The following is a 72,089-nucleotide window of genomic DNA, read 5'->3' as shown; positions in this document are numbered from 1 at the left end:
ATGTAATGTCTACTAGAAAACCCGTTTCATATTCATCAATATGCATTTTTATCGAGAGGAAGAGACTGGAACTGCTCCATTACAGAATCTCGAAATTATGGTTCCAATACTATGGTATCCGTATTGCGAAACTTACTTAAAATCCATCTCTGACATGCTAACTTATCTGGCGGCATCTGGACATAACAATTAGACAAAATCTTGCCAGCTTTACATCCAGTGAATGGCCAAGCTCCAAGAAACCCATTCTACCGTTTATCGAGCCTTCCAGAATGGGATGCATGTGATCAGACGTTCTGATAGATTCTGGGCTAGGCTCTCCACGAATCTTGCCATTGAGCAGGAGCTCATGCGTTGTCTCAAATCGGTTGGTGGCCTTACCGACGGAAGTGGTATGACAGAGGCGCAGTCTTTATGGGTTCTGTCTCGACCAGTCTGCTCTGCACTAAATCTTCTGATGGAGGTATGTCCCTGGTTTCCTATGGAACTAGTGAACAACATAAGGAAACATCCAAGCTGATGCAGCTAAGACACTGTAAAGACACAAAGATCGATATTTATTTCTTAGAAAAAGAATCACCATTTAATGGGGATCTTCAACTAAGAAACATCACCAACGGTCTGACAGCTTACGAATGTGCCAACATTGATTCTGCTAAGGATTTAGGCCTAAAAATCATTGACTACATGTCTTGAAAGCTGGTCGCTGATTTTGTGTCTCGACGAAAACAACAGACAGTTCAAATAACTACAAAGCACAATACATGTGGAGATTGCAAAAGACTGGACCCCACTCTCCTTTTTCGGAGATTCATCATGCTAGTAAAGAGGATCAATCTCACAGAATCTGAGTACTTTCAACACGAACTGTTTTCCAACCCGGCATCACTTTTTGATAGTTCTTGCATGCTCCGGTCTTCGAACAAGCTACAGTTTGCAAAAGCTATAGCGCAGGCTTGCAATCTTAAGGAGCGCTCTACTCCCCTTCCCAAAGGCATTCGATATATCATCGACGGGCACAGAATTCCATGAGCCAAAAACGAACGATACTCCGAAATCCTTGACTATTATGCTACTTACGCAACCCAAAAGTATCCATCTGCTACTACTGTGTTCGACAGCTGCGATGGCGGAGCTACCATAAAGAATATGGCCTAGTCGAAGAGAATGTGTATAATCGGCTGTGAGATCTTCTTCACATCAGATATGCAGCTGGAGGTAAAAAAGGTTGAGTTCTTGTCCTGCAAGAAAAACAAGGCCAGGTTTATCTGCGCAGAGACTGTTTATCTCCGATCAAAGGGCTCCGTCGTAGTCCAGGTAACTAGTGATACAGATATCCCAATTGTGAAAACTGATATTGATTCTTCGCGGCATTACGACACTGCCGTCATTGGAGATGATGCTGATCTTTTGGTCCTATTGTGTTATCATGGTTACCTATCAAACAAGAAACTATTTTTTTGCACCTGAGCGAAAGTCGAACAAAGCTCCCCGAATATGGGATATTAACAATTGAAAGAGAAGCTGGGCCAAGAGACATGCCATCTGATTCTTTTTGCTCATACCATCTTAAGCTGTGACTCTACTTCACGGATCCACAGCGTGGGAAATGGCCTTGCTCTGAAAAAGCTATTGGCAGATGCCGATTTTCGTACATCAGCTGCAGTTTTCATGCTGAAGTTAGCTTCAAAGGAGTAACTAAGGGCTGCTGGAGAAGACGCTCTGCTCATGATATATGGCTCATCAAAAGGGAATAATCTGAATGAACTCCGCGGAGAAGCTTTTAAAAAGAAGGTGACTACTGCTAGCACGTTCGTCCACCCAGAACAGTTACCGCCAACTTCTGATGTGGCTAAATTCCACAGTTACAGGGTTTTCTACCAAGTTCAGGTATGGAGTGGAGATCCTGATTCTGAACTTAAAGCCGAGGAATGGTGTTGGACAAATAAAGATGACTTCTTGTATCAATTGACTACTGATGTCCTACCAGCCTCTCGTCTGCTTCTGAAGATCGTGAAGTGACCCTGTCAACTGGAATGTAGCTCAACGAAATGTAGCTGCTTTAGAAACGGCTTTGCTTGCACTGCAGCGTGCAAAACGTGCAAAGGACTGCATGTTCTAACACTCCAAGAATCGAACGCTATAACGATGAGGAGAACGTTGTAGCTTAGATATCTTAATTAAAAGAATAAGTTGCGAATATCAAATGTTCATGAAATTGAAATTGATTCGATAATTTTATCAGCTGTGAAGACTAGTCAGTGTGTTGATAATAGTTTATTCTAAGAGGGATTTTAAATGTCGGCCACTGAAAACTAGTCTCATGGATAATTTCCCTTTTCTAATAATTTTAATGTTTTAATAGACATCTTGCAATTGCTTTTTTTAGGCCGACTCATCAGGTAATGGCGCCAGCGACGATCAGATTCAGGCTAACTAATTATTAGATCTCAAAACCGACAATTTAGCCAGCGAAAGATGGTCTGGTAAAAAAATGGGGTCACGACGACGAGAAGCGTAAAAATCTCATATTGATGATTATGAAACTTTTATATACCGTACACCAAATTTGAGTCGATCTTCGCTCTCATCTCGTCTTTTTACATCGGAATAATAATTCAGGCAAAGAAAAACGAACAATTACCGGAACTTAATTTTTTGTTAGGAAAGTGAGAAAACTGACACGATACGCAAAAAAATAACTAGTTTTGCGTCGACCTAGAATGTGTAACTTTGGATATGTTGTTCAGCTTTTTTTTCTCTACAACATTCTGTAAAAATCATTTCAGTTGCAATTTGTTTTTACCAACAGTCGACAAATTGGTGGACGATAAGTGCTAAAAGAAACATGTGAAATGAAAATAAAAAATGCAAATTGATGAATATGAAACGGAATTTCTAGTAGATATTACGTCAGTTTAATTTGATTTTTGGACCCAGCTCATAATTTTAGGTCAGAATAGTTGCCTTCCGATAGTATGGTGAAAAAGAGGTCACAACGATGAGAAGGGTAAAATCACATATTGATGATTATGAAACTTTTTTCTAGTATATTTTACATCAAATTTGCTTTCATTTTTGGGCTCAGCTCTTCATTTTACATCGGGAGGGTACTTCATATACAGAAGAACAAACATTTACCGACAGTTCATTTTTTTTTTTTTATAAAAAACTGAAAAATTGACACGAAAAGCAAAAAATAACTAGTTTTGCGTCGACCTAGGATGTGCACCTTTGGATATGTTGTTCAACTTTTTTTCCTCTACAACAAGGTGTAAAAACCATTTCTGTTGCAATTTTTTTTACCATCAATCGACGAATTGGTGGACAATAAGTGCTAAAAGAAACATGTCAAATATGTCAAATGAAAACAAAAAAGTGTATATTGATGAATATGAAACGGGTTTTCTAGTAGACATTACATTAGGTTCATTTGATATTTGGGCTCAGCTCATCATTTTATGTCAGAATAGTTGCCTTCTAATAGTATGGTGAAAAAGAGGTCACAACGATGAGAAGATTAAAATCACATATTGATGATTATGAAACTTCTTTCTGGTATATTGTACATCACATTTGCTTTCATTTTTGGGTTCAGCTCTTCATTCTACATCGTGATGATACTCCATATACAGAAAAACGAACATTTACCAATAACTAATTTTTTTGGAAAAAAAACTGAAAAAATTGACACGAAAAGCAAAAAAAAACTAGTTTTGGATTGACCTAGAATGTGTAACTTTGGATATGCTGTTAAGGTTTTTTTTTCTCTGCAATAAGGTATAAAAATCATTCCTGTTGCAATTTGTTTGGGGTCGACCTATATTTTTGGCTAGTTTGCCTGTACTATGCTCTAGAGGTTTCAAGCTCCTATATAACGTGGAATATTGCACTTTTTCCCGGAAAAAAAATCACGGATGCGCATTTATTTTTTTTTTCTTGGGCAATCTTATCGAACTATTGGACTTAGAAGATTTGGAGTAGGTTTATTTGAACGGAAATTAGAAGTTCTAGCGCTCCTTTTAAGTTATTAAAATATTGGAGGGCAGTAGAAGTGACCCTAGTACTCCGGAACGAACTCCTTATATGGGCATAGAATACGGAACAAACTCCTTATATGGGTATAGACTCATTAGGGAGAACACGTGGTTAATGGGGTCAATGACCTAAATTTATTGCGTAATCAAAGTGTGTCAACAACAACAACATCGACCTTGACATTCGCTGAGAGCGTGCACTTACAACAACAACAACATCGACCTTGGAACACCTGTGCTGTCGACCTCAATTCACCTATCGTAAATCAATAATTCCCCTTAGAAACAACAAATTAATTCCCCTTTCTTGACAGATCAATCAACCAATGACATCATCTGTCAGACTTTAAAAATTTCCGCCTAGAAACGATTCTCCAGGAATAGATCCAAGTCATTAATGTCTTTGCCTCGGAAACAACTCTTTTGGTCAAACTCCAAAGGATATTAATAGCCAAAGGCCATGGAAACAATTCTCCAAGAAACATCTTAGCGATGAATTGTTTTAGCGCGGGAATCAGGTTTCTTATTAATTTGAAATGCATTAGCGCAGAGATGCCAAAAACAAAAGGAACACGCTGAATTACGTTTAGGGATTATTTGGGCGAAACTGTTTTAGACAGGTTATGGAACTATTTCGGCGAAACAGTTAGAGACATTTTAAAAGATGATTTTTGAAGAGATTTTAGAAGAGAATTTAATGGTGAAACTCTGTGGTCGTTATAATACACAAGTTTCATTTGAACAGTGTTGTGAGGTCCTCTAACCCAACCCCAAAGGGTTCCAATCCTCCTACTCCAACCCCGAAGGAAGCCCCCGGTCCTCAAAGGCCCCCCAAGCTCCCAAAGGGCCACCGTCGCCCCCCCACGACCCCCCCCCCCTCCCCCGTCCCTCCCCCGGCCCCCCCAAGCCCCCTCGAGCTACCCCCGGCCCACCCCGGGCCCAACCGCCCTCCCCCGGGCCTCACCGGGCTTTCCGGCTCCCAACTGCCCCCCCGGACCCCTAAAGGCCCTCTCTGTGCCACAAAGGCCCTCCCGGTGCCCCAAGGGCCCTCCCTGTGCCCCAAAGGCCCTCCCCTGGTCCTCAAAGGTCCCCCGGGCCCCCAAAGGTCCTCCCCTGGTCCTCAAAGGTCCCCCGGGCACCCAAAGGACCACCCGGCCCTCAAGGGCCCCCGGATCCCCAAAGGTCCTCCCCCGGGCCCCAAAGAGTCCCCTCTCCATTTTTTTAATATTTTTTATGGCTTTATTATATCTTTTCAGAACAAGTTCCAGAACCTATTTTCCAGATCCACTTTTCAGAACAACTTCAGAACAAGATACTTTCTTAATCTCCACTCTACACCCATTTTCCAACTTGAAGTACGTATCTTGTTCACCCATAACTATACTCTACAAATTTGGATAACTCAACACCAAGACATATTTTTAAAAAGTCATTTCAGAGCACGTTAATTTCTTAATATTCCTCCCTCACCTTTTGTCAAACTTGAAGTACTTACCTTTTTTGAACACAACAATACTTTACAGGTTTTTGGTTACCTCAACATCAAGTAATAAATTTCAAAGACCATTTCAGAGCCAGTTACTTTCTTAAAGAACATCTTAAGCCCAGTTTCCAACTTGAAGTACTTATATTTTTCACCCTTAAATATACTTTACGTCTTTTTTGATAACTCAAAACCAAGAAATACTTTTCAAAGAACATTTCAGAGCAAGTTTCTTTCATAATCTCCCTACTAAACCCATTTTCTAACTTTAATTACTTATCTTTTTTCACCCACAACTCTACTTTACATCCTTTGGGATACCTCAACACCAAGAAATACATTTCAAAAACAATTTCAGAGCAAGTTACTTTCCCAATGTTCCTCCTAAACCCAATTTCCCAATTGAAGCACTTATCTTTTTCACCCCGAAACTATACTGTACAGCCTTTTGGATACCTCAACACCAGGAAATATATTTCAATGACCATTTCAGAGCAAGTTACTTTCCTAAAATCAATTATAAACCCCTGTTACAATTGATGTACTTATCTTTTTTAACCAAACATAAACCTTACAGCCCTTTGGATGCCCCAAAACACATATATACTTTTCAAGCACCATCTCAGAGAATGTTGCTTTCCTACTGTTACTTCTAAACCCAATTTCCAGCCTGAAGTACTAATCTTTTTCTACCGCAACTTTAATTTAAACATGTTTGGTTTCATCAAAACCCAGAAATACAGTTTAAAGAAAATTTCAGAGAAATTTGCTTTCTTACTTTCCCTACTGAACCAATTTTGCGACTTGAATTAATTATCTTTTTCATCAAAACAAAACTTCACTGCCTGTTGAATACCTCGACACCAAGAAATAATTTTCAAGGACCATTTAAAAGCACGTTACTTTCTTAATTACACTCCTAAACCACGATTCCTACTTGAAGTACTAATAATTTTCACCCGCAACTATACTTGACAGCTTTTTGGATGCCTCAACACCAATAAATACTTATCAAAGACCAGGTCAGATCCCGTTACTTTCTTAATTTCACTCCTAAGACCATTTTCCAACTTGAAGTACTTATCTTTTTCAACCGCAACTATACATTACAGCTTTTTGGATACCTCAACACCAAGAAATACTTTTCATAGACCATTTTAGAGCAAGTTAATTTCTTAATGTCACTCCTAAAGCCAGTTTCCAACTTGAATTACTTATCTTTTTCACCCACAACTATACTTCACAGCTTTTTGGTTACCTCAAAACCAAGAAATACTTTTCAAAGACCATGTCAGAGAACGTTACTTTCTTAATGACACTCCTATGAAAAGTTTCAAGCTTTAAGTAATCGTCTTTTTCCACACAACTATACACTATATATGTTTGGTTACCTCAAAAATAAGAAATAATTTTCATATAACATGTCCGAGCAAGTTAATTTCTTAATTTCCATCATAAACAAAGTTTCAAACTTGAAGTACTCATCTTTTTCACCCGAAACTATACTGTACAGCTTTTTTGGATACCTAGAAACTATGAAATACTTTTCAAGGACTATTTCAGAGCCAGTTACTTTATTACTTTACCTCCTAAACCAATTTTCCAACTTGAAGTAATTATATTTTTCATCACAGCAAAACCTTACAGCTTTTTTGATACCTCAAAACCAAGAAAAACTTTTAAAAGACCATTTCAGATCAAGTTACTTTCTTAATATCAAAAATAACCAAGTGACCGAATTTTAGTTATTTACAAGTTCACTTAAAACTATACTTTACAGAAGTTCTTTTACCGAAAAGCCATAAAATTACTTAAACGGTGAAACTAAAATCTAGTAGCATACTAAATCTACCTCAACCAACAATTTTCACAAGACAAGCCATTAGCTTATGAAACAACACCTATACTGTAAAGCTTTTTGGTTACCTCAACACAAAGAAATACTTTTCAAAGACCATTTCAGAGCAAGTTACTTTCTTAATGTCCCTCCTAAACCTATTTTGCATCTTGAAGTGCTTAACTATTTCACCCACAACTATACTTTACAGCTTTTTGGCTACCTCAAAACCAAGAAATACTTTTCAAAGACCATTTCAGAGCAAGTTACTTTCTTCATGTAACTACTAAACCCATTTTCCAACTTGAATGACATATCTTTTTTCACACGAAACTATACTTTGCAGCTTTTGGGTTACCTCAAAACCAATAAATAATTTTCAAGGATTATTTCAGAGCAAGTTGCTTTTTTAATGACCATCCTAAAGCTATTTTGCAACTTGAAGTACTTATCTTGTTCACCCTCAACTATACTTTACAGCTTTTTGGATACCTCAAAACCAAGAAATACTTTGCAAAGATCATTTCAGAGCAAGTTACTTTCTTAATTTACCTCTTCAACCAATTTTCCAACTTGAAGTACTTATATTTTACAACACAACCATATCATACATATTTCTGGATACCTCAACACAAAGAAATACCTTTAAAAAACCTTTCAGAGCAATTTACTTTCTTAATTTACTTCCTAAACCCATTTTCAGACTTTAAGTAATTATATTTTTCATCTGCAACTTTAGAGTACGACATTTTGGTTACCTCAACACTAAAAAATACTCTTCAATGACCATATCAGAGCAACTTACTTTGTTATTGTCACTCCTACACCCATTTTCCAACTTGAAGTAAATATATTTTTCACCCTTTTTCTCAGTGAAAAATAAATAAGTATTTAATTAATTCTTTTTTTCCAAAAAATATACAAATATTACCCTTCGGCCCAGATTTTTCTCAAGGGAATGAAAAAATTTAGAATAATGTTCCAAATTTTCTCAACAAAGTGATGAAAAGCTTTTGATCTCTTCTGAATTTTACCATAGAACACGCTCCAATTCTAATTTCTCCAGAGAAAACAAAAATCTTACAATTAAGCTACTAATTTCACAAAGACATAAAGAAATTTAAAGTTCAATTCTAATTTTTCGGTGGAAGATAGAAAAAGTAATACCAAACTTGTGAATATTTTCATGGAAGATGAAAAGTTCTTGTCCAATTTAAAATTTTCTCAACGAAGTGAAGAAAACCTAATCATACACCTAACTTTTTGCCTGACTCTACACCTGACTCTACACCTAACCTTTTTGATGGACATTAAGTTAGGTGTATGATTAGGTTAGGTTAGATTAATTTAGGTTAGGCTAGGTTAGCCTACGTACGCGCGCGTACGTAGGCTAACCTAGCCAAACCTAACTTAATCTAACCTAACTTAATCTAACCTAACCTAATCATACACCTAACTTTTTGCCTGACTCTCACCTAACCTAAGTGAAGCGTACGTAGGTTAACCTAACCTAACCTAATCTAACCTAACTTAATCTAGCCTATTCTAACCATACTTGCCATAAAAGTTTAGGTTAACTTATCAATCGTGCTCATGATAAGTTACTCTAGCCTCGAAGAACTTGATCCTACATAACAGTTTCTATTTATTTATTAATTTTAATTTATGCCTAACCTAACCTCGTGGTGTGGAGGTTAGATAATTTGGTTCCAACGATTGTCTTTAATAATAGAACGAGTCACTCATTTTCTAATTTAAAAATTTGAGGGGTAAATCCATAAGACAAAGGAGATAAAATTTAAATTAAAATTAGAATAGAACTTTACATTTTGCCTCTCTTTGAGAAAATCCCAGAAGTTAAGTGGAACCTTTTTATTTTCCTGGAAAAACTAGTAGAGAACTTTGACTTTTGTATGTCTTTGAGACATTAAGAATTGAAAAGGAAGGTTTTTCATTTTCATTGGTAAAATTCAGAATTGAGCAAACTTTTTTAACTTCTTTAAGAAACTTTATAAGAGAACTTTAACATATTGCACTTCTTCGAGAAAACGCGGAATTAAAGTGATGCACCTGATATTCATGTTGAATATTCAAAATCAATTTATAGATTTTTATATCTTCAATAAAAAATTTTTACCAGAAAATTTACTTTGTTCATCTCTGAAAAAAATTGTAACATACTTTCAGAAAATTATAATTAAATTGAAAACTTTTTATCTTCACTGGAAAATAATCACAATCATAGTATAACTTTTCCTATCTTAAAATGAAAATCGTCCAATTGAAATTTAAATTTTTATGTCTTTGAGAAATTTTGAACTGAACTGTAAAGTTTTTTTATTTTCATGGGTAATATTCAGACTTGAGTCGCATTTTTTATATTCTTTTTAGAAAATTCAGAAGCAAACTTGAACATTTTGCACTTCTTCGAGAAAACCCTGAATTAAAGTGGAGCTCCTTATCTTCATGTTGAATATTCACAATCAATGTATAACGATTTCTATCTTCTATGAAAAATTTGGAACAGAACTTTAAATTTTTTATTTCTTTGAGAAAAATCAGAACCAACTTTTTATCTTCCGGTAAAATATTCACAAGTATAGTATTACTTTTTATATCTTTCATCTAAAAACTTAGAATTGAACTCTAAATTTCTTTATTTATTTGGGGAACTTAAAACTGAAGTGGAATATTTTTATTTTCTATGGATAAATTAGAATTTAAGTGTGATCTTTGGTAAAGTTCACAAGAGAACTTGAACTTTTCTTCACTATGTCGAGAAAATTTTAATTGAACTAGAACTTTTTATCTTCCGGGAAAATATTCACAAGTATGGTATTAATTTTTCTATCTTCCACGGATAAATTTAGAATTGAACTTTAAATTTCTTTATTTTCTTGTGAAATATAGAAGAGAAGTGGAAGATTTTTATTTTCGATGGAGAAATTAGGATTGAATTGTGTCCTTTAGTAAAATTCAGAAGAGAACTTGAACTTTTATTCACTTTGTTGTGAAAATTTAAATTGAACTAGAAATTTTTATCTTCAGGTAACATATTCACTAGTAAAGTATTAATTCTCATATCTTCCATCAAAAAATTGAGAATTTATCTTTAAATTTCTCTATTTCCTTGTGATATAAATAACTTAAGAGTAAAATTTTTTTTTTCTCTGTAGAAATTAGAATTGAATTGTGTACTTTAGTAAAGGTCAGAAGAGAACTTGACCTTTTCTTCACTTCGTTAAGGAAATTTTAAATTAAACTAGAACTTTTTATCTTCCAGGAAAATATTCACATCTATGGCATTACTTTTTCTATCTTCCACCAAAAATTGGAATTGAACTTTAAATTTCTTAATGTCTATATGAAATAAAGAACTGAAGTGGAATATTCTTGTTTCGGCTGGTGAAGTTAGCATTGAAGAGTGTTCTTTGGTAAAATTCTGAAGAGAACTTGAACTTTCCTTCACTTCGTTGAGAAAATTTTAATTGAAATAGAAGTTTTAATCTTCTAGTAAAATACTCAGAAGTATGGTCTTACTTTTTCTATCTTCCGCCAAAGGATTTAGAATTGAACTTTAACTTTCTTGATTTCATTGTGAAATAAATAATTGAATTGGATTATTTTTGTTTTCTCTGGAGAGATTAGAATTAAATTTTGTTCTTTTGTAAAGTTCAGAAGAGAACCTTAACTTCTATTCACTTCTTTGAGAAAATTTTAAGTTGATCAAGAACTGATCATCGTCCAGGAAAATATTCCCAAGTTTCATATTACTTTTTCCATCATCAACCTAAAAATTAGAATAGAACTTTAAATTTCTTTATGTCTTTGTGAAATAAGTAACTGAAATGTAATATTTTTATTTTCTCTGGAGAAATTAGAATTGGAGTGTGTTCTTTTGTAAAATTTAGAAGAGATCAAAAACTTTTCTTCACTTTGTTGAGAAAATTTGGAACAATATTTTAAATTTTTTCATTCCCTTGAAAAAAAACTGAGCCGACGAAGAAAATTTTTGTATTATTTAGAAAAAAAGAATTGATTAAATACTAATTTCTTTTTCACTGAGAAAGTGAGAGAAAACTATATTTACTTCAAGTTGCAAAATTGGTTTAGGATGGACATTAAGAAAGTAAGTGGCTCTGAAATTGTTATTGAATAGTATTTCTTGTTGTTGAGGTAAACAAAATGTTTTAAAATAAAATTGAGGATGACAAAAATAATTAATTCAAGTCTGAAAATAGGTTTAGGAAGAAAATTAAGAAATTAAATTGCTCTAAAAGGTTTTTGAAAGGTAGTTCTTTGTTTTGAGGTATCCAGAAAGCTGTAAGATCGTAACTTGGTTAAAGATATAAGTCAACCAAGTCGGGAAATGGGTTTAGGAGAGACCTAAAGAAAGTAACTTGCTCTGAATTGGTCCTTTAAAAATATTTCTTGGCGTTGTTGCAACCTAAAAGATGTAAGGGGAATGTTAGGGCGAAAAAGATAAGTACATAAAGTTGCAAAATGGGTGTAGGATGGACATTAAGTAAATAGCTGGCTCTGAAATGGTCATTTACATTTACTTAAAGGGTTTGATGTATACAAAAAGCTGTAAAGTAAAATTTTGTGTGAAACAGTTAAGTAATTCAAGTTGGAAAATGCGTTTAGGATTTACATTCTTATTTTAACTTGCTCTGAATTGGTCCTTGAAAAGTATTTCTTGGTTTTGAGGTAACCAAAAATCTGTACAGTATAGTTGTGGGTGAAATAGGTAAGTACTTCAAGATGCAAAATATGTTTAGGATCGACATGAAGAAAGTAACTTGCTCTGAAATTGTCTTTGAAAAGTTTTTCTTGGTGATGAGGTAACCAAAAAGCTGTAATGTATTGTTGTGTGTGAAAAAGCTAAGTACTTCAAGTTGCAAACTTGGTTTAGAATTGAGATTAAGAAAGTAACTTGCTCTGAGATTGTATTTGAAAGTTATTTCTTGGTGTTGCGGTAACCAAAAAGCTGTAAAGTATAGTTGTGAGTGACAAAGAAAAGTAATTAAAGTTGGAAACTTGGTTTAGGAGGAACATTAAGAAAGTAAATTGCTCTGAAATGGTCTTTGAAAAGTATTTCTTGGCTTTGAGGTATCCAAAAAGCTGTTAGGTATAGTTGTGCTTAAAAAGATAAGTACTTCAAGTTGCAAAATGGGTTTAGGAGTTACATTAAGAAAGTAACTTGCTCTGAAATGGTCATTGAAAAGTATCTCTTAGTTTTGAGGTATCCAAAAAAGCTGTAAAGTGTAGTTTCGTATGAAAAAGCTAAGTACTTCAAGTTGCAAAATGGGTTTATGATGGACATTAAGAAAGTAATTTGCTCTGAAATGGTCTTTGAAAAGTATTTCTTAGTTTTGAGGTAACTATAAAGCTGTAGGGGATAGTTGTTCTGAAAAAGATAAGTACTTCAATTTGGAAAAGGTGCTTATGAGTGTCATTAAGAAATTAACTTGCTCTGAAATGGTCTTTGAAAAGTATTTATTTGTTTTGATGTAACCAAAAAGCTTTAAAGTATAGTTGTGTTTGAAAAAGATAAGTAATTCAAGTTGGAAAATGGGTTTAGGAGGGACATTAAGAAATTAACTTGCTCTGACATGGTCTTTGAAAAGTATTTCTTGGTGTTGAGGTATCTAAAAAGCTTTAAAGTATAGTTGTGTTTGAAAAAGATAATTAATTCAAGTTGTAAAAAGGTTTTAGTAGTTACCTTATTAACTTAAATTTCATTTAAATGGTATTTGAAAATTATTTATTGGTTTTTAGGCATCAACAAAGATGTAAAGTATAGTTTTGGGTTAAAAAGATAATTACTTCAAGTAGGAAAATTGGTTTAGAAGGGACATTAGGAAAGCAACTTTCTCTGAAATGGTCCTTGAAAAGTATTTCTTGGTTTTTAGGTATCGAAAAATCTGAAAGGTCTAGTTGGGATGAAAAATATAAGTTCTTCAAGTTACAAAATTGGGTTAGGAAGGAAATTAACAAAGCAACTTGCTCTGAAATGTTCCTTGAACGGTATTTCTTGGTTTTGGGGAAATCGAAAAGGAGTATAAGTATATATTAGGGTGAAAAAAATAAGTAATTAAGGATGCACAATATGGTTAGTAGGGAAATTATGAAAGCAACTTGCTCTGAGATGGTATTTGAAATGTGTATATTGGTTTTGAGGCAAAAAAATAGATGTAGAGTATTGGTTCAGTTGAACAATATAAGTAATTCAAGTTGGAAAGTGGGTTTATAATGGACTTCAGGAAAGCAACTTGCTCTGAAATGATCTTTGAAATATACTTCCTGGTGTTGAGGTATCCAAAAAGGAGTAAAGTATAGTTTCGGGGTGAAAAACACAAGCGCTTCAATTTGGATAATGGGTTTAGGAGCGGTATTAAGAAAGTAACTTGCTCTGAAATGGTCTTTGAAAAGTATTTCTTGGTGTTGAGGTAACCCAAAAGCTGTAAAGTATAGTTGTGAGTGAAAATGATAAGTGCTTCAAGTTGGAAAATGGATTTAGGAGTGACATTAAGAAAGTAACTTGCTCTGAAATGGTCTTTGAAAAGTATTTCTTGGTGTTTAGGTATCCAAAAAGCTGTAAATTTGAGATGTGTTTTAAAAAGATAAGTTCTTCAAGTTGGAAACTTGTCTTAAGAGGGTCTTTAAGAAAGTAACTGTCTCTGAAATAGTCTTTGAAATTTATTTCTTGGTGTTGAGGTAACCAAAAACCTGTAAAGTATTGTTTTAATCAAAAAAGGTAAGTACTTCAAGTTGGACAATAGGTTTAGGATTGTCATTAAGAAATTAACTTTCTGTGAAATGACTTTGAAAAGTATTTCTTTTTGTTGAGGTATCCAAATCTGTAAAGTATATTTGTGGGTGAAAAAGATGAGTACTTCAAGTTAGAAAATGGGTTTAGGAGGGACATTAAGCAAGAAACTTGCTCAGAAGTTGTTCTGAAAAGTGGATCTAGAAAATAGGTTCTTGAACTTGTTTTGAAAAGATATAATAACGTCATAAGAAAGTATTTAAAAAATGGAGAGGGGACTTTTTGGGGCCCGGGGGAGGACCTTTGGGGCACCCGGGGGCCCTTGAGGGCCGGGTGGTCCTTTGGAGGCCCGGGGGACCTTTGAGGACCAGGGGTGGACCTTTGGGGGCCTGGGGGACCTTTGAGGACCAGGGGAGGGCCTTTGGGGCACTGGGAGGGCCTTTGGGGCACTGGGAGGGTCTTTGGGGCACAGGGAGGGCCTTTCGGTGTCCGGGGAGGCAGTTGGGGCCTGAGGGCCCGCTTGGGACCGGGGGAGGGTTTTTGGGCCCCTTTTGGTCCGGTGGGAGCTCGTTGGGCCGGTGGGGGGCCCGGTGCTGGTCTGTGGGGGGCTGGGTTGGACTTTGGGGGCGCCGGTGGCCCTTTGGGAGCTTGGGGGGCCTTTGAGGACCGGGGGCTTCCTTCGGGGTTGGGGTAGGAGGATTGGAACCCTTTGGGGTTGGGTTAGAGGACCTCACAACACTGTTCAAATGAAACTTGTGTATTATAACGACCACAGAGTTTCACCATTAAATTCTCTTCTAAAATCTCTTCAAAAATCATCTTTTAAAATGTCTCTAACTGTTTCGCCGAAATAGTTCCATAACCTGTCTAAAACAGTTTCGCCCAAATAATCCCTAAACGTAATTCAGCGTGTTCCTTTTGTTTTTGGCATCTCTGCGCTAATGCATTTCAAATTAATAAGAAACCTGATTCCCGCGCTAAAACAATTCATCGCTAAGATGTTTCTTGGAGAATTGTTTCCATGGCCTTTGGCTATTAATATCCTTTGGAGTTCGACCAAAAGAGTTGTTTCCGAGGCAAAGACATTAATGACTTGGATCTATTCCTGGAGACTCGTTTCTAGGCGGAAATTTTTAAAGTCTGACAGATGATGTCATTGGTTGATTGATATGTCAAGAAAGGGGACTTAATTTGTTTCTAAGGGGAATTATTGATTCACGATAGGTGAATTGAGGTCGACAGCACAGGTGTTCCAAGGTCGACGTTGTTGTTGTTGTAAGTGCACGCTCTCAGCGAATGTCAAGGTCGATGTTGTTGTTGTTGACACACTTTGATTACGCAATAAATTGAGGTCATTGGCCCCATTAACCATGTGTTCTCCCTAATGAGTCTATACCCATATAAGGTGGTCGTTACGTTGTCTATGCACATATCCTGAGTTTTGTTTGGAGTACTATGGTCACTACTACTGAGGGCAACTAGCCCCCTCCCCGATCCCTTTTTTATTGACATCAAATCGAAATTTCAAGATAGCCATTTGATTTAGTATAGTTGAAAGGTCCAATAACTGCCTCGAGGGACGACATGACCCCCCCCCCAACTCGTGGGGAAAGAGCTTTAAATTATGTAAAATTCCCGCCTTTTCTTAGGCAATATAAATTACGTGCCGGGTCCGTAATGTATATCTTTTAAGGAGATTGGACTTAATAATACTTTATAGGGTCTATTGGACCCCCATAAATTCTAATAAGTCCAATCTAAAATTGACTTTTTTTTTCAGATCACTACGACTGTTATATCCTGTTTGTGAACTAAGAAAAAACGTAGTTTTTGTGGTACCATAGCTGGGTTACCTGAAAAGCAGTATGGCCTCGTCCTTGAACGGAGTTGGAAGAGGTCATATGAAAGTTATCAAACAGTTCGTGGTAACGAACTGCAAGTAAGGAGTGACTCGGCTCAATAGTAACCAAAATTCTAAAAAATAGAATGTTGATATCTATAGATGTATCAAAAGAACCAGCTTTTTATGCTGATTCCAAATATATAAGATTAGTCCTACCTATCAAAAGCTACGAGCCTGAGAAATTTTGCCTGATTTTTGAAATAGGGAGGAAACATCGTCTAAAATTCAAGGAATCTTGATGAAAATGACACCTTTAGATTCAGCTTACCCGAGAACCCTACTTTAGAAGTTTCAAGCTCGCATATACAAAAATGTGGAATATTATTTTTGCCAAAAGACAGATAACGGATTCGTGTTTATTTGTTTTTTGTTGTTTTTTTTTTCCAAGGGGTGATCGTATAGAAATAACGGTCCTAGAGGATCGAGAGAGGGCGCATTCGACTGCAAATTAAAAGGTTTAGTGCCCTTTTTAAGTGACAACAAAGATTGGAGGTCAAATGGCCCCCCTCCAACGCCCATTTATTTCTCAAAGTTGACTGATCAAAATTTTGAGATAGCCATTTTGTTCAGTATAGTTGAAAGATCTAATAACTATGTCTTTACGGGTAAAGTGACCCCCCGCAGACATTGGGAAGAGGCCTGTAAGTTATGAAGTTTGCCCAACGTATTTGTATTGAGAAGTATATAGACATTTTTCGGAGGGGGGGAGAAGGATGTTCTGCTTGGGGTAGATTTCTGTTGGGAGAATCTTCCTTGGGGGGGGGGAATTTCCAGGGATGGTGGTGAAAATTCCAGGGAAGATTTTCCACTGGGGGGGGGATTTGACAGAATTGCTATTCGAAATTCTTGTTTATTGTCTTACATTATCTTATGCCAACTCAATTTTGCATGTGGAGATGTTCCCGGGGAACTATCCGGTGGCTATTTGCCGCGGGTTTTGGTTTCGGGGAAGAATTTCTACGGAAGGGGACATTTCCAGAGTGATTGAGAAACCGATTAGAGATTTAAGTCTTCCAAATGAAAGTATGCTAAGGATAATTTTTCAGGCTGAATCGTCTGCAAGAAACTTTACGGGGTAGTAGATTTTCAGCGAGGATGGAACTGTTTGGAGGGAACTTGATGGGGAGGGGAGGGGTTACTTTACTTTGAATGAATTTTTCACAGAGGAGTTTCCCGTGAGGGGTGGGGGGTATATTTCATGGAGGCTGAGCTATATTTACCTGCATTATTGGAAAAACGAACAGAAGTTTTTTAACTGAAATTAAGGAGCAACATGAAAATTTCAATAAAACTTCATCTTAAAGAAAACAGGCAGTTAATTTGTTTAATGGTTTTTAACAGTTTCGTGCAAAAAGACTTGAGCCAACAATTTTGTTATGTCGAAAAATCAAGGAAAAAATGTACTTGAGCTATTTTTAGAAGTTGATTTATTTGAAAAAAATCTGGTGGTTAATGTGGCTAAAAAGCTGAATCATTGTTTGATAAGCAAATAAACTTGTCCGCTTAAAGAGAGGTGCTTTGGCAGCAGGATAGGTAGTTTACCAGGTAAGTTCGTGGAAATTCTTTTTGGGAGCAATGTCGAATTCGTTGAATAACATATATATGAAAATCTAGTAGTAAATCCTAAGGCTTTTAGAATCGGGGGGAATGGGTGACTTCTGAAATCTTGGAAAGTTTTTACGATATCTTATAATTTGATAAATTTGTGTTATATTAATCACTGATAAATCTTTTTCTAGTCCCAAGAGGAACACAATAAATGAGACTTTGAATGTCCCGCCGTTTCTAAAATATATTATGCTATTATGAAAACGGATATTATGATCTAATTTTCAATGGATCTAGACAGGGGAATAAATCGAGGGGCGGCTCCCTCCCTCTTTACAGTTAAAAGAAAGAAATGTTTAGGGGAGCCTATTTTCATTGAAAAATGTTTTTATTGGTAATTTCGTTGAAAAATTGACAAACTTATCCCCCCTCCCCTTGGATAGTGAAAAAGTATATTTTGCCCTTCGCCCCTAAATTTTCACGAATTGACTTTGCAGGGTTTTGAACTAGCTATGCTCTAAATTTTAGGGTTAATTAAGTATCGATGTTAGCTAAATTTAATTGTGAATAGGCCTTTAATTAAAATTAAATATAAAAAAAACAAGTTTTGTCAACTGAAAATTAAGGAGCAATATTAAAACTTGAAACGAACAGAAATTATTACGTATATGAGGGGGTTCGCCCCTAGTCAATATCTCGCTTTTTACGCTAAAGTTCGAATTTTGTTCCAATTCCTTAAGAATAAATAAAAAAAACAAGTTTTTTTTTTTACTGAAAGTAAGGAAAGACGTTAAAACTTAAAACGAACAGAAATTATCCCGTATATGAAATGGGCTGTCCCCTCCTCAACGCCTCGCTCTTTACGCTAAAGTTTTTTATTGCTTAAAAAAATAGAGTTGTGAGAAAGTCAAACTTTAGTATTAGTATTATGATGCAAATAATGCGTTTTGGTTAGTTCAACATCCCTCACAACAAGCGTTGTAAGTTTTAAGTTCACAAACGAAACTGCTTCTAAGATATTGCTAATACGCCCTTTTTAAAACCTGCATATGGAGGGCAGGTTGTCATCTGTAAAACAGAAATATTCTCTGAAAATTTCACCATCATACGTTCATAGATTGTAGATTTTGACCTTGCCAGAAGATACTGTGCGTATTCATCAAAGTATAATCACCTACGGAACAAGTACTGACAAAACTCTCCAAAAGTGACCCCGCGTACCTCAGCGCCTCTAGACGCAAAATGTTGTACTACTTAATCGCTCCGAGCCAAAGTACTTTGCTACGAGCCAATAAATTATGCTAGAGCGTGATTCAGGCGACGAGTGACCGGGATGAATTGTGTAACTACACAATTTAGTTGCCAGGTTCGCATAGGTATACAAAGGGTCACTTTTTTGTGTGGAGAGGATAGGTTTTGTCGGTACTTGTTCCGTAGGTGATTATACTTTGGTATTCATTTAATGCTGCTTCTACGGTTACTGTAACTAACGGCATTAAGTTGAAACGTTTAGGAGGAGTTTCAATTAAATGAAAAACCTATATGCATGCAGGTATTAAAAGGGCATATAAGCACCATAGGGCATATAAGGACATAGGCAGCGATGCTCTATCATAGCTAGTAATATCATTGATATTTTAATGGAGTTAATTTGATTGAAAATAAAAATTCTAGTACCCTCTTAGGAGTCAAAAGTGATTGGAGGGCAATCAGCCCTCTTCTTTAACTCACAATTTTCTAATCACTTCCAATTAAAATTTTAAGACAGCTGTTTTGTTCAGCGTAGCCGAATGGTCTAGTAAATATATCTCTAGGATTATTGAGTGGGTCAACCCTCCACAGTTATATAATTTGCCCATTATGCTTAAAAACTAAATGTTAATTTAAAATTATACCAAAACAAACTGCTTGTATACTTGTTGCCTACAAGACATCTCAGAAATATACCAAGAACGACTGAGGGTATTAAGGTCAGATTTTCGGAGCTACCTCTATTAGTACTTCTGCTCTTAAAATTTTACTAAATCGAAGGAGTGTAATTGTATCCAGGCTGCAAAAGTGCATAAATATAATATTTTGTGAATGGTATTAACTTTTATTTATTAGGCCAACTAGAGGATGTACATGACTAAATTAAACACTACTATTTGTATCATGATTTTCAAAAGAGTTCGTGTTGTTAAAAATTGCCGAAAAAGTTTCTCCAGCATATAAATCGCAGGCCAAACTATAAATTTTTTCAGGAAAACTGGAAAGATTCAAACTATTATTTTCTTTTTTCCTGAAAAAGACTATGCTAATTTAAAAGGAACAGAAATTAATTAAAAAACCCTTTTCCACGAAATATTTTTTTTTTCAAAAAAAGTAAAGAACTCCATTAAACCAAAACTGAACAAAATAATATCAAGTAATCTACCAAGCATACAACTTCCACAAATCAGTGTCAATATATAAATGAAGCCCAAAACGAACAGAAATTAAAATAAATAACAGAGTCAAACTTAAACCGAGCAGAAATTAATATGAGTAGGGTTCAAAACCCCTATGCTTTCTTAAAGCCGGAATATAATTCGTACTAAAATTCAAATGAATGTGCATTGTCAGTTTAATATACATATGCTGATATTTATTCCTTAAAATCTTAATTGATTTTTGATTTCTTAAAGTTATAAAAGTGAAAACATTTAAAGGAATTTTTTCAGTACCTCACAAATTATATTCTGGCTTTTAGAAAGCATAGGGGGTTTGAATCCTACTCATTTTAATTTCTGCTCGTTTTGAGTTTGACTCTGTTATTTATTTTAATTTCTGTTCATTTTGGGTTTAATTTATTTATTGATGTTGATTTGTGGAAGTTGTATGCTTGGACGATTATTTGATTCTATTTTGTTCATTTTTGGTTTAATGGAGTTCTCAACTTTTTTTGAACAACTTATTTTGAGGGTAAAGTTTGTTTTTGATTAATCCCTCAAAGAAAATAATCCCTTAAAAGGTCCGTTATCTCGATTACAATTCCAATATCAAACTCAGTAAGTTTGAGAACCTATTGGCGGAGATTTCAAGGGTCCATATCCGAAAATGCCCTAAAAATAAGATTTTCCCCGAAAAAAACCCTACGAAAAAATTCACCTTAGTAATTCAGACCCTCTTCTAGCTTTCTGCTGATAAATGTTCTGAAACTTAAGCTTAAAGACCAGGATTTGAAAGGGGCAGCATCCTCCTTATATATGGGCTATTTCCTGCGTTTGATCTAACTATTTTACTTCGCTTCTTAGTATTTTTTTTTTTTTTTTGGTAAAAACAGAACAGACAGAAAAACTAGACACTAGAAAAAAGTAAAGAACACAAAAAAGCTTTACAAATCAGTCCCTTATTCCGTTGCTTCTATCTCAATAGTGGCAATATATTCATCGTACTTGATGTATTCACTGTGAAATGTTAAAGTGAAAACTAAATTTTTCTGATGGAAGTAAAGAGCTAAGCTGAAACTTTAAATGAGTCATGTTTACAGATTGGTACAGATGCACAAATGTCCTATTGAAACGAGCATTATTGCACCCTTTTTAAAAATACCTGTATACGCGGATAATACCCCCCCCCCCCGGAAAATACGCCCCTCTGCGGAAAATACCCCCCCCCCGTGGAAATGAAATCTTTTCACACTTCTGAATTTCATTTGGGTTTTATGTTTTTCAATTTCCGTTGGGGGTAGGAACTTTTGTACTTGTGTATTATGCGCCACTCACTCAAGTTTACGATGTGTCGAAAATTCGAGAACACACCAATTTTTTCGTTAGTTTCTTCGTTACTTTATAAATAAATTTGGGCTATAGATTTGCACATTAGGGGGGGGGGGTAAAGCGTAGCGGGTCTGCCTGCAAAATATGTTCGGTACAATTATTCTGCATATTAGATAGATAGGTAGATTAGTGTATTTTAAAGCCAAATATACGGCCATGAACACAGTAAAATAACATGAATGAAAGGCAAAAATAACATAAATTTTGATCAGCAATCATCATAAAACACTTAAATGAAACACTACATTATTCTAATAATAGTACTCAATACTTGGAAAAACGGTCATTGAAAAACAAAAAATCTTAATATTAGGAAAAAGCACTTAAATGAAACATTACATGTACTTCATACTGATTTTTTTTTTTTTAGTTGATAAAATTTCCAGATACCTCGCTATTCTTCTGTAATTTTTTAGTGGCCATACCTCTAGAAAGAATTTTTTTCTGACTTCAAACTGTCCAAATACTTTACCCCTCCCCCTCCGTAGGTGCAAATATATAGCCCAAATTATATATTTCCCATATATTCTGTCACTTGTCTTTTTCTTGTCTCGCGCTAAGGTGAAACAAAACTAACGAAGAAACCGGTTAGTTCTCGAGTTTGACACAGCGTAAACTTGAGTGAGTAGCGCATAATACACAAGTACCGAAATTCCTTCCCCCCACGGAAATAATAAAAAAAAACTCAAATAAAATTCTCAAATTTAGAAAACCTTATTTTCCATGGGGGGTATTTTTTTTGGGGGGGGGGGGTATTTTCCGCGGGGGGTATTTTCCGTTTTTTTTCGGAGGAGTATTTTCCAAAGGAGATATTTTCCGAGGGGGAGGGGATATTTTCCGGGGGTGTGTTTTCTGGGGGGGGGGGGGTAAACGGCTAGAACCGTTATTCTCTCTGGATTTTCCAACAGGATATTCCTAATTTCACAAAATTAGGCAAAGAGGAGATTTAACATTTGCAGAGCGCCATGGGCGTAGGCAGCATATTGTCTAGGGGGGGGGGCCGTCGATAGTGTGATGGAGGGTCTTTTATCAACTGATTTTCCAACCATCTGCTTTTTCAGCCATATCTAATGTAAATTTTAAGGTCTAGTGGGGGCAGCTGCCCCCCACCCAACGCCCATGCAGAACGCTATTATTAAATAACGTTTGATTTAAACTGATTATATTTTCAAAAGTCACTGTTTATAATTTTAAATTACTTCAAATCAGTAAGACAGTTTGCTTTTAGGCTGGACGGTATGAAAACCGAAAATTAAGAAGAAATTTACTGTGCAAAAATGGGGCGGTTATCTTTTGATGAATACAAACGGGTTTAGAAGGCGGTCCTTAACTTGACTCTGCAGAATTTGAATATCAGGGTTTCAAGCTCTCACCTGATTTTAAAAGACAAAATCGCCAAAAAGGTAAAAAGTGGATAGATATGTAGAATTTTTTTTCCTCTGAACATTAGCCTTTAGAAATTGAGAAAATAATTGAAATTTAAAAAGGGAGAAGGATCAATTAAAGAAAACATAAGGACGTGTGATAAAACATTGACAGGAAAGACTACACTTATTTAGCAAGGGCACTGGCAGAAAATTTTCCAGGGGGGGGGGGGGCAGACGCCAAAATAGCAGTGGTGGTTGGGGGACAGGAAATATATTTCAGGATATCTATTTTTGTAGGAATAAGTTTTTTTTAAAATGCTTTTAGTGAAAACTCTCAAATAAAAAGAGAAATTAATTTGCATGCAAAATGAAACAAATTATAGTAAATTTTAAACGACAAGGATTCTTGGCAAAAGGATGACTTTGTTATAATCAATAATATATGTGATCATTATGCGTTTAATTTTTAAGGAAAATCAGACTTAAACCAAAATTACAGAAAGATTTATTACTTCCATAAATTATAACAGATTTAGCCTATACTTGTCATTATGTAATTTTCTACTCCTTAAAATAGTTTACAGAAAGAGTAGAGATACTAAAAAATCATCCTGTCAGCATAGATACCACGTCTTGATTTTATACCGGCCATGTAAAATGTACCTCTTTCATAACAGGACAATTCTCCACCTCGAACTTAAATCCCTTTTATATTCAGACAGTTAAAAAATTTACAGAACAGCGAAAGAAAACTAAATTTAAACTTACTATCCAGCAGTCAAATTAACCCTCTTTCTTTTTATTAGGCTACTCAGCTAAATAAAATGAACAGGTTAAAAAAAAATTGTCACAAGAGAATCTTATCAAATAGTTTGTGATAAAAAAAATGGGAAGTAAAAAGTGACTAGGGCCAATGTCCACCAAAACTAAAAATTTAATTCTCTTTACAATTGCTAGACCGACAGTATTGGTTTTTTATGCTGATTCTAAAAATAGTTTATTGTTACCCCCCCCCCCCACAACTAAAAATTTGAGAAACCTTGCCTAGTTTTTGAAAAAAAGGGGAACACCCCTAGAAATGTGAGTGATCTTATTAAAAACCCTTAATAAAAAAAAATAATATCAGAGAACTCTACTATAGAGGTTCCTATAGAGGTTCCAGCGAACTCTACTATACAGGAGAATGTGCTTCGTTGATGGATAAAGTCACTTATACGGAACTTGACCTGGAAAAAACTAAGCGAGAGTTAACACAAAATATAACTAAGAAGGTTAATGAAAGGTTTTCGGATGCTGATTCTTTCCACCAGTCATCCCACGACATTATTTGTCAAATATATGATACGATTACTCTTGATTATCAACCAAAATTTGAAAAAATTGAACAGTCGCTGAAAACGCTTCGCAACCAAATTATAAATCAAGAAGAGAAAATAATGAAAATTGAGGTGAAACTAGATGCATTTGAACAAGAAGTGCTGCTTGGTTCGTTAATTTTGCATGGTTTTAAGCAGCAGTCGGGTTCTGACCTCCAATCAACAATCCTGTAAGTTTTCGTAACCAAAATTATCCTGACTGAGATAAATGTTGCAGAAATTAGGAATATATACAGATTCAAAATATCTCCTGCTTTAACCGATGCCTCCCTAAACGACAAAGTCCCTCCTGTTTTACTTAAATTCGTGAATTGTGATATAGCGGAGAAAGTCTTCAAAGCAAAAGCCAGGTTAGCTTCAAGTGGAATTTTCCTATCGGAAGCATTGACAAAGAGGCGACGTGAGATACTATATGCCGCTAAGGAAAAATTTGGACATATTCAATTTATTATTTTTATTATCTTCGTTCTAAAACAACAAATACCAAAAATATTTGCTCTAATTATAATTTTACAGGGAAAGACGACATTATCGCTGTTCTGATAATATCTCTTTGTAATATCTCTTTGAGTAATATCTCTTTGAGTAATATATCTTTGATTTAGACACAACAGATAACAAATACTTAAAACAAAAAAAAACTTTTAAGAAACCACGTTTTACAAATGGACTAAAAAGGGGAAAATAAATTTATTGGTTCTAAGGAATACTTTTGAAATACATACTTCAAAATTTTCAATATTTTGAATGTTGTGTGTAGGTTAATTAAGTATTTTTGAATTCAAATATATCAGAATATCAATATTCTCTGAATATTTCATCTTAATACCATTATCCGTTTCTAGGATATTACAGGTGCACCCTTTTGACAGCCTGGGTTCACATAATGTTTTTCTATTTATTATAGCATTTCCTTGAAATTTCAACTTAGCATCCTAAACTATTCCTGTGAAATTGTGGATAAGACCTTTAAACAGCCTGGATGCTCGTTTCATCTTATGATTTGTTCAAAATCACCCTCAATATTCCCAGAAGTTTCAACTTAATACCCTTAGCTGTTCCTAAGATATTGCGGATGTTCTGTTTGGACTACCTGGAAGAACATGTGTCTTTTGACCTAGTTCAACATGCCCCCAAACATTTCCCTGAAAGTTTGACATAGATACTCTTAACCTTACCCTAAGGGTATCACTTGCCCTATTGGAAGTATTTTGCCGCTTTTTGGAAAATCAGTCAAATGTTCTCAGGCTGGAAACTTTCGGTTAGTTACCTTGAATTTAACTAGTTTTACATACTTAGAATCATTGTAAAATACCAATTCTTTTGGTGTATTAAAATAAACAAAACAATTTTTCAACTGAAAGTAAGGAGCAACTTTTAAACTTGAAACAAACTACTCCGTGTATGAGAAGGGAATGCCCCCTCGTCAATCCATCTGCTCTTTGTCCCAAAGTTTCAAAGTCCTTTCAAATATTTATCATTCCAACTAAAGGGAGCTTGTGTTGGAGCCGTTTTTTCTAAGATTTTAGAAAAAAATAAAACATAAGCAAAAGTTGGAGGGGGACAACACACTGACTCATCATCTCTCCTTCAGAACAGCTATTGAGTACTAGTATATAACTCCATATACTTTTATGAAATATGAAGCAGATCAGTTTATTTATTTTTTTATTTATTTATTTATTACCCGTTAAAAAAAGGTAAAAGAGACGGAGTGTCACTAAAAAAGGAAAAACACACATAAAAAACAAATTACAACACATAACATACAATCGAACAAATTACAAAGACGAGAAACAAAAACTCAATTGTACACTGCACTGCAGGTACATAAGAAATTTTACTTCGTAAACTCCCAAGTAACTGAAGAAACATAAGCAATTTGATTTATAACTTCAATTCAACTAACCTAACCTACAGCAAAATACTTGATAACTTCAATTCATAATCAACGGACTCAATCAACTAGTCTAAATATGACAAGAGACGGTAAAAAGACTAAATATGACAAGAGATGTGCAAATAAAATTAAATGGACAGCGATTTACTGCCTTAGCAAACGGTACCAAGGGTGGGAAGAAACTTTCTCGTTGTACCGTTTAATTTGTTCGATTATAGCTGCCGTCGGGTCCGCAATTTTAAAATTTTTAACAAGGTGCGAATTTCTTGTCCACGGCGGGAGCCGCAACAAGAACTTCGCATACTTAAAAAATGCAGATCTGAGATTTATTTTCTCTGGCTCGGGAAAAACTCTCCAAAACGGGCTCAGATACAGGGAATGAGGAAGGGATACTGCGTTATAAAGTCGAGCCAGAATTAAACGGTTGAAACGGATTTTAGATGAGACTACCCTACTGTAAGCAAAAGGGTAGTTTTTAGATCATATCCAATTGGTAGATCAAGGTAAATAATTTTCGAGACAGGGGCTACAGACAGTTCTCCCAGCCTCACAGACAAGACCTCTTCTTGGCGCCAGTTGAAAAGAAGAATACCCGACTTCTGCGGTTTAAATTCCAGGCCAATGCGACTGTAATTTGATTGTAGTGTGGAGAAGGTGGTCTCTGTACCTGCGACTGTGCGGCTGGGATTCAGAATGTCATCGGCGTAGGTTATCATTGTAACGTCTATGCCACGAGCTATGAATGTCGTCTCGATAGTAGACTGTGATTCAATAATACAATTATTAAAGGCACAAGGAGATGTGATTGATCCTTGTCGAGCACCCTTTTTTACTGGGACTACAGGATTCCCTTGGCATGACAGTATCACGTCTGGTGTATATTCAGTGAGGGCTCGACCATGGCCAGGAAGTAGGAGTTCAGCCTGTAGGTGGTCATACATGTCTTTAATGGGTAGTAGAATGTCCTTCTGTACACCTCTCTTTCCCATATCCAGAATGAGTTGGTCATGGAGAAGTGAGTCGTAGGCACGGCAGAAGTCATGCAGACCTTTAACAATGGACTCCTTCGATTCATCAGCGTCAATCAAAACTGAAGCCAAAGCAGAAATGGCGAATACCCTTTTGGAGCCCAAACTGGGAAGGGGGAGTCCAGCATTTTCCCTGGATTTCATCAATGACCAAAAGTTCGAAGATTTTGCAAAGCGTTGGTGCTATTGTGTTGGTGCACATTCCGAAGTAATTTTTCCTTTCTTCGGGACTGGCCTAAGCGACCCAGTACTGAATTCCGATGGTAAGAGTTCAGCAGTGAAGATCATCTGAAAGAGAAGAGTTAGGTGTCCCTTGAAAGTTGGGCTGCAATGGCTAAGGTGAAGGGCGGATACACGGTCAATGCCAGCCGACTTCTTCTTTTTCAACCGTCGGATCGCGGACGCAACCTGTGATTGGGTAACTAGGAAATCTGTATCTGGAATTGATGAGAGGATGGATGAAAGCTTTTCTTGAACAGAAATGTTAAGATCCTGTTTTGGGGCTGAAAACTCATCAAGGTGGCTAAATGAAACTTTAAAATAAATGTTAGTAACAATTTTCTGCAATAAGAAGGGATGTTTAACCCCGCAGCACCTCTATTCAGGCTTAATCTAGATGAAGGGAGATGGGAGATGAAAGCTCAAATCTTACTTCTCTCCTTCGACCCCTTTCTACGTATATTTATTTGAAGGCGCATGGAGAGCTCATTTGGGTATTGAAATGCGCTCCTAGTCATATGGCGCCTCCTCCTGCCACATTATGACTTACTGCTCCTTCACAATAGCGGATTTGCAATTGCACATCACTGGATACATTTTTATGAAGAAGCAAGTTAATTAAACTAGTTAAAGCAAGCATTAAGATAGAAATTGATATTAACCATTTTTATCTTATATGAACTAATTGACTTTTTAGGGAACAATACTCTACCGTGTGACATTACTTCCTCTGCAACTGAGAGTCTCAATATACAATTTTTTTACTTTCAAATTGACTGAGTTTCTCAGAATTTTCAATCGGCAGTATCGTAGTTTAGTACTACAAAATGGCAGAAAACGCCACTTTCCAGTAGCAAACGTGGCATATCTGGAACGAATACACCGTCGTGCGGCAGTAGCCCCTCTGCGACAGCAAAGCTCAATATACACATTTTGATACTATTAAATTGACTGGATATCTCAAACGTTCAGTCGATAGCAACTTAATGCTCTTTGGGGCAAAATAACAGTTTGGTATCAGAAAATGGCAGAAGACCCCATTTTCCCGTGGTACATTCCTTTTGGTCAGTGAAAAAGGGAACTAGAACTTTTCGTTACCGTTTTGATGAGCCCTCTTCCGATTTTACAGTGAATCTAATGGTGTAATTTCGATTAAAATCACTTGACCTTTTGGGTATGTTCCCGTCCTTTTTCGGAAATCAGGCAAATTTTCTTACGTTCATAGCTTTTGACGGGTAACATTAAACTTAATGAGTTTTATACATTTAGAATCAGCATAAAAAGGAATCACTTTTGATGGATTAATTGCTGTCAAAATCCATTTTTAGAGCTTCGGTTACTATTAGCCTGATTGACTCCTTACTTACACTTTGTTACCACGATGTGTTTGATATATTGTTGCCAATACTTCTTTTTTCAGAGTCTCGGTTAGTATTAGAACGAGTCACAACTTACCTACAGTACATCACAATGAACTGTTTGATACCCCCCCCCCCACCCTCCGTAGAATGATAACCTCGCAAAGAACTAAAATGCTTTGCTATAAATTGCCAAGGAACTAAGACCTTGCTAAATTATAATGTATTTATAAGGGGTAAATTTATCAGCCATTCTGGGATGACGGCCACTACAAACAATTAACGCATCCCAAAATTTTGAATTTATCCCAAGTTCGCCTTTAAAACCGACGCAAAATCTTTAGATTTTTCAAAACAATCTAAACTCAGATGGTTTTAAAACCTTAATTAGAATGATCTTCAATAATGTTCACGATGTAGCCTGGGATCAAAGACCTTGATAATGAAAAAAAGAGAACTTTTTACTTAGGGAAATTCCTTGTATAGTTTCTTCAGGGAAATTTTTACATTTACAATCACATGTACACGTTGGTGTTCAGTACTAATTTATAACAATTAATTATGTTAATGACAAACTGAGGAAAGTAATAAAAATAAAGAAGCCTCAATTGTAGAGATTTTATCAAAAGGAAGCCGTTCGTTGCCAGAAGCTCTAGTAACGGTTCTGCTGAGTGTATAAGTCATGCTTCGTTTCTTACTAAAAGGAAATTAAACATGATAAGAAAGATGTCTGGAAGTACTTTCAAAAGGGGGGGTTCTTGAAGTACCAAGGTGAAATTAAACCTGATTGTTTGAACTGGTGAATTACAAACTTACAGAAATACTTACAAACTTACAATTTTACTATATCCTCCAGCCATGGGATAAAATAGGATATACTTAGACTAGGAATAAATTTGTCACCATTTTACTAAAACCTACCAAATGTCTAAGTGTCCTACCAAGATACGAAAAAGGGCAAAACTTTGGCAAATGAGCAACAGAGATATTTTTGCCACCAAAAGGTTCAGAAAAAATTACTTATTAATATATCCAAAATCACTCGATATCGGCCGTGAAAAAGTACAACATTTTTCTAAGGATTAATTAAAAAAAACTTTCCGAAAAAGAAGTTTTTAAAGAAAATTAAAGGCCATATCATGTAGTTTTTGTTTTCGTTGTTTATAAGTGTTGCTCATGGTATGTAATTTGTGCTGTATGAGACAAGCCTATGGCTTACTCCATTTCTGATTATTAATAATAATAAAATATTAAACTTAAGATCTGAAAAAATTGAAACCTTTAATAATTCAAACTCAAACGACCAGAAATTACTATTAAAGAATAAATAAAACTCAAAACAAACTAAAATTAAGTAAATATTCATAGAAAAAAAAAAACATACAACAGGTACTAATATACATGAATAAATAAATCTTAAAACGAGTTTGTACTTTCCAAGACTGTTCAAACACATATAATTTTCAGTAAAGCGCCAATTAGGCAGCAGGTTCTAGACTTTTACAGTGAGAGAAGGAGGCAAAACCCAAACTTTTTTTGTTTGTAGTGATTTTTTTTTTCGTTTCACGCTTGATTTGCATATTCAATTTAAGTTTCACTCGTTTTAAAATTTATTTATTCATTTATATTAGTACCTGTTGTATGTTTGTTTGCTATGATGCTTTATTTAGTTTCAGTTCGTTTTGTGGTTCATTTTTACTTCAATAGCAAAATATTTTTGTGCGTTTTAGGCTTGATCTGCATAATAATAATAATAATAATTTATTATAAGCCAAAAAACAGACCATACAGAACAGTATTCTTAATTACACTCCACAATAAAAATTGCATAAATATCAGGTTTCACTCATTGATGTCAACGCTTCATTTACATATTTACATAACTGCCTGATTGTCCTTTTTACAGTCCTTTTTAAAATCTGTGAAATCTAATAGATGGTATAATTTTTAAAAACCTAGTAAATATAAGCAATAGCTTATAATTGAGCCATTAAAATTATATATACGATGATATGATAGCCTGCTAATGTTTCAGTAGCTTACTAGTGAGCAGACGATTTATGAAACTTACTAGAGGGGCTGGGAGGGGTTCTTGTGAACCTCCAGTTAAGGGTTCTGGAAGATAACCATTACAATGATACATGTTTTGTACTTCAGAGTTTTAAAACTCATGTTGCCACAGAAGTAGCGCCATAAGTTTGGTTTTAGTGCTATATCGCACTTACAAATGTAAAATTGAAAAAAAACAACACGTATATAAGAGCAATAGCTTTCAAATGAGTCATTAAACATCAATTTTATAAGTTCTGCTAGCCCAATAGCCCCACAATGTAAAATAATTGTTTGAGATTCAACATAATTGTTTGTAATGTTTATAAACAACAAAGTTAGAATTTCGACAGCTGAAATTGAATATTGGAGATCATTTTGGAATTCCATGGTCATAATGGAATTTCCAATTTGTTGAGAAACAAAAATGTTGATTTCCCATACCCGAATTGAATTTTCAATTTGTTGACAAAACAACATGTTGGATTTTAAGATCCTAATTGGATTTCCATTTTGTTTGCTGGATTTTCCGTTCTCTTATTAGATTTCCATCACTAGCGTTGCTCAATTTCCTAAATCTACAGTCTGATATCTAGTTCTCAGGATTCAGTTTCCCCTTCTTCTTTCTAAGCGTCAATAAATATAAAAAAAGTGTATCTCATTTATTTTACAAGAACAGAAAATTGCAACAAAAAATTTCTCCTAGATAATATGACACCTCTTAACGGCTGCATTTTTTCATAGTGGAAATCAGTAAATCAATGGTGTAGTAGCAGGTCGACAGAAGACACTTGAGTAAGAAATATCTTCCAGTCAGGAAAACAGTGACGCACAGACCTGAAATGAAGATGAAATCAAATCGAGGCACAAATAAAAGAAAGACTTCCCCCCTTTTTTCTACCTCCAGAGCTGAACGGTTGCAATACTATTGCCACAAATCCTGTCTTTTCTGAATAGCTTTGACTTACTCATCATATCTCATCAAATCTCTTATTCGCCGCCATATCCAATCTGTGTGTTATAAAACTGACACCTCGCAAAATAGATCTTCTGCTTAAATAAATTACGACGGGACCGCTTTTAGCTTCAGAACTTTGCTGAATTCCATTTTATAATCTTTTGAAGATATGCACACATATCATAAATTTTGAAGAAAAAAAAACACATTGGAGAATATTAAGATTTCTCTCAATTAAATCGTATTGTATTTTTAGAACTAAACCTAGAGAAAAAGAACTGATAGCTGAAAATTAAGGTAAAATGTTGTTTTGTCAAAATTTCAATAAGTATAGACCTGTCATGTAGGCAAATTTAAGGACCATCTAGAGGGAGAAGGAGTGGAGGTAGGTACTTCAAAATACCTTCCCGGACATACTTTGGTACTTATGCACTATTTGGAACACATGCGCTATGTTATATAGGGAAAATGCGGGCTTCTTTCGAAACGGGCTTCTTTGAATAGAGAAATGGATTGTAAAGCGTGGTTTGCTATTGGGTTTACAATGTTTAAACTATTGTTTTTTTTTGGTTTAGCGAAAAAAACATACCTAGGTTTGGTTAGGTATTTAATATATGCTATGCTTTACCCCTCACCCTCCCCCGTTGTGCATATATATAGCCGACATTTGTTTATAAACTATTATATTTTTATCCTATTTTGTTTTATTCCATTAGCATCAACCAAATTTCACTTTTCGCGTGTGTTCCAGATAGTACATAAGTACCCATACTTTAGCCTGTAGATCCATCCCTGACAGTTTCATTTTCCTAACCTATCCCGTTTCCAAGATAGCCAAAAGTAGCTAAAGTAGAATTGGTACTGTTCTATTAGCTGTAAGCCACGTAAGATATATGATAAAAGAAACTAGAAAACAGGTTCTTTCAACAGAGAATTGGATTGCTAACAGTGGTTTTAACTGCGTTTACGATATTTAAACTTTAGTTTTTTGGGGTGTAAGGGGAAAAAAAGGTAGCCTACCTAGGTTAGGTTACGTATTTAATATATGCTATGCTTTACCCCCTACCCCCCTAATGTGCAAATATATAATCAAATTTTGTTTCTAAACTATTAAATTTTATCCTATTTTGTTTTATTTCATTAGCATTAACCAAACTTCACTTCTTGCATGGTTTACAGCTAATAGAACAGTAGAGTTGAGTTTTACCAAACTTTTTTTTATTTATAAAAATAAACTATCTTAAACATTTTGGGAAACATAAGACACAAGTTCGAAATTAATATAATAAACTAATGCTTACCATCACAATCAGAGTGTCTTCTCTCTTTGATCTCTCTGAATCAGAATGTCTTCTCTCAGTGAACTGAATGCCCCCTGGGCAAAATCGTCGCTTCGTCGTTTAAAGGTCTTAACACTAAATCTACTTTTGTATTATACATTTGTAGGTAGTTGAAGGAGATGGTTTTTTTTTCAAATTGATCTCAAATCATAACATTCGAAAACAGAATAAGAGACAAAATAGGTCTTGGGAGGAGGTTTAGTTGCCCTCCAATCTTTACGGTCTCTTAAAAAGGACACTAAACAAAAAAAAGCAACAAATAGAAACACATCCGTGTTGAGTCTTCTGGCAAAAACATACAATTCCACATTTGTGCAGATAGGAGATCATAACCCCGATATTAAAATTTTCTGATACGCTGAATCTGAAGGTCTGATTTACATTAAGATTTATTGAGTTTTTTGGGGGTGTTTCTCCCTTTTTAGAAAATCAGGCTCCCTGTTTTCAAAATCTCTTAATCCATCAAAATCTCTTTTTCTTTTGAGGCTTGGAGTCTTTGGTGAGTAGATATTAAACGCAATAAAATTTATGTATTTGCAATCTGCATAAAAACACAATTCTTACAATTCTCATCAATTGTTATAAAAATTCCATTTTTGAGTTTCGGTTACAATTTAGCTGAGTCGCTCCTTAATTACAGTTTAACACTATGAACTGTTTGATAAAACTTATTGGGCTAACGTCCTATTTTTCAAATAATTCTGTAGCAAACTGGAGTTTTTGAAGCACGATTCATGCTATTAAAGTGTAGTATTCCTGAGTCCAGTTGAAATGTGCACTATTTTAAAAAATTCTCTTTTTTGGGGAAGCTTTTGGTTCCTTTACGTGTTCATAATGAACTGAAAAACTCTTACAGGTTTCTTCTTTTCTTCGATATATTTGCTCACTTGGTTATTCAGCGTAAGCAGCAAATTTGTGGCAAATCCGGGAAGGTTTTTTTTTTGAAACGCTTTTGGGGTCTCATTACAAAAATGACGTTCATCGTAAAAACATAAGTTGTTCCCACAAAAGAATTTTCGTTATTAATTAGAAAAAATTGAATTCAGAAAGCAATATATTTTCACCGTTAGTACTGTTAAGAGTAGGTTAGTATCTTAAGAAATTTGCTACCTACATAAACTCACAAGAATATTTATTTAAAATAGCGATAGTATAATTTAACATATAAGTTTTTTAAATTTATTTCTGTTTTGTATTTGTTAATAAAATCAATAGAAAATGATATAAAAGTAAAAATATATTTCATAATTTTTCTATTTATCTTTTTAGAACAAATATATATGAAAATGGAAAAATGGTATGCTTGAAGAACAATAAGGTAATATATATCAGTCTTAAATTTTGTAAGAAAAGTTAAATCTATAAAACATTTATAGTTGAGTAAATACAATAAACAAAACAATTTAAGTTAAATCCTTGTATAGTTAAATATAATCTTAAATTTTAAAAAATTGTATACATATAACAAACCGCGACAAGTTATTGCCAGATTTCAATTACATATTTAATACTTTATAAAAAGCACGTATATATGAGAAATAGCTTTAGAATTTGCCATTAAGAATCTCTCTATGATGTTGTGGTAGCCCGCTAGACCTATTGAAAAAAAAAAAAAAAAAAAAAAAAAAAAAAAAAAAAAAAAAAAAAAACAACGACACCGAGAGAAAGATAAGTGCAACCGATGCAAATAAATTGTTTTTAATTTTTGCGGATGGAGGGACTGTAACTTCCCTGTACAAGGTTTTGACAATTTTGATTCCAATGGTACACTTTTCATTTTGATCTGACGCCATTTTCGAGGGGTGTGAGGCTTTTTTCGAAATCACCTTAAATTTCTTTTTGTAATAAACTTTTACTTTAAAGACAAACCAAAATATTAGATAACTTTCCTGAGTCAGTGTCAGATGGGAATTTTTTTTCAAGGCAGTTTTTTCCTAAACGTGTTTTTTGACTTTTGGTTCTGACCTCTTAAAGAGATCATAGTGAATTCTTCCAACGATCTAATGAGACTTATGAAGGAGGCTGGGAGGGGGAGTATACGGTGAGGGTCCCTTGTAAATCTTCAATTAAGGGTTTTGGATCATAATTATTACAATGGTACTGTTTTGTACTTTGGAGCTTTTCAACTTAAGAAGTGGCGCAAAAGGTGGCATTTTTTGTGCTATTTGGCACTTAAGGATGGCAAAACTGATTAAAATCACGTAGATATGAGCAATAGCTTTCAAATCAACCATTAACATCTCTCTAAGAAGTTCTGGCAGCCCACGAGCCTATAGCTTTTCCACTTAAGCCATGGCATCAATAGTGCCATTTCTAGTGCTTTTTGGCAGTTGCAGGGGGTAGAATTTATAAATAAAACGTAGATATGAGAAATAGTTTTAATGTGAGCTATTAAACATCTGTCTACGATGTTTTTGTAGCCCACTAGCCCCACACTTTGAGAAATGGCACATAATGTGCCATTTTTGTTCCATATGGCACTTGCATGGCGGAATTTATAAAAATTTTGTAGATGTAAGAAACAGCTTTGTAATGAGCCATTAAACATCTCTCTATGATGTTCTGGTAAACCGCTAGCCCCGGAAAAAAGGAGAAAAAAGGGAGACAGATCAGTGCTACCCATACAAAAAAGTGATTTTTCTTGTTTTTCAAGGTTGGGGACTGTAACTTCCCTGAACAAGGTTTTCGACTATGCTGATTCCAATGGTACACTTTTCATTTTGATCTGACGTCATTTTTTAGGGGTTTCAGGCTTTTTTTGAAATAACCATAAATTTCTTTTCCCAATAAACTTTTATTTTTAATCATTTTTGTTTCTGCTTTAATTTCTGCTCATTTTTGGCTTAGTGGAGTTCTTTACCGTTCTTTGAAAAACTTGCTTTGTGGAAAAAGTTTTTAAAATAAATTTCTGTTTGTTTTTTATTGACATAGTCTTTTTCATGGAAAAAAATAATATTTTACATCTTTTCGATTTTTTTTTCTATGATAATCCATAGTTTAGCTTGCTATTTGTATGTTAGAGAAAAAATTTCAACAAAATGACTGTCTCAAAATTTGACTGGATGGGTTTGGAAAATGAATGGGTTTAGGAGAAGAACTGCTTACCTTCCATACTCTTTTTACTTTTAAAAGGGCACTAGAGCTTTTAATTTTGAATCGAATTAGCTCCTTCAAAAGTTTCAATGATAATTCTAGCTATTATAGAGCGACGCTGCCTATGATATTGCTTTTATGTCGTTTTGAAAACCTGCATGTATATATATATATATATTTTTTTTTTTTTTAGTTGAAACTCCACCTAAACGTGCCCTAGAAGATGCACTTTAATATCCTTAGCTTCTGAGTTACAGCAACTGTAGTGGTAGCATTAATAGTCTGCACATAGTGCCTTCTGGCCAGTTCAAAATTCACCAAAATTTACCTGAAAGGTCTATTTTAATAATGTAAGCTGTCCTTGAGGTAATGCTTTGTCACCTTTTTGAAAATCCACCTGCTTATAAATTGTTTTGATTTAGTTCAACATAATTCCGGACCTTTCAACTATGTTGACAATATAGCCAACAAAATGGCTATATCAAAACGTTGATCGAAAGTGTTTGGGGAAATGATGGGCGCTGACGGGGGGCATTCGTCCTCCAATCGCTTTTCACTAGTAATAAGGGCACTAGCCCTCTCAATTTCCAATTGAATGAACCCTTTTTGAAGTTTCTGCGAGAACACTTACTATAAAAACCTTATATTGACTCAGGGCATAAAATTACAACTTTCGCCCTGGGGGCTGTTGGGGGTTCGTCATCCTCAAAAACATAATTTCTGGACCTTTGAATTATTGAACAAAATAACTATCTCAAAATTTTGATTGAATGGTTTCGGGAAAATGGTGGGCGTGAGAGGGGGTTAGTTGTCCTCCAATCACTTTCGAGTGTTAAAAAGGGCAATGGCCCTTTCAATTTCCAATCTACTGAGCCCTTTTTGAGGTTTTACACTTTCTATTAAAACCTTATATACTCCCAGGGCTTAACTTACAGCCCTTGCCCTGAGGGTTGTGGGGGGCGGGTTGTCATCCTCAAAGACCTGATTTGAAGAACTTTAAACTACATTGAACAAAATCTTTATCTCAAAATTTTGATTGGATGTGTTTGGGGAAATAGGGGGCGTGAGAAGGGGGATTGTTACCCTTCAATCACTTTCGACTATTAAAAAGAGCACTAGCTCTCTCAATTTCCAATCAAATGAGCCCTCTTTTAAGTTTCTACAACACTGATTTCTATAAAAACCTTATAGGCTCCCAGGGCATAATTCACAACCCTTACCCTGAGGGTTTGGGAGGGGGGTTGTCATCCTTAAAGACCTAGTTTCTTTAACTCTCAACTCGTTGGAAAAACGGCTATCTCAAAATTTTGATTGGATGTGTTTGGGGAAATGGTGGGCGTGAGAACGGGGTTAATTGCCCTCCAATCACTTTTTACTATTAAAAAGGGCACCAGCCCTTACAATTTCGAATCGAATGAGCCCTTTTTGAGGTTTCTACGACAACACTTTCTATAGAAACCTTATATGTCCCAAGGGCATAACTTACAACTCTTGCCCTGAGGGATGTGTGTGTGTGTGTGGGGGGGGGGGCGGTGATCATCCTCAAAAACTTAATTTCCAAAACTTTCAACTGCCTTGAACAAAATGGATATCTCAAAATTTTGATTGCATGCTTGGGGAAATGGTGGTCGTAAGAGGGGGTTAGTTGCCCTCCAATCACTTTCGACTATTACAAAGGGTATTAGCCTTTCCAATTTCAAATCAAATGAGCCCTTTTTGAAGTTTCTACGACATCGCTTTCTATAAAAACCTTATATGAGTAGAGGAGGGGGTGTTACTCGTGACCGGGCTCCTTATATGGGCATAGAATACTGACAGGGCTCCTAATAAGGGCATAGCCTCCCTAGGGAGAATGATTACGTAATGGGGTCAATGACCTCTTTTTCCAAGCTCGATTTATTTGATGTTTTTCTCGGATATCAACATCAAATTATGGATGTTTTATGGTTTTTGTCAGTGAGAATTTGAAAAAACAGGAACTTTCTCACTGAGAAAACCATAAACCACGTGGTGTAGTCACGAGTCAGAACACCTGTGCTGTCGACCTCAATTCACCTATCGTGAATCAATAATTCCCCTTAGAAACAACAAATTAATTTCCCCTTTCTTGACAGATCAATCAATCAATGACATCATCTGTCAGACTTTAAAAATTTTCGCCTAGAAACATTTCTCCAGGAATAGATCCAAATCATTAATGTCTTTGCCTCGGGAACAGTTCTACTGGTCGAACTCCAAAGGATATTAATAACCAAAGGCCATGGAAACAATTAGGCAAGAAACATCTTAGCGATGAATTTTTTTAGCGCTCTAAAATGTTTCATATAAATTTGAAATGCGTTATCGCAGAGAAGCCAATAACAAAGGAACACGCTGAATTTACGTTTAGGGATTATTTGGGCGAAACCGTTTTAGACAGGTTATGGAACTATTTCGGCGAAACAGATAGAGACATTTTAAAAGAAGATTTTTGAAGAGATTTTAGAAGAGAATTTGAGTGTGGTCGTTATAATACACAAGTTTCATTTGAAGAGTGTTGTGAGGTCCTCTAACCCAACCCCAAAGGGTTCCAATCCTCCTACCCCAACCCCGAAGGAAGCCCCCAGTCCTCAAAGCCCCCCAAACTCCCAAAGGCCCTCCACCGGTCCCCCAAAGGCCCACCCAGACCCCCAATGGCCATCCCCAGGCCCCAAATGTCCCCCAGGCTCCCAACTGTCCCCCCGGACACTCAAAGGCCCCCCAAGCTCCCAAAGGGCCACCGGTGCCCCAAAGGCCCACCCAGACCCCGAAATGCCATCCCCGGGCCCCCAAAGGCCCATCGAGCTCCCAAAGGACCAACGGGGTCCCAAAGGCCCCCCAGGCCCCCAACTGCCCCCCGGACCCCCAAAGGCCCTCCCTGTGCCCCAAAGGCCCTCCACCGGTCCCCAAATGTCCCCCAGGCCCCCAACTGTCCCCCCGGACCCTCAAAGGCCCCCCAAGCCCCTAAAGGGCCACCAGCGCCCCCAAAGGCCCACCCAGACCCCCAAAGGCCATCCCCGGGCCCCCCAAAGGCCCATCGAGCTCCCAAAGGACCAACGGGGTCCCAAAGGCCCTCCACCGGTCCCCAAATGTCCCCCAGGCCCCGAACTGCCCCCCCCCCTGGACCCCAAAAGGCCCTCCCTGTGCCCCAAAGGCCCTCCCCCGGCCCCCAAAGGTCCTCCGGACCAGAGAAGAGCCGCCGGGATCAACACACACACACACACACACACACACACACACACACACACACACACACACACACACACACACACACACACACACACACACACACACACACACACACACACACACACACACACACACACACACACACACACACACACACACACACACACACACACACACACACACACACACACACACACACACACACACACACACACACACACACACACACACACACACACACACACACACACACACACACACACACACACACACACACACACACACACACACACACACACACACACACACACACACACACACACACACACACACACACACACACACACACACACACACACACACACACACACACACACACACACACACACACACACACACACACACACACACACACACACACACACACACACACACACACACACACACACACACACACACACACACACACACACACACACACACACACACACACACACACACACACACACACACACACACACACACACACACACACACACACACACACACACACACACACACACACACACACACACACACACACACACACACACACACACACACACACACACACACACACACACACACACACACACACACACACACACACACACACACACACACACACACACACACACACACACACACACACACACACACACACACACACACACACACACACACACACACACACACACACACACACACACACACACACACACACACACACACACACACACACACACACACACACACACACACACACACACACACACACACACACACACACACACACACACACACACACACACACACACACACACACACACACACACACACACACACACACACACACACACACACACACACACACACACACACACACACACACACACACACACACACACACACACACACACACACACACACACACACACACACACACACACACACACACACACACACACACACACACACACACACACACACACACACACACACACACACACACACACACACACACACACACACACACACACACACACACACACACACACACACACACACACACACACACACACACACACACACACACACACACACACACACACACACACACACACACACACACACACACACACACACACACACACACACACACACACACACACACACACACACACACACACACACACACACACACACACACACACACACACACACACACACACACACACACACACACACACACACACACACACACACACACACACACACACACACACACACACACACACACACACACACACACACACACACACACACACACACACACACACACACACACACACACACACACACACACACACACACACACACACACACACACACACACACACACACACACACACACACACACACACACACACACACACACACACACACACACACACACACACACACACACACACACACACACACACACACACACACACACACACACACACACACACACACACACACACACACACACACACACACACACACACACACACACACACACACACACACACACACACACACACACACACACACACACACACACACACACACACACACACACACACACACACACACACACACACACACACACACACACACACACACACACACACACACACACACACACACACACACACACACACACACACACACACACACACACACACACACACACACACACACACACACACACACACACACACACACACACACACACACACACACACACACACACACACACACACACACACACACACACACACACACACACACACACACACACACACACACACACACACACACACACACACACACACACACACACACACACACACACACACACACACACACACACACACACACACACACACACACACACACACACACACACACACACACACACACACACACACACACACACACACACACACACACACACACACACACACACACACACACACACACACACACACACACACACACACACACACACACACACACACACACACACACACACACACACACACACACACACACACACACACACACACACACACACACACACACACACACACACACACACACACACACACACACACACACACACACACACACACACACACACACACACACACACACACACACACACACACACACACACACACACACACACACACACACACACACACACACACACACACACACACACACACACACACACACACACACACACACACACACACACACACACACACACACACACACACACACACACACACACACACACACACAAACACCCACACACACCCACAAACAAAAACACACACACACACACACACATACATAAACACACACACACACACACACACACACACACACACACACACACACATAGGTGAGTGTTGTCTGAAACCTATGATTTGGGATATGTAATTTGCTATTTCTGACTTTTCACAACCGGATTTCTTAGTCTTTCGTAGGTGTGTGGTGTCTGAAACCTATGATTTGGGATGTGTGGGTTGCTATTTTTCGACTTTTCTGAGCAGGATTTCTTAGCCATTCGTAGGTGTGTGTTGACTGAAACCTATGATTTGGGATGGTTAATTTGCTATTTTTGACTTTTCTGAGCTGGATTTCTTAGCCTTTCATAGGTGTGTCCTTTCAGAAAATTATGATTTGGGAGGTATAGTTTGCTTTTTGGACTTTTCAGAGCTAGGATTCTTAGTCACTCATAGGTGTTTGTTGTCTGAAACTTCGAGTTTGGGATGAGTAGTTGGCTATTTCAGACTTTTCTGAGCTAAGGTTTCTTAGTATTTCGTAGGTGAATGCTGTCTGAAACTTATGATTTGGGATATGTAAATTACTATTTCGGGCTTTTCTGAGTTAGATTTCTTAGTCTTTCATAGGCACGTGATGTCTGAAACCTATGATTTGGGCTATGTAATTTCCTTTTCTGACTTTTCATTACCGGATTTCTTAGTCTTTCGTAGGTGTGTGGTGTCTGAAACCTATGATTTGGGGTGTGTGGGTTGCTATTTTTTGACTTTTCTGAGCAGGATTTCTTAGCCATTCGTAGGTGTGTGTTGACTGAAACCTATGATTTGGGATGGTTAATTTGCTATTTTTGACTTTTCTGAGCTAGATTTCTTAGCCTTTCATAGGTGTGTCCTTTCAGAAAATTATGATTTGGGAGGTATAGTTTGCTTTTTGGACTTTTCATAGCTAGGATTCTTAGTCACTCATAGGTGTTTGTTGTCTGAAACTTCGAGTTTGGGATGAGTAATTGGCTATTTCAGACTTTTCTGAGCTAAGGTTTCCTAGTATTTCGTAGGTGAATGCTGTCTGAAACTTATGATTTGGGATGTGTAGTTTGCTATTTCGGGCTTTTCTGAGTTGGATTTCTTAGTCTTTCATAGGTGTGTGATGTCTGAAACCTATGATTCGGGATGTGTAGTTTGCTATTTTCGGCTTTTCTGAGCTAGGTTTCTTAGCCTTTCATAGGTATGTGTTGTCAGAAAATTATGATTTGGGATGTGTAGTTTGCTATTTCAGGCTTTTCTGAGCTATGGTTTTCTAGTATTTCGTAGGTGAATGTTGTCTGAAACCTATGGTTTGGGATGACTAGTTTGCTATTTTTGACTTTTCTGAGCTAGGTTTCTTAGTCTTTCGTTGGTGTGTGTTGACTGAAACCTATGATTTGGGATACGTAGTTTGCTATTTTTGACTTTTCTGAGCTGGATTTATTAGCCTTTCATAGGTGTGTGTTGACTGAAACCTATGATTGGGATGAGTGGTTTGCTATTTTTGTCTTTTCTGAGCTAGATTTCTTAGCCGTTCATAGGTGTGTGTTGTCTGAAACTTATGATTTGGGATGTATAGTTTGCTATTTTAAATTTTCAGAGCTATGATTCTTAGTCCGTCATAGGCGTTTGTTGTCTGAAACTTCTAGTTTGGGATGAGTAGTTTCGCTATTTCAGGCTTTTCTGAGCTAAGGTTTCTTAGTCTTTCGTAGGTGAATGATGTCTGAAACCTATGATTTGGGATATGTAAATTACTATTTCGGGCTTTTCTGAGTGGGATTTCTTAGTCTTTCATAGGTGTGTGTTGTCTGAAACCTATGATTTGGGATGGTTGGATTGGTACTTTTGACTTTTCTGAGATGAATTTCTTAGCCTTTCATAGGTGTTTGTTGTCTGAAACCTATAGTTTGGGATGACTAGTTTGCTATTTTTGACTTTTCTGAGCTAGGTTTCTTAGCCGTTCTTAGGTGAGTGTTGTCTGAAACCTAGGATTTGGGATATGTAAATTACTATTTCTGGCTTTTCTAAGCTAGATTTCTTAGTCTTTCATATATATGTGCTGTCTGAAACCTATGATTTGGGATCTGTGGGTTGCTATTTTTTTACTTTTCAGAGCTGGATTTATTAGCCATTCTTAGGTTAGTGCTGTCTGAAACTTGTGTTTTGAGATGGTTAATTTGCTATTTCTGGCTTTTATTAGCTAGGTTTCATAGCCTTTCATAGGTGTGTGTTGTCAGAAAATTACGATTTGGGATGTGTAGTTTGCTATTTGAACTTTTCAGAGCTAGGATTCTTAGTCCATCATTGGTGTTTGTTGTCTGAAACCAATAGTTTGGGATGACTAGTTTGCTATTTCAGGCTTGTTCATTTTGAATTTCTGTCATGACTTGCAAGAGTTGGAAAATTAGGGTCTTAGTCCACCAGCTCAGTATTAGGGTCCCAGTCCACCAGCCTGAACGGTGGAAATTCACTAGCTCAGAATTGGGGTCTTAGTCCACCAGCCTGAATGGTGGAAATCCACTAGCTCAATATTGGGGTCTCAGTCCACCAGCCTGAATGGTGAAAATGCACTATCTCAGAATTAGGGTCTTAGTCCACCAGCCAGAATGGTGGAAATTCACTAGCTCATAATTGGGGTCTTAGTCCACCAGCCTGAATGGTTGAAATTCACATTAGACGACACAAAAACTTACACACACACACAAAAACTTACACACACGCAGCAAAACTTACACACACACACACAAAAACTTACACACACACACACATGAAAACTTACACACACACACAAAAACATACACATACACGATGAAACTAACACACACACACACACACAAAAACTTACACACACACACACACACACACACAAACTAACACATGCACACTAAAACTAACATGCACACAAAAACTTACATGCACACAAAAACTTACACACACACAATCACACAAAACTTAAACACACACACAAACAACAAAAATCAAACACAAACACAAAAACTAAAACACACAAAAAAACTTACACACACACACACACCAACACAAAAACTTACACATGAACACAAAAAAAAACTCTCACACACACATGCACAAAAACTTACACACACACACACAAACTTACACACACACACACGAAAACTTACACACACACGCCAAAACTTACACACACAAAAACTCACCTATGTGTTTGTGTGTGTGTGTGGGTCTTTGTAGGTGTGGGTTTTTGGTTGTGTTTTTTTATGTTTGTGTTTGTGTGTGTTTTTTTTTGTGTGTTTGTGTGTGTGTGTGTGTGTGTGTGTGTATATATATGTGTGTGTGTGTGTGTGTGTGTGTGTGTGTATGTGTGTGTGTATGTGTATGTATATGTATATGTATGTATTTGTATGTGTGTGTGTGTGTGTGTGTGTGTGTGTGTGTGTGTGTGTGTGTGTGTGTGTGTGTGTGTGTGTGTGTGTGTGTGTGTGTATTTTTTCGTGTGCATGTGTAAGTTTTTGTGTGTGTGTAAGTTTTGATGTGTGTGTGTAAGTTTTCGTGTGTGTGTGTGTAAGTTTTGTGTATGTGTGTGTGTGTGTATGTGTGTGTGTGTGTGTGTGTGTGTTTGTGTGTGTGGTTGTGTGTGTGTGTGTGTGTGTGTATGTGTGTGTGTATGTGTGTGTGTGTGTGTGTGTGTATGTATGTGTGTATGTATGTGTGTATGTATGTGTGTGTGTATGTGTGTGTGTGTGTGTGTGTGTTTGTGTGTGTGTGTGTGTTATCCCGGCGGCGCTTCTCTGGTCCGGGGGACCTTTGGGGGCCGGGGGAGGGCCTTTGGGGCACAGGGAGGGCCTTTTGGGGTCCGGGGGGCAGTTGGGGGCCTGGGGGACATTTGGGGACCGGTGGAGGGCCTTTGGGACCCCGTTGGTCCTTGGGGCGCTCGATGGGCCTTTGGGTGGCCCGGGGATGTACTTTGGGGGTCTGGGTGGGCCTTTGGGGTCGCCGGTGTCCCTTTGGGAGCTTGGGGGGCCTTTGAGGGTCCGGGGGGACAGTTGGGGGCCTGGGGGACATTTGGGGACCGGTGGAGGGCCTTTGGGGCACAGGGAGGGCCTTTGGGGCACAGGGAGGGCCTTTGGGGGTCCGGGGGGCAGTTGGGGGCCTGGGGGGCCTTTGGGACCCCGTTGGTCCTTTGGGAGCTCGATGGGCCTTCTGGGGGCCCGGGGATGGCATTTGGGGGTCTGGGTGGGCCTTTGGGGCGCCGGTGGCCCTTTGGGAGCTTGGGGGGCCTTTGAGTGTCCGGGGGGACAGTTGGGAGCCTGGGGGACATTTGGGGCCTGGGGATGGCCATTGGGGGTCTGGGTGGGCCTTTGGGGGACCAGTGGAGGGCCTTTGGGAGTTTGGGGGGCTTTGAGGACCGGGGGCTTCCTTCGGGGTTGGGGTAGGTGGATTGGAACCCTTTGGGGTTGGGTTAGAGGACCTCACAACACTTCAAATGAAACTTGTGTATTATAACGACCACACTCAAATTCTCTTCTAAAATCTCTTCAAAAATCTTCTTTTAAAATGTCTCTATCTGTTTCGCCGAAATAGTTCCATAACCTGTCTAAAACGGTTTCGCCCAAATAATCCCTAAACGTAAATTCAGCGTGTTCCTTTGTTATTGGCATCTCTGCGCTAACGCATTTCAAATTAATATGAAACCTTTTCGCGCGCTAAAACAATTCATCGCTAAGATGTTTCTTGCCTAATTGTTTCCATGGCCTTGGGTTATTAATATCCTTTGGAGTTCGACCAGTAGAACTGTTCCCGAGACAAAGACATTAATGATTTGGATCTATTCCTGGAGAAATGTTTCTAGGCGAAAATTTTTAAAGTCTGACAGATGATGTCATTGATTGATTGATCTGTCAAGAAAGGGGAAATTAATTTGTTGTTTCTAAGGGGAATTATTGATTCACGATAGGTGAATTGAGGTCGACAGCACAGGTGTTCTGACTCGTGACTACACCACGTGGTTTATGGTTTTCTCAGTGAGAAAGTTCCTGTTTTTTCAAATTCTCACTGACAAAAACCATAAAACATCCATAATTTGATGTTGACATCCGAGAAAAACATCAAATAAATCGAGCTTGGAAAAAGAGGTCATTGACCCCATTACGTAATCATTCTCCCTAGGGAGGCTATGCCCTTATTAGGAGCCCTGTCAGTATTCTATGCCCATATAAGGAGCCCGGTCACGAGTAACACCCCCTCCTCTACTTATATGCCCCCAGGGCATAACTTACAACGCTTGCCCTCAGGGCTCTGAGGGGGTTATCATCCTCAAAGACCTAACTTCCATAACTTTCAACTGCGTTGATCAAAATAGATGTCTCAAAATTTTGATAGCATGTGTTTGGAGAAATGCGAGAGGGGGCTTAGTTGCCCTCCAATTACTTTCAACTATTAAAAAGGGCACTTGCCATTTCAATTTTCAATTGAATGAGTCCTTTTTGAACTTTTTACGACATCGCTTTTTATAAAAACCTTATATGCCCCCAGGGCTTAACTTACAACCCTCGGCCTGAGGGGTATGGGGGGTTTGTCACCCTCAACGACCTAATTTCCAGAACTTTCAACGACGCTGAACAAAATGGCTATATCAAAATTTTGATTGGATGTGTTTTGAGAAATGGTGCGCGTCTAATTGGGGTTTGTTGCCCTCCAATCACTTTTGACTAAGGTACTAACGGGTAAAACCCTTTGAATTTCCTTTTTCAAGTACCCTTTGAAAAAGGGTACTAACCCTTTGAATTTCCAATTGAATGAGCCCCTTTTGAAATTTATACAACACTTTCAATAAAAACCTTATATGCCCCCAGGGCATAAATTACAACCCTAGCCCTGAGGATTGTGGGGGGAGTTTTCTCCTCAATGACATAATTTCTAGATCTTTCAAGTACGCTGAACAAAATGATAGTCTCAAAATTTTGATTGGATTTGTTTGGCAAATGGTGGGCGTGGAAGGGGTATTAGTTGCCTTCCAATCACTTTCGACTATTAAAAAGGGCACAAGCCATTCCAATTTCCAATCGAATGAGCCTTTTTGAAGTTTCTACGACAACTCCTTCGATACGAAGTGCCCTGGTTTAAGACCAACCAAAGAAAAAAAAAAATAATAAATAGTGCATTGTGCCTTACTTAGTTAACATCGTTCTTTACTTAGGCAACGCTGTTGCGCTGCCTATGATTTCTGGTTGTTTTGAGTTTGAGTTGTTGCAAGTTTCTATTTCTTCTGAGCTTAAGTTTAATATGACCTTTACTTTTCTTTAGAAAACTTCTTTTTCGGAATTTTTTTTAAAATAATTTCTGTTCGTAAGTAGTATGCTAACATTGAATTTGCGGAGACATATAGGAATCTCCATGTTATTTGCTCACGCCTCTACTACACCTTTTCAAAGAGATTTCGAACTCCCTCACATGGTATTATACTTGTGGTCCATCTTGTGCTAGTTGGGAATTGCGTAATATGTTATGAAGGACAAGTTTCTGACATAATTTATGTAGACTAGATTTCTACTTCATAATATATATGGTATACATGCCTTTTTGGGTAAATCCACGTCAGAAAAACAGTGTGTCTTGTTTAGTTGTTTATATATTGAGTTTTTTTTTTAGTATAAAATCAAGTTTCAAATTATAATTTTATACAGTTTGAATACTTCATTCGTTCTATTGATATCTATATTTTACGATCATTTATATTGATAGAGATATGGAATCTTCTAAGCGACTTCTGGTGAGTAAAATTTTCTCATATTATAATAAAACAAGAAATCTATTTTTGTCTCACCATTAAGATATGGAAGAATTTCTTTTACATTCCTTACTTACACTTTTTTTCCCCGTACTGATAGCGCTTTTAAAAAGCTTCATATGTTAACCAAACAGTGTCTGTATTTCAATTTTAGTAAATATTCAAAAAAAAGAGGCAGGTTCTCTTTGATTTTTGCTCATAGCACATAAAAATTTAAATGGAAATTGCATATTAGTTTCGGCAGATTCAATCCTGATATGAAGGGTCACCCCCTCCTCAATATCATGTTCTTTACACTAAAACTGATCGCTCTTTCAAAAAAGCTTCCTATTCTAATTAAAAAGTCCCTGTTTTTTTCTTCAAATTTCGGTAAATATTCAAAACAGGGCCAGTCAGTTTCGCTATAAAATAATCAAATCGCTTTTCATCTTTCTACCTGAAAAGGGGGTTAATATTCAAATAGGGCGGGTAGTTTCACCAGTAAAATAATCAAATCGCTTTACGTTCTTCTACCTGAAAAGGGATGTTTTCTCACCATCTGATTAATAGCATGTTTACAAATTTGTTGGCTAAATGGCTTTCTCAAAATTGAGTTATGAATTAACTTACTAATTAACTTACATAACGAAATATCTATATTTATATGTTTTTATCATACGTATTAGGGAGTTTACCCCTAGTCAATGCGTGATTCTGTACGCTAAAGTTCGAATTTTGTTTAAATCAAGAACTCTTGAATCATAAATGTTGGTTAATTAGAATAGATACCTATTTTAACAGTGCTAAAGAAAACTTTAGCGTAAAAGGGTGAGATATTGACTAGAGGCTGACCCCCTTCATATACTCAATAATATTTTGGTTTAAGTTATGTCTAGGAGTCTCCTTTCTTCCTTTTTTCTGTGATTTTAAGTATTTCGCAATTTAGGTATATAAAGTTTTAAAAGCTTTGCATAAAAAAAAAGATCTATAATTGTCAACTTTTTGTGTTTGGTACTATGGAATTGAAAAGCCCAGTGCGTTCCATTAATATTCTGAATAAGTAAAAATTGAAGTAGATAATTAAATTGTGTCATTTTTTCAACTTTTGGGAGTTTGGTACTGTGGTATTGAAGGGGAAGTGCCCTCTAATAAGCTAAACAGTTTGAGAACTGAAAATGATTTTTATTTAAGAATGCTGTTGATCAGCCATCGCAGCAAAAGCGTGCAAAGTTAGAAGATGCTCAGGATAACACCAAGACAGGATTAATCGAATCATTGAATGCAATCAGACCAACTGTAATTCGCCTCGCACCGAATTCCGAAGGAGAGAAGGAATCTGGCGATATAGCTGTTATTATTGACGAAAGTTTTAAATAGATATTCTTAAAATATTTTAATAATGTAGTAAATCAACTCCTTATATGCTTGCGACAAATAATGCTATTTAACGATTGACGTGTAAAAATTTGCGGCATAATATAACTGAATTAGTATGCATATATTTGGGGTAATGAGATACAGGAGCCTTATGCGCGTTACAGTTTTATAGGCCTGTCAGCTTCATCTATGCTTGAGTTTTCTTTGAAAAACTTATTTTGTAGAAAAAGTGTTTTTAATTAATTCGTTATGAATGACGTCTGAAACACAAGGATGGTTCAATTAGAACAATAAGTAACTTTTTTTGAATATTTGTCTTCGGTATTCAACGGATTTTTAAAGTTTAAATTTTTGATTTAACTTAATGGCTCTTATTTCAAAAGTTCGACGCGGCACTAGTGACAAAACGGAATACATGATACTTGTCTGTTATATAAAAAACATTCAAAGGAATGAAGTTATATTAATCCTAATGAAATATATCAAAACATGATGATAATATTGTAGAAAAAAAAATATGGAAAGTTTCTGTCAGATAGTACACACTGTAATTCTAGAGTGTGTTCCGGGTAATGTTTTAAGAACTTGATAATTTTTGAAACAATCAAAAGAAAGATAACCGTGAAGGCTACTTTCATAATAAAAGTTGTTACAAGATTCTTCATGGGGGGGGGGGGGCTATTTACATAAGCTTTAATTATTAAATCGTTTTTAAATTTTTAAAAACTTTTCCTTTCGAAAGAAAAATTGTGTCCTATGGAACTGGTAAAATCACTCTCAATAGGTTTCAATCACGAAGAAACAAAAACATCGCTTACTATCAAAAGCAAGCTGATATTCATTAATCAAAATTTTTGTCAGGAGTTATGCATTAACAACCAGAAATTCAATCTCAATTAAGTTAGTAAAAAGAATTGTTATGATTAGTGAAGGACAAATGGCACTAATTATTTTAATTATTATCTTATTCAGTTAATAATCATAGTTTTTTCGAGAGTCACCGTCGGGATTCTCAGGGCAAAGTTTACGGCAGTATTATGTATGTTATCACGAGCAAAATCAAAATTTATTACTTTCTTGTTCGTGCAGGGACAAATCGAACTGGAGGCGAGACGCAAACAGACTTTAAGTCCGGGGGGGGCACTTTAATTGTTGATATGGAAGGAGAAAAAAGTTCTTCTCTTACAATTATTTATTTAGTCCGGGTTTACTGCTACCAGCACTTCAATCAAATCCGTCACCAAGCAACATAGGAAAATTCGAATTGTCAAGAAAGGGGAGAAAGTTGGACCAACACCGGAAATCAATGTGTGGGATGCATGACAATTTACTACGGCTGAAGAACAATGTTTAATAAAACCTACCGCCTTAGTTGAACAATGATCAGATCTTATTGAAGAATAAAATCAAGAGGGACAGGCACTAGAGTTGGATCCCTATTTTGCATTATCATTCTGAAAATTATATTTCTTTCGAATAAAACCGTTAGTTTTATATATCATTCTCTTGTTCTAACTTATCCTCTAAGAATAAGACTTCATTTTCCTGACTAAACCAAATATATTTTTAACACGTTCAGTTGTCATTATGAAAGACATATGCCAATGTAACTTTTTTTTATTGTTCAGGTGGTGGGACAATGACTATGAAAAATTGACGTAGTTTATTAACCTTATAAAAAAAATGGTTATTTCACATAAAAAATAAGCCCCTTTTTTTATAGATTAATGAAATACCACCGCCATTGGGCGATGAAACATCAGCATTTACTGATCCAATTCTAGCACCTCCAGTGGAGTTCAGAGACGAACCATCAGCATTACTTCTAGACAATATGGAATGGCATAGAGGTTTTCTTAATGATGTTTTTGGGGATATGGCTAGCGTAGATGATTTAACTTGTGACTTTGATATGATAGAGCATCCAAAATGGGTAGATAGGTTTATGCGTGAGCATTTAGGTGATGTTAGTAGTGCAACTGAACCGGATCCTCATATTGAAATTACGTCACAGGACAATACAGTCTGGCTCGATCAGTTGTCCCCAAACACACTGGAAGACATGCTAACTAGCCTAGGGGACTTTATGCCATCTCCAACCATTGCAATTGAACAGACGGGGGATGGTGTTATTGACAATTCTATGTCACCCCCACCACTCCCCTTAATGATACACCTAGTGCTAGCAATAGTAGTAGTAGTAATACTACAATGCAAATTGTTGGATCTAATTTTTCCGGGGACATTTTTGACGATAGTTTTATAATTAGTGAATTGGATCCTGTACAAATAGGTGCAGGACATGAAAATAGTGGTATCTCCCCGGAACTACGTGAATTTTATTTGTTAGAGTCTGCTCTAAGTCACTTACAAACATATAGGGTAGATTTTAACCCTCCTGAAGAAAACGTGCTTGTCGGGTGCATTATTTTAACAGATCCAGTGAATGTTCTCCATAGCTACATTGACCGAATTCGAGCACAAATTGAGATTCAGATTCAGACTTGGGGGAGTCAAGGGGGGGGTTAAAGCATCAGTAAATCAAAAAGTCTATTTACAAAAGGGGACATCCGGGGATATTTTTTATTTTCATTTTTCAACTGGCAACCAGACTTTTTACCCTGGTCTAAATGAATTCGAAAATCAGTTTTTCAACTGGGTAAATAAATTAATATTGACTTTGGACAAGTTTAATGAGAGGGGGAGTGGGTCCACAATTTTATACATTGAACACATGGATCTGAATCTCAGTAGATTAAAAAAAAAATTTATTTTAAGGGGAGGGCGGGGTAACAAAATAAATTGCCACCCAGATTTGTTAACTACAAGAGGGGTTCAGGGTTTCAATTTTGACATGGCGCTACAATGCTTTAAATATACATTTTTAGCAGCAGCCCATAAAACGTTAAAAAAAGATTCAACAATAAAAAATCTCGATGGAATTGCTCGTAACGGTGGAAAAAATTTCCCTAAAGTAAATTTTGACTGTTTAGACGGGAAGTATCCGGTGTCATTGAAAGCAATAACCATATTTGAAAAAGCAAATGAAAATCTTGGGTTGGGGGTGGTTGTTCTCCAGTATGACACGGAACTTGTAAATAGTGGAAAAAACCAAATAAAAAAGGGATTTTGTATTCAGTTAGTCCACCGATGGTGGATAGTGTTAAAAATTGGGTTTGGGTTATTTACAAGCCCCACAAAGATGTAAATTTCTTCTGTCATTTTTTCCCCATTACAGCACTAAGTTAACTCTTACCCCAAAGCAGGAACAAAGGAGAATGTCTCTAATGTCCCATGTGCCATTCCTCATTTCGATCTGAGGGAACATTCTTAGATCACATGAGGCGCTGAAAAATTCTTGGGAATCGATGAATTGAAATGCCGGCAAAAGGCAAAGATATTTTAAAATTTAAAAACTTCCAAAATTCCCTGCTACAAGTTGATAAAATATCTTTAGACTGTGAATCAAGACTGGTGGAGGTATCAAACCCATCAAGGCCAAATATAGTCAAGGACAACAAACTAGTTGCGTGTTCCTACGCGCATGCCCGTTGCAATTCCAATAATAAAATACAGTTGGAAGAGTTTTTTGGCTATGGGTGAGGAGGGTAGTATGGAAAAGTTATTGATATCCTTAATAAAAACAGCAAACAGCGCAATTTCAAGATTGCGTCACACCAACTATCCAATGACATTATCAGATAAAGAGCAACTGGCACTAGAAAAGGGGACGATTTGTTGGGTTTGTAGGGGTGTTCTTGCCCCAAAACACGCGGTCCAGGATCATAATCACCTTATTGACCCCAATTCAACGGGAAAAATTAACTTTCGGGGGTCGGCTCACAATTCATGTAATTTAAAAATTAAACAGCAACTCTTTCTTCCGGTTTTTATACATAACTCTAACTACAATCTAAAGTATGTGCTACCAGCAAGAGCACATCTTCAAAGAAATGGAACAGTGGATGATGCATGGGTAATACACAGCTTTTCCTACAAAATCATACCTAGATCATCGAGAAAGTTGCTTGTTTTGGAATTTCTGTTAAAATTCGTTGAAGACGACGTTGAGTACACGAATAAAATTCGCTTTTTGGATTCCTCCAGTTTTTCCCTAAATCATTGAGAAAAACAATTCAAGAACAGAAAAACGATGAAGGCTGCAACGCTTCTCCCTTCTCAAGCTACAATTTCCAAATTATTTATATGATTTGTTGACGGTTAAGTGCATATATCCTTTTGATTATTATTGTTCTATGTCAACATTCGTCGAGAAAACTATTCCCCCAATTGAATCGTATTACGATAATCTACATGATCGTAGGTGCACCCCTGATGAATACAGTTTTGCTAAAAAAGTGTGGGCAGAGGGAGGGTGTAAAAATGGGTTTGACTACTGCAAGCTGTATTTGTCGAGTGATGTGTTAACTCTGTTAGACATTATGTGTAAAAATACGAACAAAACCTATGGGGAATTTAATCTTGATTTGGGCTATTATTTTTCATCTCCTCATCTAGTGATGGACCTCATCCTAAAAATTTGTTGGGAAAAAATTGGGCTAATCACAGACATTGATCAGCACCTGTTCATTGAAAGGTCAATGAGGGGTGGATTTGTTTTTCACGGGGATTGTATCTTGGAAACTGATCCAACAGGAGAGAAGACGGGGACAAAATCGGATGCAGTTTTCCTTGATATGAATTCTCTCTACCCCTCGGCCATGTCCCATTAAGCGCTACCTTGCGGTGACTATAAATGGCTCAATGACCCTCAAGCTCCTCATTTCCCCAACATTGACAGTGTTGAGGAGAATGGACCGGGTGGACGGTTTTTTTAAATTGATGAGGAGATACCATTCGAGCTTCACGATTCAGTAAAGAATTTTATTTTCCCGTGCATCAATAGACCTGTGACTAAGGACTCTTTGAGCCCTCGCAATAGGCGTTTTAGTCGAGGTGGACGAATTACATTGGTCACCTTCAAAACAAAAACTTATTGCAGAGCTTCTGCCAAAAAAAATATAGTTTTACATCATGTGACATTAAAATGGATGTGCAACAACGGTTTCAACAGCACAAAAGTTCTTAGAGAACTCTATTTTAGTCAAAAGCCCTATATGAAAACGTTTGTTGACACTTTTGTCAACAAACGTTCTGAAGTGCAGACGAAACCCGAAAAAGAAATTTATAAGCTCATTTTGAATTCGGCTTTCGGTAAAATGTGTGAGAGTGTTCGCAATAGAAAGCGTTGTGACGTTGTGACCGATCCCGAACAATGTCCTCGAATTATTGCCGATCCAAATTACACTTCCTTCACGATCATTGGCCCGGACATGGTACTATTGAATAGGAAAAAAAGACGCATTGTATTAAATAAAAATATTGCTGCAGTCAGTGCTATCGTGGAAGTCTCTAAGAAGCTCTCGTTGGAATTATACTACAATGTCGCTAGGATATTGTGGCCGGAAAAAAGGCAAGTGGAGGTCTGTTATGGGGACACAGATTCTCTACTGTTAAAAGTAAAAACCCCAAATCTAATTGATGATTTGGCGCACGGTGAAATTATTAGCTCATGGATGGACTACACCAATTGGAGTGGTCTTTACCCAAAGCTAGTGAAACATTGGGCGCCAAATCAGCTTTTATTTTTTAAATCAGAAACGGGAAGCGACTTGATTTCCAGTGGCGTGTTTGTAAGTTGAAAGGTGAACTTCATACAGTCACACGACTATAAAATCATGAAACTTTGCAAAGGAGTGCCCACGCACTATATGGATAAGAGTTTCGACATGGACATTTACAGGGAAGGTATTGTTGAAAATACTATTCCACCACTCAAATTGCTGGCAATTCGTTCCTTCAACTACAGGAACTTTACTGTAAATGTATAAAAAATTACCATGAGTATTATTTCCAACACGGTCTATGTTTGTCAAGACGGTGTGACTACCCTCCCCCTTGGACACTATTTAACTTCAGACCGGGCCGAATGTGTTATCCATAGGGAAAGTCTCGGTTTGAATAAAGTCCAGTAAATTTTTCCTAAAACCTTTGGGGGGGGGCTCGCGGCCCGGGGGGGGGGGGAGGCCGCCAGCGAGGGGCGCACCGCCACTATCAAAGTTATCTTTTTTGACTTAGAGCAGAATTTTTTTTGTAAATATACATGTTTCATTAAAATTAAAAAGTGATATTATTTTAAGTGCTTTATTCTAATGTTGTATTTTTTCTATAAATAAACAAAAAAAAGTGTATTTATTTAAGTGTTTTTTCTCTGTGCCCATGTAAATTTTGTATTTTTTTATTATAAATAAATTTAAAAGAAGTGTATTTTTTTCATGTTTAATGTGCTTTTTTTTCAATGTTGTATTTTTTTAAGTAGTGTTACCTTTTTTATTCATATAATAAAAGAAAATATGATTCTTTTATTCGTCTTCTTCTTCTTATTGTTCTTGAACAGAGTAGGGGAAATTATTTAGTCATTAGACAACTATGGTCTACAGTTAGTTGTCCAGGTGAACTGTTGAAGGGAACATGTATCAATTTAAAACACCATTCAGATCGTTTCTGTGTGGGCCATCAATGTCGGGCAAAACAACACTCTTAACTAAAATAATTATGTTTGTGGAATAACGATAAAATGTTTGTGGAAAAGCCTAAAAAAATCTACTATTGTTACAGTATTTGGCAGGAGTCATACGATAAAATAAAAGCAATTACTACCTTCCCGGGTTCGGTGAAGATACAATTCATGCAGGTACTTCATGATTTCAACATTATTGAACCAAACTCTTGGTTGATCATTGACGATCTGTCTGAATCAATTGAACAATGGTCCCAAGAAATGCTGCAATTGTTCACTGTTCGCTCTCATTATGAACAGATTTCCGTTACTCTGGTTCTACACAATCTCTTTCATCAGAGCAAATGTATGCGAACACTTGCATTGAACTGCACCTACTATATCATCTACAGAGTTGTTCGTGATTCTAGCTCGCTAATAAACCTCAATAAACAAATCTATCCAGGTGCCCCTAAATTTCTGCTCTCAGCATACAATCAGGCAACTAATAAACCCTATGGTTATATCCTATTGGATCTTAATCAAAATACACCTGAGGATCTGCGTGTAGTCACAGATATTTTCGACGATGAAATTACAGTACATCTCCCCGTGAACACAAAAAGACCTATTAGTCACTATCATGACACTGAAGAAAATACATGAAAATAGACATTTGTTTTCAGTTCTAAGCACTTCAAAACTTCCGCTTAGGAAAGCCATACTCAAACATGGTATTGACAATGATTTCATTAATCTAATATATTATCTTTTTTTAAATTTGACCGTGGTTATTTTTAAACTGACTGAATTTTTTAATCAACTGTAACAGAAAAATATTTCAATTGTACTTACTTGGGACTATTAGATCGAAGGAAATATTTTTAAAATGAAACGACTTATTCAGGCGGGCGGTAGCTTTTTCACACTTTTACTGCCAATAATTGCAGGACTTGTAAACAGTTTTCTCTAGATGGCAAAATCCTATAAATTGACTCCAATAGAACTCACTCTCTCACCCGTGGAACACATTAAGAGAAATCAAAGTAAATTCATTGACAATAACAACATCGTAGATGATAAAAAAATGCTTTTACTTAAAGATGCACTCCACCGAGTCAATAAACACAAAACTTATCAGTCGAAACCCACTGCTGCTGCTACTGCTGGAAATGATTGCAAAAATGAATCCTCTTCTCAAGAGTCTGCTGCTGCTGGACCAACATGAAAGAAGGGGTATTGGTTTTAATTTTTTTTTAAATTCATAAATATAAGCCCCAACAAATCGCTTGAAAAATTAACACGACTCCTAATCTATCTCATGGAAAGTAGTCAAAAGAATATTCAGCTTGAGAGCAATGTGAAATGAATTATACTTCAGTGCAAGAACTACAATCTAGGCTACTTTATTTAATCAGTAACTTGGTTACAAATCGTAAAGTACTAATATCATTTGACGTTCATCTTTACAACTTCCTAAACAAATTAAACTTCCACAAAAGTATGATTATCAATATTCAAATTCTAAAAAAATTAAATGAACATGCATCATCATCATCAACAACATTGACACTATTAAAACAACAACACCATTAAAATATGAAGAAGAAGAAGAAGAAGAAGATTTTAAATCAATCTTGGAAAATACTAGCGCACCTAGTGGAAAAAAACTTGACAATGATGGCGAGGAAAAAGCGAAAACGTATCATGTCACCATTACCGTCCCTCATACGGCAGGGTGTTGAACATCAATCTACGCGTTAGCGCTCAATTCGGCAGCGGCTCTGAATGATGCTTATGAAGATATTGGTGAAATAGAGGTCATAAGTTCCCCCACCACTATTTAAGAAGTCACTGGTGTTCGCGCTAAAAGTGTAAAATGATCCCTCCAGAATTAATCAAGTTACACATTGTATTGACACCATACTTCGTTCCAATCAATATCGAAAAACTAAAGCCTTTTACCCAATGAATATAATGCAAGCATATCTCCTGACTCTAGATGAGATTCAACGACGTCACAATACACCCTACAAGTATATTCTACTTGCAATCAGTGTTTTTAGTCGCTATGCATATGCAATTCCATTGCGATCAAAGTGAGGTTTTGAAGTTGCTCAGGCAATTGAAAGTATTCTCGAACAGGATTCATATAAGAAATTCAAGCGGATCGTGGTAGTGAATTTGTTAATCCCAATGTTGCAAAAGTACTAGAGACACATAGTACACTGCTCTTTCATAGTGATAGTCCTATATAGGCTGCATTGGCCGAACGATTCATACGAAATATTCGACTTTTAATTTCAAGATATTGTGCATTGAAAAATACATCGGCTTTTATTCATGATCTAGATAAAATCATGTTGATTTATAATCAACGACCTCATCGATCATTGTCCAACTCTACGCCAACGGAAGTTCATCATTCTTATCATAATACAATTGACACCTTTCTTAAACAATATTCCAATGAATCAATTGTCAAGAAGAAAAATAAATTCAATGTTGGTTATACTGTTCGAATTAATAGAACAACTAATGTTTTTGAAAAGGGGAATTACTTGTGGCCCACCGAACTTTATAAAGTGGTAAAAATCCTAGACACTAAACCCATAACTTATCGCCTGCTTGATACCAAAGATGAAAAGATTCTCGGTGGCTTTTATGACTATGAACGGCAAAAAGTTAAAATTAATTGTGACATCTATCAAATTGAAAACATATTAAAGACACGTACTCGCAAGGGTAAAAAAAAATTACTTGTTTGGTGGCTTGGATACAACTCTGATTTTGATTCTTGGATCGGTGTTGAAGATATTGACAATGCCCAATGATTTCTATGCAACGTTTATGTCCAATATTTCCTATCCTTTCTACGATGACTTGAATAAGAGAAGTGATTTTTGGACAAAACTCTCCCCCACCATCAAATTTGACGGTGTGTATGAAGTGGCTCTTTTCGACGGTATTCTCAAAAATGCCTATGACATCCTGAGAAAGGATCGAGTGTATGATATAAAAGTTATACCATTCAATTGGTCACTCTTTGTCGACTATGAATGGGTTGAAGCACTCAAATTTAGCGAATATTTACACGATAAATTGAAATATATTGAATATGATAATACGGGAGATTTGTGTTCTAAAATCAATAGAAAAATCTCATATCGTAGGAATGGTACATTCCATTTTAATTATTCATTGGAACATGATAGGATTTAAATTACCTCACCTGTTGACACTGAAATAATTATTCTCAGTGATAATCTGAGAGACTTTCTTGGCTTTAAACTGAATATGATCAATGGGAAAATGCTGGCACCGTTTACGGGATGCATCAAGTTATTTTTGCTGATTAAGCACCTGGTTTCGGCTCGGACTCTTGCATGTTTCTCTATGCAACTTTTGTGGAAACATCGACAGTTGGTAACTCAAATGTCCTCCTCCTACGTGTTCTTGAACGAAAAACAACTCATGAACTTGTTCATCACCATAATATAAAGCATCATCAGTATGTTCCAGTAAGTACTTCATATTTGGAACTATGCCAGTTAACACTAAGAAGTGAATTGGGTGATCCCCTAGCAATAACAAAAGGCTTAACAGTGATTACATGTCATTTTCGACCCATCGTCGACGTCAAAAGCACCACCTAAAATGAACAATAGGAGAATTCCATTTGTCTGTCCCGATATCGATTGTTATGTTGTTGCTTTAAGTCCACGTCAAATAGGCAACGGATTGGACTACTAAAAGGGTCGTACTACAATGTCTGGCTATGGTCTTGGTAGCTGGTTTGCGAGGCTATTTCGTTCTGCACTACCCCTTGCCAGAAAATATCTTGTACCTGCTGCATCAAATTTTGCTGCCTCCACACTACCGGACTGGGGGTCGGGCAAGAATTTCAAGGAAAGTGTTAAGGAAAATATTAAATCTTCAGCAAGAGCCGTTGGTGAGCAACTAAAATCTTGACATAATGGGGAGGGATTGAAAAGGATGCGTTCGTGTCATTCACTTATCAGTCTCCGCCCAGGCGGGAAGCGAAGGACATCAACAATGACTTTGAGGAATAAAACAACAAGGGCCAATAAGCAGAAGAAGAAAAAGAAAAAGATTGTTAGATCAAAAAAGGATATCTTCTCTTAAGATGACTTATCTCCCCCACAAGGAATCATATCCATCAATCAGTTCCTCATTGAATCTATTCAATGCTAAAAATGTTGATGTCAGTGTCAATTATGGCTACTATGAACAATTTCATCCCCAACAACCCCTCTCATAGTATATACACATTCAAATATTTTCCAATGAAGACTATTTCATTGATTTGTCATCAACATTTATTGATTTAAATGTTGAGGTGAAGAAAAAGTCAGATAATACAACTCCAAATGCTGGTGATGGTCTCTCCTATGAAAACTGTATTCTACACAGTACGTTCAAGCAAATTAACGCATTTAATAATGGTACATTGGTGGGACATATCAGTAATGTCGTAAAAGATGTAATCTGCATAAAGCGTAAGCCGATAAAGCAACTTGCATTCAGGAGTATGATAAGGGAGTAATTGGGCTAATACGGACAGATGTGCGGTGCTATTGGTAGAGAGCGTAGTATTTTAGTGGGCAGAAAATACCAATTATCTCGAAAACCAAGTCGAAAGGTATTCAGTATATCCCAATGGCTACCCCCCCATTTCAAGATTGACATAAGGCTATAGATGGCCCAATCGAACTTCATTTTGAGAAAAACACTTTCTGCAGCACCCGATGCAAATGTCATTATCACATCGGCAATTCTCCACGTCCGAAAACAACAGGTTATGAGCTCTGTTGCACTGGCAGTGGAAAAGCTAAGAGCCAATGGTAAGAAACATTAAACTTCTTGTCCCCCATACGATCACCAATCAACGTCACATTGCCACCGGCTCTCGTAGCTATAGCGATTCATCATTTATCAATGGAGAAATACCATCAAAATTGGCTTTGGCATTTGTAAAGAGTGGTAGTGTCGTTTGATACTTGAATGAATCCCCCATTGATTTTAATTTTTCCGTTCTATCTAGCCTTGTGTGCAAAGGAAGCGGTATTCCATTATACACTCTATCATTTGACAAAAACTCCTATAGAACTCTGTACGAGTTGACCATGCAATCTCTAGATCATGACTCTCAACTATTTGAAAATGGAATAACCGATTCAATATTTTTAAAAAATCATGTGGTTATTGTTTTGGACTTGTCAGGGACTCAGGATATGAGCATAGTACGAACAGGGACTGTACGTTTAGAGTGTACATTTGCCGATGCTTTGACTGAGAGTATCACGCTAATATCACTGAGTCAATATGAAACCTATTGGGAAATCACACCCGACGGCAGTGTTCTACTAGACCTACCACCATGAACACAAACCAAATAATCAATGTATTTAGTATGGATCCATACATGTCCCAGAACAAGACCTATTGCATACATCCGGACTTCATTGAAAAATTTCATGTGTTAACAATACCCTTATCATTGTTAATAGCAGTCCATCAACTTTGAAGACTGGCCATTGGCTATGCTTCTTTCAAACAGCGAAGAATATTGAATTTTTTGATTCTCTTGGCGTATCGTATAAATTCTACGCTCCATACATCAGCAACTTTATTGAAAGCAGTGGGAAAACCATTATTCAAAATCAACGAAGAGTACAGGATTTAACGACTAAGACATGTGGCTTTCATGCACTACTCTTTTTCTTTCATGTTCAGGTGTCGTGGTTACACCTACAAGCAGTTTCTCAACATCTACGTTGACTTACCTCGATTGAACGACTTTCTAGTGGAGAATATACTTACAAGCGTATTTAATATTGATTTTAGTGCCCTACGAATAAAATGTTCTAAAAATGTATATGAAAATTGTTTATTAATAAAAAAAAAATTTATATACATGATAAAACGACTTTTCTACTCTTTAGATTTCATCTTCTACTAGGTATAGGTATTTGTCGACAACAACTAGTGCAGGTAGATTATCTGAATTCACAGTGTACTGATCCTGATGTACTGTAATGTTAGGGCCACATTTTCTACAGTGGAGTGTGACTTCGCTCTTTTCATATCTCTTTGTATATTCAATTATACTATTCTCATTCATTCTATAGAATTCACATGTTTCAATTTGCTTATTTGAAGCAATTTCCCAAACAGTCTCCTCAAGTGTCGAATCACATTCCGTCACAGCCAAATAAAAATAAGTGGGCTTATAATCATAACACCCATTGTCCTCACAGCAATAACGTAGAAACCGTATTCTTTTTTTGTTCCGACAGTTGAATTGCTGACCTGGTTCCTCCTCCCAAAACAATGTAAAACCACGACGACACCAATCTCGTGGCAATAAACTATAATCACGTTTAGGGTTCTTTCCAATCATGCCGTGATATGTGTTCTCCCACTGATTAAATTTATCATAGCGGTAATTGGAGCATAGCTGGCCTCTAGGATGAGACTCACACACATCTTTAAGACAGTAATTACAACCTATAAATCGTACTGCATATCTTCTATGCAATCTGCACGGGTTTCATAATCTATACTTTTCATCATACTCATTAATCATTGTGCAATTCTCACATGATGACCAGCTGCCCAGCGTGTACATACATAGCAGACATGTATGGAACACTTTTTCATGTGTTGACACTCTCACTGTCACAATAAAACTGAGTTTGTATCAACAAAAAATTGACTGGGATAGAGAGAGAGGAGTAAATCATCCTTGAGTCCCATCTTTCTCATGAAAAAAGTCTCGAATTTCTAAACTAATGTTCAAAAGCACATCTACAATATTATTTTGCTGTGTTGTGATCAATATATCAATACATTGTGTAAATGCGATTGGACCGCAATTTAGAAGCTTCATACAATAGTCTAATGATGCAGAATCATTTTTCATTATATAGAAAAACAATCCGCCAGAAAATATCTTCCTCTGAATAGACAGCTCTAGAAAATCGTCATCTAGAATCAAACGTTTTTCCATAAGAACTAGATTCCTCATGATTCGCTCTTTCTCGAATCTATCCATTTTTTTTTTGTCCTAACACTCTCACAACCAACTTCAGACTAACAAGAATTTTTTCTACACTAAAAAATATACGCTAGTCTACTATAGAAAGAAAAAAAATACCATTGATTTAGAAACAATTTTATTGAACATAATTACAATAATTATATTCACTGATGCATTTTGTTCTCATCAATATATTTCGATAGGACATCTAAAACTGACCGAAGTTTATTTGTATGGAGAATATTCACTTTTCCAGAAAAACATAGCTGCTCCTCCTGTTTAAATTTACTTAATGATATCACATATCTAGCATACATAGTATCCCATTCAAGACATAGTCTACAACCTGCGGTTATTTCCACAGCCACATTGGGTACTCGTATATCGTTGCTGCTGTTGTCGGCTCCATCGTTAATCTCCAATAATGTAAATGCACTAATCATTTTTCTCTACTAATATCCTCTCAAATAAACGATTCTCTTTTAATTCAATTCTCTTACTAATATGAATTGTAAAGAAAACTATTCCTTTTATTCAAATCCCAATCACCATTCAAGTTATCGTATATGGAGTAACCTCCGCTCTCTGAATGACTTTTAAAAAACGGATGTTGACTAAAAAACCAGTCTGCTTAAGTTATGTAATTACGACCATACTCTCAAAACAAGTTTGACCACATTATACCTCACCAACTAAAAAAAAAAAATTTTTACGTCAAACTGTGTGAGGGAGTTCTGACTCTCTTTGAAAAGGTATAGAGGCGTGAGCAAATAACATGGAGATTCCTATAAGTCTCCGCAAATTCAATATTAGCATACTACTTTCGTATTGATTGCCACAGCTTTAAATTTTTCAAATTTCCCTATTTCAACATTTTTTTTTATTCCAAAATAAATTAACAGCTTTGGTAAGAACTAATCAATTAAATTGAATATTGGATATATAATGATATTAATTGCTGAAAGCTCACCAGCTCAGGTTTTGTTTCACCCAGGCCGAATCTAAAGCTTTGTCGCCTCTAGGCCCAAGCGTTTTTGCCGCTCCGTTCTTGCAAGATTTTCGGGGAAATCCCCAAAAATTCGGGAATTGTGAAAGCTGCTGGGCCTAGTGGACCTATTGGTAAATCCTGGTCTGGTTTCACTGCAATTTTCGTTATATTTTCATTTTTTTAACAAGAAAAACAGGAAATATTTAAAAACGGGCATTAACCATACTCGTGTTTGTAGTGAAGACACCATTCAGTAGAAGCAAATAACCCCTACTCCCTGAAAATGACCACGTTCTAACAACCAATTTTTAATACAATTCTCATTTGTGTCTGAATTCTGATCTCCCAATCATTGTAATAAAACAAAGGTAAACTAATTTTACAGAACTTTGTAGCTAGTCAAGAAGGAGAATAATGATTCTAATTAAGAGAATTGATTATTTAAGTAAGAGAATGATATTTTTACCGTTAGGGAGTCGGGCAGTAGCCATACTCTTGTTTCTAGCGAAGATGCCATTCATTAGAAGTACATAACCCCTACTCCCTAAAGACAGCCGTGGTCTAAGAACCAATCCTTAATCCGATTCTCACTTGTCTTTGAGTTCCGTTCTCCCAATTATTATAATATAAAAGGGTAAACTAATTTTGCAGAACTTTGTAGCCCCTTAAGTAAGAGAATGATAATTCTAAGTAAGAGAATTGGTTATTTAACTAAAAGAACGATACTTATACCGTTTGGGAAACGGACAGTAGTCCGTTTCCACGTTTGAAGTGAAGACACCGTACTCTCGTACTCTCTCTCGGTTGTTTTGGGTGTCTCGGTGGGACACCGTACTCACCGTACACTGTACTCTCGTTTGAAGTGAAGACGCCATTAATTAGAAGTACGCCCCAATTCTTTCAGAAAGAATTGGGGAAAAATCTTTCAGAAGGCTTTTTTTAATTAATTTTTGTTAGTTTTTTGGTTGCAAAAAGTTTCAAGTTTGTAAAAAAATTCATTATTTCAAAATACTATTTTTTTTTTTTTTTTTAACATCAAATTTTCATCAAAGTGTCGACACCAGTATTAAACTAACAATATCAAAGTACCAAAGTATCAAAGTAAAGAAAGGATCAAAGTTAAAAAGGTAACAAAGTTAACAAGGTTCTCTTTGTCTTTTCTCGCTATAAGGTGAAAGAAACTAGGGAAAGAAACCGGTTTACAGTGCATCAATGCATGAACAACTTGAGCGGTAGTGGGTATATCATACAAGTACCGTTGCCAGATTTAAATAATTAGTCTTGCTTATTCATTTTCAAGGTTAGACATGGCAACACAAAATGTGGTACTTCCCTAAGACTTAGTGTTGGGGTTCCACCCCTGTTTCTTTTCCTTTCAGATAAATGACCTGTTTTCGTTTTCTTAATTACATTTGCTTATAGTATAATTTCAAAAGACAGGTTAAATTCCGTTACTAAGCGATAGTGGTTTTGCAATAGGTAAGCTTTGAACCAAGTTTATTTTTGTACTTCCGGGTTTGGGAGTCATTGAAAAATAAATTTAAGAGGATGAATTGGGTTTGAATGGGGATGTAGCTGATTGGCTGGGCCAAGAGACGGTCCACCCCTACGGACAGTGCTGTAAAGATTATTATTATTACTTTTTAGTCTGCGTTTTGACTCCATTTTGGGATATATATATTTTTGTGGTACTATTGTGACCTTTTGGAAGAATACAAGTAAGGTATTTTCTACAAACTGTGTACTAGTTTCCGTAACCCAGGCAGGGTAGGAATAGAGCCACGAGGTACTGTCATTATTATATTGACTGGGAGGTTGTTACCTCCAAGGAGAGAGTTAAGAGATTTTTCTAGCCGTAACCCAAGGCGGGTACATTTGGCTTTAGAAAGTGGCCATTTGACCACTCGACCGCGTTATCATACCCTGGGACAGGGTATACCGTAAATAGGGTAGTACCAAACCCGATATTTGCAGAACCGGTATGGTAGGCACGGGCATAGCATTATAATTTGGGGTCGGGGCTTTCCCGTCCAATAAGTGGTGACACCCGTATATTACCGCGCCAGTGGCGTTGTGCCCTACCGGTATAACACTGGTACCTAAATACCACGAACATTGGTGGCAGCAAGAGAACCGTTGGGGTAAGAGCGGGAATCCCACTAATATTTGGGCCGACAAGGGGTTCTCCCCTTCGAGTAAGTGGCATAGCAGCCTTTTTGCGCCATTTTTGCATCAATAAGTGGCGACACCCGTACTTACACTCCAATACTTAGTAATTTATAAACAACCGAATTTTTTCTGAAAATCGTCGTTTTCAGGTATGAATAGACCTAAGACAGGTCCAAGGACCAAAAAAACAATTTTCATGGCTTTGGTACTTTAAATCCCAAATGCCATTTTTTTGTCACATCTGATTTTATGAATGCCTTCAATTTTAGTCTCCAAAAAGAAATCCAAAACGGAAATACCGAAAAGAGGCTTTAAAACTTTTCAAGCTATAATAGTTTACTTTCTTCAAAATCAATCCTTCCCCCCTCAATTTTCTGTTTATAATGAAAAGTTAATCTTGTTTCGCTTCACCTATTTTGAAACTCGATGACTTCGTTCGTTCCTAAATGATTATATTTTCCCTTCTGAAATGATCTAAGTACCTTCTAAGGAATCAGGAGCACGTTTCGGAGAAATAGAAATATATGATTTTATAATTTTCAAACAAGGTTTTTGAACTAATCTATGGAATTGATAGTCTATGATATAAAGTGTATATAAATAGCAGTAATATAGTGTGATATATTGAATAATATAATGAATAAATGACCACCTGCGTTAATCCATTTTTTTTTTTTTTTTTTTTTTTTTTTTTTTTTTTAGCCTTTAACCGGTGAAAGAAATACCTAGAAATTATAAATAATAGCAGAGCTGAGTCGCTCGATGACAGCCATTAAAAAACAAACAACAAGCGTATACTCTTTATTGAGGATCAGAACAAATATATTTGCCTCCTCCCCCTACCTGATATTCAAAGTTATCTGTTAACATCTTGCTCCCCTCGCCAAAAAACATTTTTCCTATAGTTCTATTTCAATTACTCAGCCAGACGAAACATTCTGACTTTGTAACGAGAAATAAAGATAAAAACAAGCTCTTAGTAATGTGTCATTTAACTGTTTTTTATTAAGCGTGTTTTGAGATATCATTGAAATGGGACAGGGGTGTATCTAATTTTATTTCTCGAACACTGAAATTATCATAGGCAGCGCAATCGCGCTATCTAAGTAAAGAACGATGTTGGCACAATGTATTTTTTTATCTTTTAGACCAGGGCAGTTCGAATCAAAGGAGTTGTCGTAGAAACTTCGAAAAGGGCTCATTCGATTGGAAATTGGAAGGGCTTGTGCCCTGTTTAATAGTCGAAAGTGATTGGAAGGCAACTAACACCCCTTCCACGCCCACCATTTTCCCAAACACATCCAATCTAACTTTTTGACATATACATTTCGTTCCATTTTTGAACGAAAAAAAAGCCATTTTGTTCAACGTAGTTGAAAGATCTCGAAATTTTGTCTTTGAGGAGGAACCCCCCCCCCCACCGCCCTCAGGGCAAGGATTGTAAGTTATGCCCTGGGGGCATATAAGGTTTTTATAGAAAGCGTTGTCGTAGAAACTTAAAAAAGGGCTCATTCGATTAAAAATTCAAATGACTAGTGCCCTTTTTAATAGTCGAAAAAGATCGGAGGGCAACTAACCCACTTATCACGCCCACCATTTTCCCAAATACATCCAATCAAAATTTTAAGATAGCCATTTTGTTTAACGTAGTTGAAAGTTCTTTAAATTAAGTCTTTGGAGGTGCAACCCCCCCCCCCCCCCGTCCACAGCCCAAAGGGCATGGGTTGTAAGTTATGTCCTGAGGGCATATAAGGTTTTTATAGAAAGTGTTGTCGTAGAAACTTCAAAAAGGGCTCATTCGATTGGAAATTGAAATGGCTAGTGCCTTTTTTAATAGTTGAAAGTGATTGGAGAGCAACTAACCCCCCTCTAATGCCCACCATTTCCCAAAACACACCCAATCACTATTTTGAGACAAGCATTTTGTTCAAAGTAGTTCAAAGTTCAGAAAATTAGGTCTTTGGGGATAACAACCCCACCCCCCCCCCACAGCCCTCAGAGTAAGGGTTATAAGTTACGTAGGGCATATAAGGTTTTTATCGAAAGGATTGTCGTAGAAACTTCAAAAAGGGCTCATTTGATTGGAAATTGAAAGGCTAGTGCTGTTTTAAATAGTAGAAAGTATCCACCATTTCCCCAACGCATCCAATCTAAATTTTAAGATAGCCATTTTTTCTACGTAGTTAAGGGTTCTCGAAATTATGTCTTTGAGGATGACAACGCCCTTCCCCCAGCCCTCAGGACAAGGTTTGTAAGTTACGCCCTGGGGGCATATAAGTTTTTTTTTTATAGAAAGTGCTGTTGTAGAAACTTCAAATAAGGCTCGTTCGATTGGAAATTGAGAGGGCTAGTGCCCTTTTTAATGGTCAAAAGTGATCGGAGGGCAACTAACCCCTCTCTCACGCCCACCATTTCCCCAAACACATTCAGTCGAAATTTTGAGATAACCATTTTGTCCAACGTAGTTTAAAGTGTGTGAAATTAGGCCTTTGAGGATGACAACCTTCCACAATCTTCAGGGCAAGGGTTTTAAGCTGTGCCCTGGGGGCATATAAGGTTTTTAGAGATAGTGCTGTCGTGGAAACTTCAAAAAGGGTTCATTCAATAGGAAATTGAAAGGGCTCGTGTCCTTTTTAAAAGTCAAAAATGTTTGGAGGGCAACTAACCCCCCTCTGATGCCCATCACTTCCTCAAACACATCCAATCAAAATTTTGAGATAACCATTTTGTTTTACGTAGTTGAAAAATCTGGAAATTAGGTCTTTGAGAATGACAACCCCTCCCCACAGCCTTAAGGACTAGGTTTGTAAGTTATGCCCTGGGGGCATATAAGGTTTTATAGAAAGGGCTGTCGTAGAAACTTCAAAAAGGACTCATTCGATTGGAAATTGAAAGGGCTAGTACCCTTTTTAATATTACAAAGTGATTGAAGGGCAACTAACCCCCCTTTCACCCCCACCATTTCCCCAAACACATTCAATCAAAATTTTGAGATACCCGTTTTTTGCAACGTAGTTGAAAGTTCAGGAACTTAGGTCTTTGAGGATGACCCCCCCCCCCAGCCCTCAGGATAAGGGTGGTAAATAATGTCCTGGGAGCATATAAGGTTTTAATGAAGTTTTAAACCTGGCAGCATATGAAGTTTTAGAAACTTCAATGACGTTTTAGAAACTTCAAAGTGGGCTCATTTGATTGGAAATTAAAAGGGTTAGTGCCATTTTTAATAGCCGAAAGTGATTGAAGGGCAACTAACCCCCTCTCAGGCCAACCATTTCCCCAAATATATCCAATCAAAATTTTGAGATAGCCATTTTGTTAACGGATTTTAAAGCTCTGGAAACTAGATCTTTGAGGATGACAACCCCCCCCCCCACACACAACCCTCAGAGTAAAGGTTGTAAGTTATGCACTGGGGACATATAGGTTCTTATAGAAAGCGTTGTCGTAGAAAGTTCAAAAAGGGCTCATTCGATTGAAAATTGAATGGGCTATTGCCCTTTTTAATAATAGAAAGTGATTTGAGAGAAACTAACCCCCCTCTCACGCCCACCATTTCCCCAAACACATTCAATCAAAATTTGAGATACCCATTTTTTTCAACATAGTTGAAGGTCCGGAAATTATGTCTTCGAGGAGGACAAACCCCTCACAGCCCACAGGGCAAAGGTTGTAAGTTATGCCCTGGGGACATCTAAGGTTTTTATAGAAAGCGTTGTCATAAAAACTTCAGAAAGGGTTCATTTGATTGGAGATCGAGCGGGCTATTTCCCTTTTTATTAGTAGAAAGTAATCGGAGGGAAAATCACCTCCTCCCCCCATGCCAATAATTTCCCCAAATATTTCCGATCAATATTGTGAAATGGCCATTTTCTTCAACATAATTGAAATATCTGGAAGTTATGTCTTTTAGGATGACAACCCTCCCCTAATAACCCTCTTGATAAGGGTTGTAAGTTTTACTCTTAGAGCATATAATGCTCTTATAGAAAGTTTTGTCGTAGAAGTTTCAAAAGAGGCTCATTCGATTGGAAATTGAAGGGATTAGTGCCTTTTTTACTAGTCGAAAGTGATTGGAGGGCAAATGATCCCCCCCCCACGTCCGTCATTTCCCCAAACACTTCCAATCAAAATTTTGAGACGGCCATTTTGTTCAACGTATTTGAAAGGTCTGGAAATTATTTCTTTGAGAGTAACAAATCACCCCAGCCCTCAGGGGAAGGGTTGTAAGTTATGCCCTGGGGACGTATAAGGTTTTTATAGAAAGCATGGTCATGTAATATTCGGATGGGGCTCTTTGAATTGGTAATCAGACGCTCTTGTGCTCTTTTTAAGAGCTTTTTTGTTTAATTTGAGTCGAGAGGGGGCGCTGTAATGGATTTTTTACCAGGCACCAACAACCTTAGGAACTGCTCTGGATAGTAGAATAAACTAACACCTCTCCCAAAAGACAGGTAATTAAAGGCGGCACACCAAGGGTGTTTTAGTGAAATTAATTAAAAAAACTTTTTCCACAAAATAAGTTTTTCAAAAAAAGTAAAGAACTCCATTAAACCAAAAATGAACAAAGATAGAATCAAATAATCTTACACATACAGCTACCACAAATCAGTATCAATAAATAAATGAAACCCAAAAGAAACAGAAATTAAAATAAATAACAGAGTCAAACTCAAAATAAGCAGAAATTAATATGAGTAGGGTTCTATACCCCATGCTTTCTAAAAGCCAGAATAAAATTTGTACTTTACTGAAAAACTTCTTTTTAAATGTTTTCATTTTTATAACTTTCGAAATCAAACATTAATTAAGATTTACCTTAATTACCTTAATTCGCACTTCGGAGCGAAATAAGGTCCAATGTTGGATCTGTTCAGCTACGTTGTTGAGATGGCAGTTAAAACACTTACACAAAACATAAGAAAACAGGGTTGTGAGTGTGTTTACGGCCCAGTGACACGCCTTACGACTAAGAGTGTGCTAGGATAGATGCAATTTAAGCCCACTTGGTAACGGTGACCAAAGATAGGTATGATCAAGGAGACCATTCTTCCATACTTTCGAGTAGACACCGCCGCACAACATCAATTTCTGATTCTGCGAGTTGGTTGGGTATGACAAGCAGCATCAGCATCCTAGCACAACTCTGTTGTGTGTACACATATATCAACCACTATTTATAAGACAACGATGATGGGCAGCTCCAGTTGTATCTTGAAGGTTTGGCTTCCCATTCTTTGTCGAGTCTCCCTTTAAAAACTTCGGCTGATGTTGAGTACACTGTCTCCTCGCTTAAACAGTTCCAATCATTAATGACCCTTTGGCAAAAGAATTGTTGTCTGATTCTACGTTTAACTCGGGGCTTATGAAGCGTGTTAGAATGACCTTGTGTTTGTCTTTCGTTGGGTAACTGGTTAAAGAGCTTATTTTGGGGTTGGTTCACAAATTTATATGTGAATAGCATGTCACTCCGCTTGCGTCGGAAGGTCAAAGATGAGAGTAGGTTAGATAGCC

The sequence above is a fragment of the Artemia sp. Qi Xiang Cuo genome, chromosome 8 (genome assembly GCF_049724085.1).
Source record: "Artemia sp. Qi Xiang Cuo chromosome 8, ASM4972408v1, whole genome shotgun sequence".
In the NCBI taxonomy this organism is placed as follows: Eukaryota; Metazoa; Arthropoda; class Branchiopoda; order Anostraca; family Artemiidae; genus Artemia; species Artemia sp. Qi Xiang Cuo.
Note: the sequence above shows the minus strand (reverse complement) of the source record.